This window comes from Anolis carolinensis, chromosome 4, assembly GCF_035594765.1.
Source record: "Anolis carolinensis isolate JA03-04 chromosome 4, rAnoCar3.1.pri, whole genome shotgun sequence".
In the NCBI taxonomy this organism is placed as follows: domain Eukaryota; kingdom Metazoa; phylum Chordata; class Lepidosauria; order Squamata; family Dactyloidae; genus Anolis; species Anolis carolinensis.
In genome coordinates this window covers 11,756,161-11,828,249 of record NC_085844.1, presented here as the reverse complement: position 1 = coordinate 11,828,249, position 72,089 = coordinate 11,756,161, and the positions used below count along the sequence as shown (strand labels likewise).

At 40.5% G+C, this 72,089-nt stretch overlaps 2 protein-coding genes across 2 annotated transcripts; one reads left to right on the top strand and one right to left on the bottom strand.

Annotated features, from left to right (window-relative positions):
- Positions 1 to 25,713: 25,713 nt before the first annotated feature.
- On the bottom strand, positions 25,714 to 29,435 carry LOC134298780 (uncharacterized). Its single transcript, XM_062980001.1, has 2 exons — positions 26,173 to 29,435; positions 25,714 to 25,946 (listed from the first exon to the last, which is right to left on the bottom strand). Exon 1 carries the CDS (start codon positions 28,623 to 28,625, stop codon positions 26,529 to 26,531), a length of 2,097 nt encoding a protein of 698 aa, XP_062836071.1. The 5' UTR covers positions 28,626 to 29,435; the 3' UTR covers positions 25,714 to 25,946; positions 26,173 to 26,528.
- A 30-nt stretch (positions 29,436 to 29,465) lies between these two features.
- LOC134298779 (uncharacterized) lies at positions 29,466 to 33,020 on the top strand. The gene is made up of 2 exons (XM_062980000.1): positions 29,466 to 32,561; positions 32,788 to 33,020. Exon 1 carries the CDS (start codon positions 30,109 to 30,111, stop codon positions 32,203 to 32,205), a length of 2,097 nt encoding a protein of 698 aa, XP_062836070.1. The 5' UTR covers positions 29,466 to 30,108; the 3' UTR covers positions 32,206 to 32,561; positions 32,788 to 33,020.
- The last annotated feature ends 39,069 nt before the right edge of the window (positions 33,021 to 72,089 follow it).

Genomic DNA, 72,089 nt, shown 5'->3' with positions numbered 1-72,089 from the left:
TTTAATTAAAAATGTTGTTTATAAAAACTTTGGAAATTTCCCAAAAATCTGTGGATGAGTGAAACATTCTGAAACTTGATGGGCTAACAATGGTAAATGTGTTCTACCACTGTAGCATGCTTCACCCTAATAGCAGTAAAAATGAGGTAGAAAGGAGCCTCTGAAGTTTCCCACTTGTGCAATTACTATAACAAAAAAGTAACAAAATTTCATTACTCTCGTTAAAATAACAAAACTTCCACTAACAATACTTTAGAAACACTTTAGAAATTAAACGCCAGTGTCCCCTAATTTTGTAATGAGTTTTGAAACATTTTTTTCATTGATTGCACAGCCCTAATAAGTTGTGTGGTATGTATAGTTTATTTCCTCCAAGAGAGAAGAGTGTGCAGAAATTCAAGAACAACAACTTGGGGGATGGTTTGCTATTGCTGCCCCCTAATATTATCCATCTGAGCTAGCTATCACACTCAAATGGCAGGGCTAGCCCTCCTATTTTACACCTCTAGCTTTGCTATGCTTAGAGTTAATGTATTTATCACATCACTGTAATACACCTGTAATATTATACAGTGGCAGGGTAAACTTGTAAGGACTGTAGCTTTGTCAGCTTTCTTATCCCTGACAGAGAGAAATGGGGGTCAAGCCATACTGGCTTGAGGAAGTTCCCAAAACAACCAACCTAACATATGTACTAGTCTGTAGTCCTGAAAATAATTGTTTTCCTCATAGAACATGATTGCTTTCAAAGTACAAGCTGCACACAGTTTGCACCTCCATCCATTAATGGATGTATTTAAGACGGGAGTTTCAGCAATTTCTCTACTTCTTTATCAAAGACCTTGGGAAATGAAAGCACTTTCGAAATGTTAGATGATATGTCTTAACTAAATTGTTTGCTGCTCACAATATATGTTGCAGTATTCTCCGGTCTAATCTTTCCAAGGCACTCTTTCCTCTCCTTTGCAACTCTGCTTTCCTCCCCTTCTGTCCTCAACAGCCAAGCTATTATCTTTTTCAGATGTGGCCCATTAATTCTCTCTACGAATTCATGCACACTCAGCTCTCCCCTCCTAATGGCTACAGAGAAATAATGAATCCAACCCATAGAGAAGTTTTTCCATTGTTTTGCAGCTTCCTGACTGACTGATTGATTGATGGATGGATGGATACATGGAAGGAAGGATGGATGGAAATCTTTTGTACATGTTACTGGTGACTGACTACCTTCAGTAGAAACCAGTGAACAGAGGAATTCATCAGAACATTAAGTTTTTGAGATGCTTTAACCATCTTAAATAGTTTATTTAACAGGGTTTGTTCTCCATTATAATTCTAGTTTCATCATATAGAAGAATAAGGTTGCAATCCTGGTCAACCTGGAAAAGGAATGAGAGATAGCACCTAAACCAAAGGTCATCAAATCCGCCCCCTTTAATGCAATTGTCTTGGTAATGACACTGCTTTCATTTTGGTGCCAACTAAAAACCATGGCTGTTTACCAGAGCTTTGGAGGTCTGACTGGTCTCATTCAAATGTCCATGTATGAACGATTTTATATGTTTAAGGGCTTTTAAAAGTCATGTCCTGATCTTAATTGTTAAACGATGCAATATTCTGTTATTCTTTGAAATATTCTAATAAATTTACTTGTTTCAAATGTTCCAATTGATTTTGAACTGAATAGGATGTAGATGGGACAAAAATCCTTTTTAAAAAATCATACATGCCAAGGGGTTACATTTTATGGTCCTTGTGGTCTCTTCCAACTTCGTGTTTTTATGATTCTGTATTAAAATTCAACTTGTTAGATTCAAAATATGTAAATCAGGGGAGTATGGTAGCTTTGAATTCACTAAAACCTAGATTTACCTTGAATTGATTACTGTCTATTTTCAATCATTCCTGCATTCCACTAAGTATTATGGGTCACACCAAGTTAATCCAGCTTTCTCTCACTTCAGGTTAACAGGGGGATGTTTTTGAGTTTGTTTGAAATTCCAGAGCATCCCATGGCTTCAGGGGCAGACGGGGTCTAATTTGGACCAGTGTGTTATTTAAAGTAAAATAGTAAATATTTACTATTTACACTGCTACCATCATATTTTTTCTGTGTTCATCAACTCAGAAAAAACAGAATGGATTGTGTCCATTTTGCTACCACCATGTAATTTTCCCTCCTTCTTCCTAGTCATATCAGCAGCTCTGCTGATGACAGAACAGGGCATTTATCTTGGCCAAAGGCTCACATGGAGCATTTTGGCCAGCTGAGTGTAGTAACAATGACATGGAAAGTGGGTATATTGTTCATCAGGACCAACGTGACCTTGGTTTGGCTGGACTGTGTGGATGGCAACCTGGTTTGGTAGGATGTGTGTGGCTACCTCTGTGGCCAACGTCAATAGTTTCTATTCTGAACTGGCCAGACTTACCGGCCAATAGACTTAGGTTTCAGTCTAAACTTTGAACAAAATGGACAAATTCTGAGTTAACTTGATTTTTTTAGTAAGTTCCTTTAAAGTTTGGATGAATATATAGAGTGGATTAACTCTCCCACTGACATGAGGCCACCTACTTCCTTTGACTAAATTGAAGTAAACAATTGGTTCTAACCCTTCTGGGAACCACTCAAGTGACTCATGGCATCAAATAACAAGTGTGTCCCATATGCTTCATGAAGTCATAGATAAGAACATCTGCTCAATTAAGCTGGATCTCTTTTCTATGACTATCCCCTCCTCCCCCCAAAATACCTCACAGCTTCAGAATTTAAGGGCTCATTCTTGGTCGGCTGCTCTACCATGGCAGCTATTTTGAGCTTGTTATTTCACAGGTTATCATGAACTTGCAAAGATTCATTTTCACTCTCTGTCATCACTTTTCCAAAGCAATGCATTTTTTCCTTTAGCAGTTTCATACCTTTTTCCAAAGTGAGGGAGCAGAGAAATTAGATGCTGTATTGCTTCGGGGTGGGCACAGCTCAGGGAACTGTTTCCAAGTAGCTTGGTTTTGTGTGCCAATGATAGCATATCTAAGGAAATGAGGTACTTGTCCATCCAGTTACTTTTAGACCTCTCATTAGACTTGAGACACTTTTTAATAAAGAGCGGAGTGGTGATTTGAGACCTTAATGAGATGCCCCTCAAAGTATGTGTTTGTGATGAACCATGGGCCTTGTAGTCCTGCTCAGGACATTGTAATCCCTGATGAAGATGAAAACTTGGGTTTTTTACCTTCCCAGTCTGAACTGGATTCCTCTCAGCCAGATCCTTCCCAGGCAGATCTGGAAACCTTGCACCTGCAAGAAAGTTGTGCCCCAGAAGTATGTCAAACAACCCCAGAGCCTACTTCTCCCGTGTTCTTGCGCCGGGAGTTTTGTAAACAACAGAGAAGTTTGGATTCAGCTTCGCGCAGGAGTGCGAGGATAGCAGCTAAGAATGTTGCCAATTAACATTGGTTCTCGTGAGAATCTTTAAGGAGTTTAACATCTGGTCTCAGAGTTTAGCTTTCGTTTCTGATTCCCAGAGAACCGCTTTGGTGAGAAAGTTGGACTCTATATAGGTGTTTTGCCCGCGTAGCAACTTCGCGGAGTCAATTCGTCAGCCTACGGAGCGAGTTGTGTCTGGACAGCGCGCTCCGATTCAAGCCTCGCTTCAGCTCAAGCCTTGCCTTGCTATCCAGCCTTCGCCTTGCTTCCCAGCCTTTGTTTACCTACGGACTTTGCCTTGTTTCCCAGGACTAATCCTTGCCTTGTTTCACGGATTTTACCAAGTTATTCCACGGACCTTGTTCTTGTTCTTAGTTACCTTGTTCCACGTTCAAGCCTTGTTTCAAGTATCAAGTTATTTCCTAGCCACGCTCAAGTTTTATGGACTAAGGACCTTGTCATCTCCCCTCACTTTGCTTGGCAAAGTGAGTGTTTCGGTTATTGGATTACAACTTTGGACCTTAATATTTCTTATTGGACATTGCTTTTTTGGACTAATTCTGACCTTTCCTGAAGGGTCTAATTCTGGACTATTTTCTATACTTGTTTTTATTAACTTTATATATTCCTTCAATAAAGATATTAGTTAGATTCTGGCCTCTGTGTATGGTTATTGGTGCCTCTGCCGCCTGGGTCGTGACAGTTTGACTCCGCCGCCCATAAGCACCAACTAACCGAGGCCAGGATGTCTACCGGAGCCGCGCCGGCTGGACAGCCGCTCAGCTACACCATCAGCAAGGACGAAGTGGACCGCATCCGTGACAGACTCAACGCGCAGGATGGAGAAATAAAAGGGTTGAGGGAGCGCGGAGTTCGCCTCCCGGCCATGGCGTTGCCTACCAAGTTTTCTGGAGAAGCTGCTAAGGTTCATGTTTTCCGCCGCCAATGTCAAGCTTATCTAGAGGCCCGTGATGCCGAGTTTCCCCAAGAAGACATCAAGGTGGCGTGGGTCTACAGTCTTCTAGACGGACCAGCGGCTAGCTGGGCGACGGCCCTGTTTGATCAAGCCTCCCCCCACCTAAGTTCAGCACAACGCTTCTTGGATCACCTTAAGGAGACCTGGGGAATCGAGGACAATTTGGAGGCAGCCGGTCACAAACTCCGGCGCCTCCTTCAAGGAGACAGACCCATGTCTCAGTACATAGCCGAGTTCCGCGTGCTGGCCCACAACACCGGCTGGAACGATGTAGCCCTCAGAGGACAATTTCGGGAGGGTCTCAACATTGAAATGCTGGAAGAAATCTCCAAGGTGGATCCTCCCCAGACCCTCGAGGCACTCATTGATCAATGTTTACGGGCTGAAGTCATGATTGCCAACAGGAAACAATGGGTTCGAGGCCAGGGCGGTAGAGCCGGGGCAAAACCCCCCGCTCCCGCCAGTGTTCAGCCACGTCCGGTGTGGAGACCCCCGCCGCCAACCCCATACCCCAGAGGAGGCGAGGAGGTGCCGATGCAGTTGGGCAATGTGCGTCCCAGACTAGATGCCGCCGAGAAGGCCCGTCGTCAACGCTTGAACCTCTGCTGGTACTGCGGGAACGGGGGCCACTTCGCCAGAGAGTGCCCAGCCAAAGGGAAGCCTGCCGCCCGTCTTGCGGCGGCGTCCTCCACGGAGTCGAAGGCGTCTGAGCCGACTGGCACACAGCCGGCGGGGGAAGCCAACGACCGGGTGTAGAGAGGCTCGCCAACCCGGTCAAAAAATCCATCCAAGAGCCGCCAACCGGGGTCCTGTTCCTTCTCGTGGTCACATTATGGTCAGCAAAAAGGGGACCCGTCATGATCCACGCCATGATAGACTCTGGAGCTACCAACAATTTCATCGATAGAGAGTATGCCGACTCTCTGGGATTACAATATCATGATTTCAAGAATGCCCGTGTGGTGCAAGCCATAGACGGCCGTCCCCTCAAGACGGGCCCCGTAAGCCAGTGGTCGGAACCCACCAGGATGTGGATAAGGGAACATATGGAAGAGATTTCCTTCTTTGTTACCGAGGTTCCCCATTTCCCTGTGATTTTGGGAATTCCATGGCTGACACTCCACGACCCTAACATCTCCTGGTCCAACAGAGAACTGCAGTTTGCTTCACCGTACTGCCAAAACCATTGCCTCGTAGCCAAGGTATGCCATGCCACAGACTCCGAGCCCATCATCACCTTGCCAAAGAAGTACTCCGAGTATTGGGATGTATTCAATGAGAAAGAAGCCGAAAAATTACCCCCACATAGACCTTATGACTGTGCCATTGACTTGGTGGAGGGGGCCCCGATCCCGCGAGGGCATCTCTACTCCCTGACTGAACCAGAGCAAGAAGCTCTCAGGGAATTCTTAGAGACAAACCTTCGCAAGGGGTTCATCAGACCCTCTCAATCCCCAGCCGCCTCCCCAGTGATGTTTGTGAAGAAGAAGTCAGGGGAATTACGCTTGGTGGTGGACTACAGAGCATTGAACAATATCACCAAGCGGAACAGCTATCCCCTGCCCTTAATCTCGGATCTACTGGACCGACTTCGAGGAGCCAAGGTCTACACCAAGCTGGATCTTCGGGGGGCTTATAATCTAGTTCGCATCAGAGAAGGGGACGAGTGGAAGACCGCCTTCCAGACTAAATTCGGATTATTCGAGTCCCGAGTTATGAATTTCGGTTTATGCGGAGCTCCCGCAACGTTCCAGCATTTTGTCAACGATATTTTTCAGGACTATCTAGACAGATTCTTGATAATCTACCTGGACGATTTTTTGGTGTTTTCCAGATCACAATCAGAACATGAGAACCACGTCAAAATGGTGTTGCAACGACTGCGGGATCATGGACTTTATGCCAAGCTAGAAAAATGCGCTTTTGATCTACAAGAGGTAGATTTCCTTGGCTACCGCATCTCGCCTCTAGGGCTTTCCATGGATCCAGCCAAAGTTTCAGCAGTATTGGAATGGCGGGCGCCAACTAACAAGAAAGAGGTGCAGCGTTTCTTGGGGTTCGCGAACTACTACCGCAAGTTCATTCCAGATTTTGCCCGCTGGTCCGACCCCATCACTAGCTGCATCCGTGGAAAGCAGCCTTTCCGCTGGACTGATCAAGCAGAGAAAGGGTTCCAGCAACTGAAGAAACTATTCACCTCCCAGCCAATTCTACAGCACCCAAATCCTGGAACCCCTTTTGTGGTGCAAGCGGACGCCTCTGATGTGGCAATTGGGGCTGTACTCTTACAACCGGTGGGAGATCACCTCCACCCCTGTGCCTTTTATTCTCGTCAACTAACCACACCAGAGAGGAATTACACCATTTGGGAAAAAGAACTACTGGCCATAAAGGCAGCCTTTGAAACTTGGAGACATTGGCTAGAAGGGGCCAAATTCCCCATTGAAGTCCACACTGATCATCGTAATCTAGAACATCTAAGAACTGCCCGCAAACTAAATCAGAGGCAGCAACGTTGGGCTTTATTCTTTGAACGTTTCAACTTCCAGATCCATTATGTGACCCCAGCTCAAACCAAGCAAGCAGACGCCCTGTCACGTAAACCGGAATACGCTGCAGGACGCAAGGAGACCTTTGAATCCCAACTGCTACAACCTGAGAACTTTGCCACGCTCACAGTGGGGAACACCAAATCCAGTCCCATTGGTTCAACTTCCCCTACTCCAGGACCCATCTGTGCTCAAGAAATCAGGGCTAGTCAGCAAGCAGATGCCTGGGCGCAGGACCAACTTCGCCAAGGTCTGCATTTTCCCTTTTCGCTTAAAGATGGGCTGCTCTGCTATAGAAATCATGTTTATATCCCACCCGGACCGGGCAGGGAAAAAGCGCTTCGTCTGTGTCATGACTGCAAACCAGCAGGACACTTCGGACTATTTAAAACCATGCATTTGATCCTAAGAGATTTTTGGTGGCCCAAGATCCGCAAGGATGTGGAAAAATATGTCAACACCTGCCCAGTATGCCAGCGCTCCAAGATACGAAGGGAGAAGCCCTCAGGGCTTTTGCACCCCCTTCCTACCCCATCTCGCCCATGGGAAATAATTTCCGCGGATTTCATCACTGACCTACCACCTTCCTGTGGATTCACCACGATCTTAGTGGTGGTGGACCTATTCACCAAGTTAGCCCATTTCATTCCCTGCGAAGGCCTCCCCACGGCCAAAGAAACTGCGGATCTATTTCTTCAGCATGTTTTCAGACTACATGGATTGCCCAAGAGTTTAGTCACAGACCGTGGATCTCAATTCACCTCTCGTTTTTGGAAGGCACTACAAAAACTACTGGGCATAGACTCTCGTTTATCTTCAGCTCATCATCCCCAAACAGATGGGCAAACGGAGCGCACCAATGCCACTTTGGAGCAGTATCTTCGCTGTTATGTAAACTACCAACAGGACAATTGGGCTTCTCTGTTACCACTGTCTGAGTTTGCCTACAATAATGGAGTTCAAGCTTCTACAAAAGAAACGCCGTTCTTTGCAAACTACGGTTTCCATCCACGTTTCTTTCCCCCTGTCATTGAAACTTCAGAAGTTCCCGCAGCAGAGGATTGGCTGCAGGAACTCACAGCGGTGCAACAACTTTTGCTCCAGCAACTGGACCAAGCCAAGGAGGACTATAAACGCCACGCTGACAAACACCGCCAGCCGGGCCCCGAAATCAAGGTAGGAGATCGGGTTTTTCTGTCCACTCGCTTTCTGCCCTCCCACCGCCCATGCCGGAAGTTAGATGCCCGCTTCATTGGCCCCTATCCAGTGGTGGCGCAATTAAACCCCGTGACTTTCAAACTCCAACTTCCGCGTTCAATGCGCATTCACCCAGTGTTTCACCGTTCCCTGCTCCTTCCGGCGGATGGTGTGCGTCCTGATACAGACCAACCGGCCCCCCCTCCTGTTTTGATGAATGGGGAGGAGGAGTTCGAGGTTGAGGACATTTTGGATTCTCGCTTTCATCGCCGCCGCCTTCAATATCTCATTGACTGGGTGGGTTTTGGGCCTGAGGAACGCTCTTGGGAAGACGCCTCCACAGTCCATGCTCCTGATCTAACCCGTCGCTTCCATCTGACCTATCCCACCAAACCGCGACCTCGCGCCTCGGGGAGAGGACCCCAGTTTGGGAGGGGCCCTGAGGAGGGGGATAGTGTGATGAACCATGGGCCTTGTAGTCCTGCTCAGGACATTGTAATCCCTGATGAAGATGAAAACTTGGGTTTTTTACCTTCCCAGTCTGAACTGGATTCCTCTCAGCCAGATCCTTCCCAGGCAGATCTGGAAACCTTGCACCTGCAAGAAAGTTGTGCCCCAGAAGTATGTCAAACAACCCCAGAGCCTACTTCTCCCGTGTTCTTGCGCCGGGAGTTTTGTAAACAACAGAGAAGTTTGGATTCAGCTTCGCGCAGGAGTGCGAGGATAGCAGCTAAGAATGTTGCCAATTAACATTGGTTCTCGTGAGAATCTTTAAGGAGTTTAACATCTGGTCTCAGAGTTTAGCTTTCGTTTCTGATTCCCAGAGAACCGCTTTGGTGAGAAAGTTGGACTCTATATAGGTGTTTTGCCCGCGTAGCAACTTCGCGGAGTCAATTCGTCAGCCTACGGAGCGAGTTGTGTCTGGACAGCGCGCTCCGATTCAAGCCTCGCTTCAGCTCAAGCCTTGCCTTGCTATCCAGCCTTCGCCTTGCTTCCCAGCCTTTGTTTACCTACGGACTTTGCCTTGTTTCCCAGGACTAATCCTTGCCTTGTTTCACGGATTTTACCAAGTTATTCCACGGACCTTGTTCTTGTTCTTAGTTACCTTGTTCCACGTTCAAGCCTTGTTTCAAGTATCAAGTTATTTCCTAGCCACGCTCAAGTTTTATGGACTAAGGACCTTGTCATCTCCCCTCACTTTGCTTGGCAAAGTGAGTGTTTCGGTTATTGGATTACAACTTTGGACCTTAATATTTCTTATTGGACATTGCTTTTTTGGACTAATTCTGACCTTTCCTGAAGGGTCTAATTCTGGACTATTTTCTATACTTGTTTTTATTAACTTTATATATTCCTTCAATAAAGATATTAGTTAGATTCTGGCCTCTGTGTATGGTTATTGGTGCCTCTGCCACCTGGGTCGTGACAGTGTTACCGTGGTTCACATGCCAGCCTAGAGCAGAAGGTCTGAAGTCCATATATTCATTCAGATATGAAACTCACTGGTCGACCCTGAGCTACCTCAAAAGGTAGTTGAAGGGATGACATTTAAGAGAAAAGCTTGTAATTTCCCCTGAGTTCCTTGAAGGAAGAGTGGAATGTAGGGTTGTTGGTTGTGCTGGCACTTCTGCTGATGCCTCAACAAGGTGCTCGAGATGTCCAGGATTTTGGACAATTCTCCATTGCTAATTGGGAACAGTGGTAGTGAAATGGAAAGTGAGGTGATATTCCAGCATTGCCAATGCAGTTTTGGACCAATTGAACCACGGGGATGCCAACCTGGCTCCATAGTGAGTTTAGCCATTTACATCTGACCCTGGATTTAGTAATCACTGTAGGCTAACCATAAAACTGATCATCCTTATCTATCCACCTAGATAAGCCTAATTTAAATACACCCTATTATCTAACCAACCAAATAATCCTCATCCTATTATCCTCAATGTTTATGCCAAACAATATTCATGCTTGACCTCCTTTTCCTTTTTTCTAACTCGCTACTGACTTCTACCTTCATGCACCAGTTTTTGAATCCTTCTTTTCAAACCTTCAAGTAATCGTCACTCACCTCCAACAGTCAAAGCATATTCTCAACTCACCATCAATTCTCTGACAGGGTTTCAGACACATTAATACAACACTGGACACTATTATATCATAACAGTTTTGCAAACTTCAGAACATCATACTCATTCCACTGCCAACTGCTTAAGACTGACTCAGTTCCTGGCTTTACCAGATTTATGGAGACTCCTTTCAGAACCATTTCCATATGACCCAATCCCAACATTTATCTGTCTAGTTTAACATTGCAAGCTGCCCACCCTAGCTTTTAGATTTTAGTCCTGAAATTACAAGAGCTGAATGTTAGTGATCTGGAAACCCTAACTGAGCTTGAAATGAGACACAGAGCCTGGTTAACTTCTTAAATCTTATTTGTTGTTCTGTACCTTCAGGCCATTCTGATTTATGACAATCCTAAACCAAACCTAGGTTTCTTGGAAAGATTTGTTCAAAGGGGAGTTGGGAAGAGGTTGCTCTTGTCTTCCTGTGGGGTTGAGAAAGTGTGATTTGCACAATGTCACACAGGTCCACTTAAAATCAGTACAACTTCCATGGCTTGTGATAGCAAACCAAATTTTTAACAATGATCCTTTGGGTGGATTACAACTCCTGGAATTCTACAACCAGCCAATGCACATGGTTAGGGGACTTTGGGAGTAGAATTCCAAAAAGGTAACTTTTTAAAGCTCCTTTCAAGTTACACCTTTCTCCCATCTACCATGTTATCCCTTCTATACTTATAAGCAGAGCAAAATACAACTACATGAGGAAAGTGCAGACACCCATCATTGAACCATGAGAATCTGGGGAGCAAGGTGAGCTCCCTCTGTTAGCCCCAGCTTCTGCCAACCTAGCAGTTCGAAAACATGCAAATGTGAGTAGATCAATTGGTACTGCTCCAGCGGGAAGGTAGACCTCCTTTTCAATTTAGTGAAGCCATGCTCCTGTACTTTGGCCACATAATGAGAAGTCAGGAAAGCTTGGAGAAGATAATGATGCTGGGGAAAAAGGAAGGACAAAGGAAGAGGGACTGACCAAGGGCAAGATGGATGGATGTTATCCTTAAAGTTACTGGCTTGACCTTGAAGAAGCTGTGGTGGTGATAGCCAACAAGAGCTCTGGTGTTGGTTGGCCCATGAGGTCACAAAAAGTTGGAAGCAACTTAATAACTTAACAACAACAACAACAACAACAACAACAACAAATGCTCCCATAATAATAAAAAGTAAGTAAACACAGTTACAATCCCAAAGAAGTGATGTCATCTCTTCCTAAGCTGAAATCGTGAAAGGATACGATTTTGTTGTTGAGAGAAGTAATTAACATCTTCCCTTGCTTCAAGATGGAAATGTGTTATGCATAAGTAACATGGATAAAGAATCTATCTGTCTGTCTATTGAACTGTCTGTCAGATGTCTTCTGTCTATCTGTACACACACACATATATGCAAACACAATAAAATACTGAACAGCTAAGTATTTAGCAAATGAAGAGTTCCTTTTAAAAAAGAAGACCTTAAACCAAAACCACAGTGCCTTAGATTAATGACAAAATCATGCAATGCAAGTTTCAACAATTTTAATTTATGAAGAAAGCAGCTCTGCCAGAGTTATGCAAAACTAATATTTCTTCACGCAGCCTCGAGCCTGCCAAGGAAGCTGGGGCTCTGCTCATTATAGGCTGAGCACGAACAGCCTGCTTGCTCTTGTTTAGTTAAAATCAGCCATAATGAGCTTTCAAGAAATCAGTGCTCAGGAAAATGACTGTATATTTATGCATCTCGGCTTGTTTGCACTTTCAGATTTATTTGTGAGGGAAAAGGCTTTTCCAGAGAGAGATCTAGAGTTGTATTGTCCTGCTTCCAAACATTCCTGTTTGTGTCTTTCTCCGTGGACAAATAATATGTGAATCTAACCCTTTTTGTGCCAGAGTTCTGTCTCCAAACTGTCTTGTCATCATCTTGAAGAATGGAAACAATTCATGGTAATAGTAGATCTGGCCTTATGTTAGGTCAGATTAGTTGTCCATTTAGTACAGGTGTGGTTGAAACATAAGTAATATGGGCCTCTGGACCAAACATTGGTTCTGGAAGCCTTCTGCCAGCCTCCCAAAGCCCAACTCATTTAATTTTAAAATATCTCAAAACCTCATTTGCAAAACCATCTCATAGCCCTGCACAGGAAGCATAACAGAACCTATCAGCACCTCCTGCCCAATACTCCTTTTAAAGCCCTTCTCCAAATGGTGACACCAAATGGCACAAAGCAACTTCTGGTAGATATTTTGTCAAATATAAAGATAGAGTTGATAAGCAACACTTTTTTTTGGGGGGGGGGGGGTTGTACACTCCATAGTTTGTTGGAAGGGGGATTGGCCTCTGGTCAGCCCTAGTCAGGCCCTTCCTTCTGTGTTTTGTTGTTCATGTGATTTTGATGAGGAATTCTAGAAGTTGCTGTAAGTAGCACACAGTCAAATTGCTTAGGGTAGAAACCCACAGGGTGACCATGGGTAAGTCACATCATCTCAATCTCAAAGGAAGTCAAAGTCACCCCCCACCGGAACAAATATTGCTATGTGAACCCCATTATGAATTTGCTTTAGGGTTGCCAAGACTCAAAAATGACTTGAAAGCACACATTAGCAAGAATCTTCAGTGAGTGTCTTTGTTAACTCAGATATGCCTATACTATTGTTGCCATAAAATAAGAATTAAAAGTTCAGCTGTATACCGATCTTTTTTTAGTGAGCTTGGACAATTCCATTTTGACAATATCTAACTTCACCCCATGACTGAGTTCTGCCATTTGTATTATGTTAGAACAGCTGTGACTGCAATATTGCGTGGCCAGGACCAACAACCAGAGGCTATGGTTCCATACATTTTAAAGAACAAACAAGCTGTGCTGCTCATATAGATCTCAGGTTAGGATGACCACCTATGCAGAAGGTACTGCTCATGCACACTTTGTTGTTGTCAAACTTCTATAAAATGCCAATGCTTAAAATAAACTTTACTTGTCTCGGGGCTCTTCCAGACAGGCCCAAACATGAGACTTGTCTTGCTTTTTACATTTGGATGCCTCAGGTAGAAGCGAATTAATTCAGAGTAAACTGGGTTTTCCTAGTTTACTCTGCATTAACTAAACACATGAAAAGATTCAGACCTTTAGTTGACCTGGGATGCCATCTAGCCACTTTACACAGAAAAGCCCGGGGTTTGGGTTGGAGGTGGTGACCGAAACCTGACAGGAAGTTGGTTTTTAACCCGTCTCCTGTCAGGTGTTAGCTTAGTGTAGAAGAACCCTAAGTCAAGGCTGTGAGTAGATTGGAATGAAAGCATTGTTGTGGATTGGTAGATCTTTTGGCCAAAGTTATCATACCCTGTTTGCCCTCCTGCTTAGTTTTAAGGCTCATCCTTGTTTGGCTCCCTAGGAGGACACTGGGGCTGATATTTCAGTCCTACCTATTACCTAACACTGTTGCCTTTGTTTTGTCCCTGAAAGAACTATGAGACAGATTAGACTGAAAGATTAATGCTGGCTCATGCTGTAAACCTGAATGCCCAGTTACTCTTTGGACACAAATCTCTCCCAGGCTTATCACAGCTACACCACCAAGGATAGACAATGTATACTCTCTTCTAATGGAGAAGTTAATTCATCTGGCAGAATGGAAGGACTACATTTGGGAGCAAGCAGATGAGCAGTGGTGGGTTGGGGCATTTGAAACAAGCTTAATACATACGTAAATGAAGCCTCCTTTTGCCTTGTAATACCTTTGGGGATGGGATTTGGATGGATATGGGAACATCTGACCTAGTTTCAGGAGATGCTCTTTGAATGCAGATTGAAGCGTGGATGAACGAGTCAAAAGGGTAGAAAGCGCTAACTTTTGTGATATTTAAGGGTGAAGACAAATATTATGCCTCAAGCTACCTGTCAAGAAGGCATTCTGATCTAAGAGAGTTGCCTCAGGACTTCTATTAACTAGTGAATATACCGCTAGACGTTTGCTGACCTACCATGGGAATAAAAAGACCAAAAACAGAGATTGGTTGAAATGAGCCAATTTATCTTAACTCCAAACCTATTTAGCCTTTAACCATTGGGAGTTACAAAAGAGGGGAGCAATCTAGCATGGGAGCAGCTGAGGCAAGTGGTCTCTCCCAGTCCTTCTCCAGCTTCCCTTGGGCAAGACACCTGAGGCTTAGATAGAACCCATAAGTTGGGTTGCTGCCAACTAGCTTGGAATTGCAAACTGTACCCAAGTAAAAGCAATGGCATTACACCTGTGGCCCTCCCAGAATTCCTGGTCATTGGATAAGTTGGCTAGGACTTCTGGGAATTGGAGGCCCAAACATCTGAGGATTGCTTTAAACAGTCCCAAATTTATTTATTTATTTATTTATTTACAGTATTTATATTCCGCCCTTCTCACCCTGAAGGGGACTCAGGGCGGATCACATTATATACATATAGGGCAAACATTCAATGCCCATATACACATAGAACAGAGACAGAGACAGACGCAGAGACAATTTAACCCCTATCCTGAAGGGATGTTCGATTCTGGCCACAGGGGGGAGCAGCTGCTTCATCAACCATTCCAACGTCGTAAATTAGTTAAATTTGCCTCCCCACTTTATAAGTGGTACCTTATTTCCTACTTGATAGATGCAACTATCTTTTGGGTTGCTAGGTCAGCAACGAGCAGGGGCTATTTTTTAGTTTTTAATTGGCGAGTGCTCACCCCGCCACGGGCTGGTCTCAAACTCATGACCTCATGGTCAGAATGATTTATTGCAGCAGGCTGCTCACCAGCCTGCGCCACATCCTCTTTCCCATCCTCTAGTACTCACGTGTCCTAAAGAGACAGTTTTGGAGCCCTTCCCTTCACCAAATGGGTGTCATGGGTGTACACCCTAATTTCTACTTCACAAGTGCCTGTTTAGCCCCAGCATACTGGCCCAATGGGCCCCAACTTTGTGTTGCAGGTCTCCAAATAATTTCAAATTGTCATCAACTTTCTAGTGTTCAGGCGTATCAAAATTAACTGAAGATTTGGCAAAAAAACCCACAAAATTTTGTGAAGGCATTCAGTACTTCCCCTCACCCTTCTCTGAGCTCTGTCAATACACAAAGGGTCCTCTTCTGCCTGTTGGGGCAAAATGTCAGGTGATAAAATGCACACCCCAGGCCAATCACACTGCATGATTTTCATATCATGAATGGGTTCCACATTTGTGCTTTGCCCCTCAACAATCCTAGATCATTACCCTCCACATGAATGACCAACTGAGTGCTCCTTTTTGCTACCCAATCAAAGATATTACAGTAGAGTCTCGCTTATCCAACGTAAACGGGCCGGCAGAACGTTGGATAAATGAATATGTTGGATAATGAGAGATTAAGGAAAAGCCTATTAAACATCAAATTAGGTTATGATTTTACAAATTAAGCACCAAAACATCATGTTATACAACACATTTGACAGAAAAAGTAGTTCAATACACAGTCATACTATGTAGTAATTACTGTATTTATGAATTTAGCAGCAAAATATCACGATATATTGAAAACATTGACTACAAAAATGCGTTGGATAATCCAGAACGTTGGATAAGCGAGTGTTGGATAAGTGAGACTCTACTGTATATGGGGAAATAAGATTCTTTTGATAATCTAGGTTTGAGCTGTATATGTGTGTACCAGAAAGAAAAATGACACTCACATAGAGAGAGATGGATTCCATCAAAAGAATCAAACAGTAAAGATCAAAACGTAATACAGATTTTACTACTAAAGTGTTCTGGAGTCTAAAATTCCTTAACTGCTAATGAAACACGATGATTGATTTCCCAGGGTAGAGCGAGACACATCTTTGGTGCATCTACAGATAAAGCCCTGTTACATGCCTCCATCTGTTGTAGGTCTGAATGAAATGAGCCACCCGAAATGGCTTCATCAATTGTGTAGGAAAAGACGGTACTTTTATGTATCTAGAAATCTGATGCAGAAGAGTGCCAAGGAGAAACCAATGGAGAGCAGAGGAAAAACCAGAGAGAAGTGAGAAATACAGCTGGGCATAGTGAACATGTTAATATTATTTGACATTAATAATAGAAAAGTGACCATAGAGGAGATAAGAAAAATTATATCACCCGCCTATAATGCCTGTATTGTGTGAGTGGCCATCCCCAACCACAGTATTTCTTATCAAGTTCTACACCTAGTTGTTATGTGTTTCCCCTCATATTTCTATTATATATTACACTTCTGGGAAATAAAAGAGACAAGCATTAAATTCATGGTGGCAGATAGCCAGAGATTCTGTAGCAATGGTTTAAATTATGACCACAACAAGCGAAACATTATTGCTGTGCACAAGAAAAACGGTAGTTCAAACGGCTCATGGGTTTGGTAATAAATGGCAGAGCACCCCTTACCACCCAAACTGTGGCCCGTTGTCCTCTGTGAGGAATGAGCAAACAGCCATTGATTTCTAAATACAGCCCACACCTTCAAAGAGGCGCTTTCTTGCAATTGCTTTTGTGTGGCCTTCGGCAAGTTGCTATCTCTCCACTTCAGTTTCTCATGAGGGGGCAACCTATCTCGGAAGGTCATTTTAAAGGCAACATGATAAAGATGGGAGGAAAAAAGCTTTTCAAGTTAAAGGTGCTGTAGAAAATGACAAATAGTTCCAAAGTCAATAAGATAAAATAAATAAAAACACAGTTGTGTATTTCTTTGCTTTGGCACACAGTAGACCAGTTAGGACATAGCAAGAGACAAAGACCTTGGGTCTCTTTTTAAGGTGGGGTGGCAGTGACGTTGGTAAGCAGATTGTTTTTAATTTTCACTACGTGAAGACTGTAAACACAATACATTGCATTGAAACAATCACTATTGTCATTGCTCAACTGATGTGCTTACAACCAGAATAGTGAAAGGTAAAGGTTTCCCCTGACGTTAAGTCCAGTCATGTCTGACTCTGGGGGTTGGTGCCATTTCTAAGCCGAAGAGCCGGCGTTGTCCGTAGACACCTCCAAGGTCTTGTGGCCGGCATGACTGCATGGAGCACCGTTACCTTCCTGCTAGATCTACTCACATTGGCATGTTTTCGAACAGCTAGGTTGGCAGGAGCTGGGGCTCACAGCAGGTGCTCATTCTGCTCCCGGGATTTGAGCCTGGGACTTTTTGATCCGCAGGTTCAGCAGCTCAGTGCTTTAACACACTTCGCCACAACCAGAGTACCAACAAAATAATGATAATTTACATTGATCATTTCTGAAGGGGGGTTAACCTCTTAGGAGTCTTAGTGGTCCAGTTGTACCTGATCATTTCAGAAGGAAAGGTCTTAAACCTCACATCTTCTATGGCTGGAAAGCATTGCTTTCCATTGTATCAGGATGGGCAATTTCATATCTACTAAATATTCAACTTTGGCAGTATCTAATAATACTAATTTCCATCATCCTACACTTCAGCTGCTTTTAAAATGCTCTGGTTTCTTTCTCTTCTTCCTACTTCCCTCCCTTTCTTCCAGCTTATTTGAGTTTGTGGAAACTGAGTACTCTATATGTCCTTGTATACGTCTAGACATTTTAGTAAGAAAAAAAAATCAAGCCCAAAAATCTGGGTCAACTTATCCATGGTTCAGTGTGAATACTGCAGGTTAACACTAATCCAAAAAGGAAGCACTCTATTCACTGGGTATAGTGGCAAAATGTGCTTTTAGCTTTCTCTACCAAGGAGTGCTGGTGCCTCATCAAACTACACTTCCTGGGATTCTTTAGCATTGAGTCATGGTAATAAAAACAGTGTCAGATGCATTCATTCTACACTGTAGATGCACCTATAGCTAGCTATAGCTCTTTTTTCCCCCAAAGTAGCACCTAAACATCTTCTCCCTCTTCACTCCAATTCCTTGCAAGATTGTCAGCACATTTCACTCCACACCTCAGCACTCCAGTCCAAATATAGGCAAAGTGACACTATCCCACCTCAAATTTTCCTTTCATGGAGACATGAAAGAGAAAGTGTGAGACACGTCTAAAATAATTTTCAATCAGAGAAGGGTCATGACCTGAATCTCGCGAACATAATGAGAAAACCTAGATTCAGACTGAGTTTCAAGACAGAACATGGCCCAAAAAAATGTTAAACTAAACGAAATAAAAGAACAATCTGTGCTTGCTCAGTTAGAGTATTTGCACCAATCAATAGTTGGTCAAAAGCTGAAAAAAGCCCAGGCTGCAATTCTCCCCGTCCATATTTTCTCCTTCGGCATTAGGCTTCTGAATAATCTGGCTTTATTTAAAGATGAACATGTTACTAATTTTCCATGTGACTCTATTGTTTCTGATTCTCATGTCTTTATTAGATCTCTGCCAACCATCATCTTCATCACCATTACCACCATTATAGTAGGGAATGGGATGTAGTATATTCACCAAATATTGCCAAAATTCCAGTGTATGCCCCAACTATGCATAATATAGATCAATACTAGGTTAACCTATTTTATAGGAGCCCCGGTGGCTCAATGGGTTAAACCTTTATGCCGGCAGGACTACTGACCTGAAGGTAGGGTTGCTGACCTGAAGGTTGCCAGTTCGAATCCAGTGAGAGCACAGATGAGCTCCCTCTGCCAGCTCCAGCTCCCCATGCAGGGACATGAGAGAAGCCTCCCACAAGGATGGTAAAACATCAAAACATCCAGATGTCCCCTGGGCAATGGCCTTGCAGATGGCCAATTTTCTCACACTAGAAGAGACTTGCAGTTCCTCAAGTCGTTCCTGACATGGAAAAAACCCCAAAAAAAACTATTTTATTCCATGTACAAACAGAAGTACCTGAATTTGACTTCTAGGAACACCTTGTGGTTCAAATTGGGGTTTGGGGTCTATCAAATATGATTTTATCTTGTTTAAACTATTGAATTACCTTTTATCTAGGATTGTTTTAAATTGTTTTGATTGCATGGTGTCCTGATTAGAGGTTGGGTTAAAAAAAATCTAAATAAATACACAATTTGACAAAAGTCACAAAGGCATCCTATATATACTGTATATCACTGCTTCTTAAACTGGGGTCCCTTTAGCTCACTGTTGGGGTTGCAAAAAAATTGGCAAAAGATAATCTAGAGCAGTGGTTCTCAACCTGTGGTTCCCCGATGTTTTGGCTTTCAACTCCCAGAAATCCTAACAGCTGGTAAACTGGCTGGGAGTTCTGGGAGTTGTAGGCCAAAACACCTGGAGACCCACAGGTTGAGAACCACTTCTCTAGATTCTCTTTTGCCAATTTTATTTGCAACCCCAACAGACATGTTCCAGACATTTACAGGAATCTGTTAACAAGACGATGCAGAGCTTACAGTTGACCGTGCAGAAAATCCTTCAGTTGTACTTCATGCAATGGAAAATCAGCCTGGTTAACAAGCTTTGCAAATGCTGATTAATCAGGAGCCCCCGGTGGCGTAGTGGGTTAAAGCCTTGTGGCTTGAAGGTTGGGTTGCTAACCTGAAGGTTGCCAGGTTCGGATCCAACCTGGGGAGAGCGTGGATGAGCTCCCTCTATCAGCTCCAGCTCCATGTGGGGACATGAGAGAAACCTCCCACAAGGATGGTAAAAATATCAAAACATCCAGGCGTCCCCTGGGCAACGTCCTTGCAGATGGCCAATTCTCTCACTCCAGAAGCAACTTGCAGTTTCTCAAGTTGCTCCTGACATGAAAAAAAATCAGTAAATGTTTGATTTCTGTGCCTATTTTAAATCCATAAAAAATTCTTGGGTGGAAAGAAGTCTTGAGTGGAAAACGTTTAAGAAGCCCTGCTGTATATAACACTTGGACAACATTTACAAGATTTCATTTTTCACACATAATGTAAATTCATTTCCTATATATACTGTATTTAATGCTATGGTTTTGTAAATTAAAAACAATAAATAAATGAAGGTGCAATTAAGTATTGAAGCCCCTTTGAGACGTTTGGCCCACCCTGGACATAAAGGTGGGAAAGTAGCATTTTTATTACGTTGTAGCACTTCTTCTTCCTTCTGCAGGCAACTGCATTCAGGTTATAGGATCCTCTACTCCATGCCTTTTACTGTGGTCTGCTATATGATTTAATATTGCTTAGGCATTCAAGTTTCAAGTGGTGCATTGTGAAGCTGCAAACTCAGGATTAAAGATCAACATTGGGAATATTCAGACCAGAGGCAATCGGGAAGAGAGAAAAGCAGGAAGGTGTGCTTTCTGCAGAAGGGCGCTTGTTGATCATCCCTGCCAAGGAAAGAATAGGTAAAAGGGGGACTTGTCACTTTCTGTTTGAAGCTTATCGGGGAAAGAAATGCTGCTGAACCTTTTGAACAGCTCTGAAAAGCCAGAGGAAGAAGCAGTGGATTTGAAATGGCTCTTGGTTGGTGTATGCGTGTGTGTATATATATATATCTTCTCCACCATTGCTTCAATCTGGTACAAAGACGTACTCATCCAGCCCTTGAATCCTTGTTTAAAAAGGGCAGGATATGAATAGTCAAAAGACAGCACTGAAAAATGGGAGAGGGAGAGAAGGGGGAAAAAAAACCCAGAAGTCAAAAGCCTACACGCTTTCTCTAGGAATACAAGCAAGCTCTTTCAAGTGTCACATTTAAGCGCTACACAATTCTGTGTTGCAAGCCTGTGTGGCTAACAGAAGAGGCTCAAAATAAAAGCATGCTCCAATTTAGAAATACGTGCACACACCACAGGACAAAAAAGAAGAATTTTTAAAAGCTTTGATTGTTTGTTTAAAAGCCCAAATGGATTTCGAAAACTTATTTTTGTCTTGCGCTGGAGACCCTCCTCTCTACTCAGTGGCTCACAACAGAAGAAAAAACACACTGCTCCAAACTACAGATGAAAGGCTGCTGGGAAGGAGATCAAACCTCTCCTGATATGAAAGGAGGGGTGAAAAACATGGTGAAATATAAGAAAGGGAGGGAAGAGGGGAGAAAAGGGCAAAGAATGGCAGAGAAGAAAAGCAGGGCACTGTGGTTTGTATCTGTTTAACAAGAAGAGTTTTCAGAAGAGAGAGAGAGTTGGATTCCATGGATGAAAGTAATGGTATTCCTATATTACATATGAAAGTATAGAGCAATATTTACCTACTTACAGTTTGAGTGTCAACACTGGGGACCATGTAAGAGTTGCTGGTGTTCCAATTACTCATCAGATCTGCTCAGTACTTGCATTGGACACACTGCAGCTTTTCAAGATCTTTCTCGAATTATGGTTGACAAGATAAAAATGTGTCCAAAAAAGAGTGCCCAAATGGAAATCAAGCCCTTTGAGGAACAGTTTAGGGAACTATGAATATGAATGCCTGTACAGAAAATGCTGTTTGCTATGCAAATCAACCATGTATGAATTTTATGAATATTTTCCCAATTACAGAATTTTCAGGAATTAATATTTATGTGCTGAAATGTTATTTTCCACTTAGAAAATAGAGTTTTTGTACAAAAACTATGTGTGAACTTTGCCCAATGTCACTCTCAAACTGCAAAACTTCTTTTCATTCCAGGATTGTTCACTTCAGGGTTTCCTGAATATAATAATAATAATAATAATGCCAAAAGATCTCAGCTGGCATTTGGAAACAATAGACATTGACAAAATTACGATCTGCCAACTGCAAAAGGCCATCCTACTGGGATCTGCATGCATCATCCAAAAATACATCACACAGTCCTAGACACTTGGGAAGTGTTTGACTTGTGATTTTGTGATACGAAATCCAGCATATCTATCTTGTTTGATGTGTCATAACAACAACAACAACAATAACAACAACAACAACAACAACAACAACAACAACAACAACAACACATTTCATGTATATTCCACTTTATCTCCCTGGAGGGACTCGGAGTGGATTACAGAACATTTATGAGACAAACATTCAATGTTTATTGTTATTTTAAAGCTAATTGTATTGTTTTAATCTATTTCTGTAAACCGCTCCGAGCCAAACTGGGAGTAGCGGTATACAAGTCTAATAAATAAATAAATAAAAATGTTTTTTGCACAACGAAATACACAGACACAAGTAAAGGTCTTTCTGTTTTTTTATCTCTGGCATCTGGAGGCGATGCTCAAGTTCTGGCCATGGGAAGGTGCTCTCATTCCATTTTCCCATGCCCAGGAGCCTGTTATTCGTGTACCAAGTGTGGTCCAGATCTGTCACTGGCTGGTCATCGCCTGGCTGCAGTGCTTTATGGATGGGGGATGAAGTACTACAACTCCCAGATTCCCGGGGCAATTGTCCTGAAACATCTGTCAGTATCCACAGCAGGCTATGTTGAGTCTGTGTGCCAAGTTTGGTCCAAATCCGTCGTTGTGATGAGTCATGGGCCATGTAGTCCCGTTCATGGCACTGTAGTCCCAGATGAAGAGGAGAACTTGGGTTTTTCACCGTCTCAGTCAGAATTGGAACCTTCCCAGCCAGATTTGGGAACCTTGCACCTGCAAGAGATTTGTCTTCCAGAAATCTGTCAAACAAGCCCTGAGTCTAAATCTCCTGTGTTTTCTCGCCACGAGTTTTGTAAACATCAGAGAGGAGTTCAAGCGGCCTCTCGTAGGAGTGCTAGGATAGCTGCTAAGAATTCAGCTGATTAAGCCTGCTTTCCATGGGAAACCTTAAGGAGTCATGCATCTGGACTCAGAGATTAGCTTTCGTTTCTGGTTCCCCAGAGAACTGCTCTTTGGTGGGAAAACTAGACCCTATTTAGGTGTTTTACCCACAAAGGGTTCTTGCGGAGTCAATTCGTCAGCTACTGGAGTAAGTTGTGTGTGGACAGCGCGCTCCGTTTCCAAGCCTCGTTCCTGTTTCAAGCCTTGTCCCTGATTCCAAGCCTTCGCTCCTGTTTCCAGCCTTGTTTACCTTCGCGGACCTTGCCTTGTTTTCCAGGGCTCAGCCTTGCTTCGTTTTCCCGGATTTTGCCAAGTAATTCCACGGATCTTGTTCTTGCTCCTCGTTACCTTGTTGCCTTGAATCAAGCCTTGTGTTCCAAGTATCAAGTTATTTCCTAGCCTTGCTCAAGTTCATGGACTAAAGGACCTTGTCATCTCCCCTCACTTGCTTGGCAAGTGAGTGTTTCGGTTATTGGATTACAACTTTGGACCTTAATATTTCATATTGGACATTGTTTCTTGGGACTAATTTTGACCTTTCCTGAAAGGTCTACTTCTGGACTATTTCATACACTTGCTTTTATTAACTATATATATTTCCTTAATAAAGATATTAGATAGATTCTGGCCTCTGTGCATGGTTTTTGGTGCTCTGTAGCCTGGGTCGTGACAGTCGTTGACTGGGTTCAGTGCTCTTTGGATGCATATGAACTACAACTCCCAAAATCAAGGCCCACAAACCCCTGCAGTATGTTCAGTTGGTCATGAGGCTTCTCTGTGCAAAGTTTGGTCCTGGTCCATTGTCGGTGGGGGCCACTGTTTCTCTGGATGCAGGTGAACTATAACCCCCTTTCCTCAAAACTTGTGCAATATGTTCTTTTGGTTATGGGGGTTCTGTGTGCCAAGTTTGGTCCTGGTCCATCATCGGAGGGGTTCGGAGTGCCCATTCATTGCAGGTGAGCTATAAATCCCAGTACCTACAACTCCCAAATGTCCAGGCCAATTCCACTCAAAACCCACCAGTATTCAAATCTGGGTATATCAGGTATGCATGGCAAGTTTGGCCCAGAGCCATCATTGTTTGGGTTCATAGTACGTTCTGGGTGTAGGTGAACTACAACTCCTCTACATTCCCGAGTAGGAGTCACAGTGCTCTGACTTGATGCAGGGTGAACTACAAATTTCCAGTAAGTTTAGTTGCAGCTCAGTTTTGCTGTGTTTGTTCTGCAGACAGATTTGAAAGGGAAGGGCAGTAGGCGGGGTCATGCAAATTCCACACAAATGGAGAACCCTGGGATGCCTGCCTGTGGTGGAAGAAAAATCAAAATCTAGGATGAAATGGTCCCCAAACGAAAGCATTCCTTGGGTGGTGGGCCGTAGTGTTTGGGAAGGACATTGGCAGGGGTTGGGCTGCATGTTCATGGAGCTCGCTGTAACCGCAATGTCAGTGGATGGGAGTGACTTGGTGGCTCCTTAACACTGGGAACTGTAGCCTGTTTGTGGAGGCTGGAGGCTGTCTGTGTGTCGCCCGTGCCACATACGGGTTTTTACTTTTATTATGGATATAGATAGATATAGATATAGATAGATACAGATACTGTACTTTAGAGATTAGTCATTACTGAGTGCAAGTTTTTTTAATCTGTCATTTGCTTATTATCTTAGACTAGTTGTCTCTTAACAGTATTTCCACTTATTTTTCTCCTGGAAATGACCTAGAATTTTCACTCGCTTCAGAATACAATTTTTACTTGCTTTGCTTTGCAATGATAGTCAAACGGTGTTTTATTGATTTTTGACAAAAGGTGGCTTTTATTTTTAGATTTTCTCTTTCCAAAGGAGATTAGGTCTGTCAGCCAAAAACATTGTTCTTTTAATTTCTGCACATGGTATGTTATTCTAAACAAATGTGCTCTTTGATCAGTTATTTCATTTTCCGCCTCCTACCACTTTAAGTGATTGTTTTCCAATAGAACTTTCTGTCCTGCTATCTCTTGGTTTCTCTTTCCCTCTTTGCATGTATATATTCATATGTAGCCAATAATCCTAGTCAGTTCAGCAGAGAGTGGATACAGAATATTTTTATAGTACAGCTGGTTTGCATTCAGAATGGAATCACTGGGCTGAAACGAAAGTCTTGGAGCAAGTAGAAATCAACAACCATAAATTACTTATTTATTCTAAGTACAGCAAATCTGGATACATTCCACTGTTCAGTGATCTCTTTCTAGTGCAGGGTGTGAAGATGTAAATCTTTATTTGTTTCATCCTCACATTTTGGAAGTGTTGTTCCTATTGGGTGAATTTATAAAATATTTCTGTTGGCATTTGAGAGCAGCTACTTAAATGCCTTGATTGCATAGCTAAGTGGCATCTTACAGCCTGATCCAACTCTAGATCTGACTTACTGGGAAGCTGCCACTGTGAAGAATGAGGATTGATTGGGATGCAATAGACTATGGTGTTCTTATAGAATCATAAAGATGGGAGAGAGCACAAGGGCCATCCAATCCCACCCCAAGACATGCAACAAAAGCACTCCCAAGAGATGGCCGTCCAGTTTTAAGGAATTTCTCCAAACAGGCTGGAATGGTTACTTGAGTTGAATCAGAAAGAGTTTCCCCACAGTCCTTGAAGAAAATAATTTTCAAAAAGCAATTCTTCTTTCACTCCCTTGATTCCCTCCCTTCCTCAGTTCCCTCAAGCTGGAAAGGGACTTTAGATACTTTCTGGTCATAGGGTGTATTGATGGCCATACACGTAAAATCAAACACAAATGACCTCCTATATATACAATTGAAAATGAATCAGTTCAGTAAATAATATATCTGGCAAATTAATATACTGTTTAAATTCACAGTAATATCGAACACCATCAAATGGATTGTCCCATATACATAGAAATGCAGTCGGCGTTAAATTCACAGTAATAACAAGCAGCCTCAAATGGATAGTCCAATATACATTGAAGTGCAATCGGCGTTGTATATTCTATTGCCGAGAAGAGTAAGTTCGCCACGACCGGTTTCGGCCCTGCATCAGGCCTTCCTCTGGTGGTCTGAAAATAGTTACGTACACTAACATAAGTAACAAAATATATCCATAAAACATCATCCATTGCCTAATACTAACATGGTTCCAAACTTAACACTTGTTCTCTTTAGAGATACATGTCATTTACATTATGAAATGTATATCAAAGACACCAATAGTTACATACACAAAATATAAGTAACTACCTATCCATTGAGTAATAACTATAAACAACATTACAATATACTTACATAGTTCCAAATTTAACACTTGTTCTCCTTAGAGATACCTGTTTTTTACAGTGGAATCTAGGTCAAAGGAACAAGGAGTGGCCATAAGCATTAAAGAGTTACAAACATCCAAAAATTTGTTTTTAAACAAATTGTATATTTCTAAAACAGTATATACTCACGGGATACTCTGCTGTGTGTTAGGTTCTAATTGCGAGTATGAAAAGCATCAAGGGGTTGCCTCAATTTAAAGGGGAAGATGTTAAAGAAACAGAAAGGTTTATATGAAGATATAGAAGAAATACCACCAGATGGTGCTATGAGTACCCTTATTGTATTGGGTGTATTCAATTAGGGATTTATAGTATGCTAAGGTTCTATATATAACAACTGTATGAATTTTGTTCATTTAAGCCCTGTGGATGTTCTGTCCGTAATCTGAAAATCCAATATGTTTCCCTTTGCAAAAGTTTATTATTGAAGTCCATATGTTTGGATTGTGATACTACTTCTAGTATGTGGTATTTGAATGATTCAGGACTATGCTGTAGATCACAGAAATGTTTGTACAGTATGGATTCTCTGACATGATTTCGTATTTTGCTCCTGTGCTCTATAATTCTGCTCTTAACTTCTCGACGAGTCTGCCCCACATATGATAAATTACAATCACAAATTATCATGTAAATAACCCCTTTGGTTGTACAGGTGGCAAAATGGGGAAATTTAAATTCGAATGATAGATGTTGGTGTGTCAAGATTTTGGTCTCTATCAATTGGCTGCATACTGAACAATGATGGCAGCGATAGTTGCCCACCAGATTAGATTTTACAGTCCGGGGCCTATTGGTTATGTTTGAATGTACCAATATATCCCCAATATTCCTTGTTCTTTTATATGCTACCAAAGGGGGTCTATCACATCCAGGGATGTCTCTTATTAAGTTCCAGTACTTTTTAACAGTTTTGATGGCTAGATTGGACAAACTTGTAAGTGTGAGTGGCCATATCAATCTGTCTACTCCTGGTCTAATTTTGTCCTCTAGGAGTTTAGATCTAGGAATACTGGCAACCTTCGAGTAGGCTGATTGTATTATGGACTCTGGGTAACCTCGATTTCTGAACCTGCTTTTTGTCTCTTCCATTTCCCGATTGAAGTCCTGTAGGGTAGAGGAGTTGCGTTTAATCCTGAGCATCTGTGTAAAGGGTAAATTATTTTTTAATGCCCAATGATGGTAACTGTTGTAATGTAACAAGGAGTTTCTATCAGTGGTTTTTCGGTGGTTACTCACTTTCAATCGATCATTTTCCTTTGTAACCACGACATCTAGAAAAATCAAGGATGTAGAACTGATGTTTCCTGTAAATTTAATTTTGAGGTGAATTGTATTGATCCAGGATAATAACGTTACTGCCTCCTGATGTGAATTAACAATGATAAAGATATCATCAATAAATCTACAATATTTGATAATGCCGTCCGCTACAGGGTTCTTTGTGTGATTCAAGATAGTTTCATTCTCCAAATTATCCATGAATAAATTGGCTATCGCTGGCGCGACAGGACTGCCCATGGCTACACCTTGTATTTGGAAATAGTATTTTTCATCAAACTTGAAGTAATTTTTTTCAAGAATAATATCAAGAAGATCCAACAAAAAAAAGGTGGGAGGGTGGTGATTAGGCCTCCTGTTCAAGGTTGATTCACATATATATCGTGCCTCCTCTAACGGAATATTGGTATACAGTGATATTACATCTACAGACATCAGGACTGCATCTGTTGGGATCACCAAGGATTCAATAATGTTAATAAAATGTTTTGTATCTCTAACATAGGAAGAAGTCTGTTTCACAAAAGGTTGTAAATAGTGGTCCACAAATTTAGCTAGTGGTTCTAAGACTGAGCCCGATCCGGATACAATAGGACGGCCAGGTACCGGTCTAATGTTTTTATGTATTTTGGGTAGAGTATATAGTACAGGGATTCTGGGCCATGGTGTATGTAGAAATTTATATACATCCTCTGATATATATCCAAGTGCCAGCCCTTCCAATGTCACCGTTCTTATAATTGACTGGATATGGTGTGTAGGGTCCCGTTCTATATTGAGATAATGTTCTCTTACAGATAATTGTCTATGGATCTCATCCATATAATCAGTGCGGTTCATTAATACTATGGCTCCACCTTTATCAGCTGGCTTCCAAACCAGATCTTTGTCATTAGCTAAATTGTGAAGGATGTGCCATTCCTTACTGGAAAAATTTGTACTGTATGATCTTTTTTGCTTTATAATTGTACAACATAATTCTTCAGATACTGTCTTCTCAAAAACTCTGAGGCCAATATGGTCAGTCGTAGGAAAAAAATTACTCCGTGGTTTGAAAGTGGAGGTAGTAGGGTTTATTTTGGTTCCAAAATGATGTCTTAATCTAATGGTGCGAAATAACCTAGCTAATTCTATTCGCATCCTAAATGGATTATACTTAGGTTTAGGGACAAATGATAGACCTTTGTTGACAACCTCCCTCTCTTGAGGGGTTAGAACTCTTCTAGATAAATTCACGACTAGGTCTTCCGTTTGGCATTTGGAGCCTCTTGAAAAAAACGATTGGGTCTATTCCTAGTACGCCCCGTACGTCTGGGTACCCGAATGTTATCACTCCCAGTAGAGGCCATGCTACGTCCTGAACTGTCTGACATGGATTCTGTGTCTTCTTCAGAAGTATATTCACTAAACCTTACTTGTTTTTTAGAATATTGGCGTTTAGAGTATAGCCACTGGTAAACTCTGTTATTGTTGTAATCATTTTCATCCCGCTCAAACTTTTTAAGTTTGAAAGATCTAAGTTGTTGGGAAAATTCTTTAAGTTTACATGTGAGGGTGTCCAAATCAGTTTTAAACTGGTCCTCAGAGTTGAGTCTCTCCAATATAACCTGAGTTTGGGTTCTTACATTGGCAATTTCATCATTGGAGCGTGCAATAAGTAAGAGCATCAAATCCTGCGAGCACTTATTGAGAATTGCCACCCATTTTTGATTAAAGGATTCATCATCATGAAACATTCCTGGGGGTTTAAAAATCCGTAATCCCCTAGGAATTCTGTTAGCTCTGATATATTCTGCCAATGTTGAAGCATGTAAATCTAATCTAATCTCTCTGCGTTTCAGTTTTTCATACTCCCTTATGCCTGTTGCCGTGTTGGGGTTACCAGAAGTAGATTCCCCAGATTCAAACAATGATCTGTCTTTGATTAAGGATTCCTTAAATTTATCATCAAAACTTAAATTTATCATCAAAACTATATCAGAGCTAACAGAATTCCTAGGGGATTACGGATTTTTAAACCCCCAGGAATGTTTCATGATGATGAATCCTTTAATCAAAAATGGGTGGCAATTCTCAATAAGTGCTCGCAGGATTTGATGCTCTTACTTATTGCACGCTCCAATGATGAAATTGCCAATGTAAGAACCCAAACTCAGGTTATATTGGAGAGACTCAACTCTGAGGACCAGTTTAAAACTGATTTGGACACCCTCACATGTAAACTTAAAGAATTTTCCCAACAACTTAGATCTTTCAAACTTAAAAAGTTTGAGCGGGATGAAAATGATTACAACAATAACAGAGTTTACCAGTGGCTATACTCTAAACGCCAATATTCTAAAAAACAAGTAAGGTTTAGTGAATATACTTCTGAAGAAGACACAGAATCCATGTCAGACAGTTCAGGACGTAGCATGGCCTCTACTGGGAGTGATAACATTCGGGTACCCAGACGTACGGGGCGTACTAGGAATAGACCCAATCGTTTTTTTCAAGAGGCTCCAAATGCCAAACGGAAGACCTAGTCGTGAATTTATCTAGAAGAGTTCTAACCCCTCAAGAGAGGGAGGTTGTCAACAAAGGTCTATCATTTGTCCCTAAACCTAAGTATAATCCATTTAGGATGCGAATAGAATTAGCTAGGTTATTTCGCACCATTAGATTAAGACATCATTTTGGAACCAAAATAAACCCTACTACCTCCACTTTCAAACCACGGAGTAATTTTTTTCCTACGACTGACCATATTGGCCTCAGAGTTTTTGAGAAGACAGTATCTGAAGAATTATGTTGTACAATTATAAAGCAAAAAAGATCATACAGTACAAATTTTTCCAGTAAGGAATGGCACATCCTTCACAATTTAGCTAATGACAAAGATCTGGTTTGGAAGCCAGCTGATAAAGGTGGAGCCATAGTATTAATGAACCGCACTGATTATATGGATGAGATCCATAGACAATTATCTGTAAGAGAACATTATCTCAATATAGAACGGGACCCTACACACCATATCCAGTCAATTATAAGAACGGTGACATTGGAAGGGCTGGCACTTGGATATATATCAGAGGATGTATATAAATTTCTACATACACCATGGCCCAGAATCCCTGTACTATATACTCTACCCAAAATACATAAAAACATTAGACCGGTACCTGGCCGTCCTATTGTATCCGGATCGGGCTCAGTCTTAGAACCACTAGCTAAATTTGTGGACCACTATTTACAACCTTTTGTGAAACAGACTTCTTCCTATGTTAGAGATACAAAACATTTTATTAACATTATTGAATCCTTGGTGATCCCAACAGATGCAGTCCTGATGTCTGTAGATGTAATATCACTGTATACCAATATTCCGTTAGAGGAGGCACGATATATATGTGAATCAACCTTGAACAGGAGGCCTAATCACCACCCTCCCACCTTTTTTTTGTTGGATCTTCTTGATATTATTCTTGAAAAAAATTACTTCAAGTTTGATGAAAAATACTATTTCCAAATACAAGGTGTAGCCATGGGCAGTCCTGTCGCGCCAGCGATAGCCAATTTATTCATGGATAATTTGGAGAATGAAACTATCTTGAATCACACAAAGAACCCTGTAGCGGACGGCATTATCAAATATTGTAGATTTATTGATGATATCTTTATCATTGTTAATTCACATCAGGAGGCAGTAACGTTATTATCCTGGATCAATACAATTCACCTCAAAATTAAATTTACAGGAAACATCAGTTCTACATCCTTGATTTTTCTAGATGTCGTGGTTACAAAGGAAAATGATCGATTGAAAGTGAGTAACCACCGAAAAACCACTGATAGAAACTCCTTGTTACATTACAACAGTTACCATCATTGGGCATTAAAAAATAATTTACCCTTTACACAGATGCTCAGGATTAAACGCAACTCCTCTACCCTACAGGACTTCAATCGGGAAATGGAAGAGACAAAAAGCAGGTTCAGAAATCGAGGTTACCCAGAGTCCATAATACAATCAGCCTACTCGAAGGTTGCCAGTATTCCTAGATCTAAACTCCTAGAGGACAAAATTAGACCAGGAGTAGACAGATTGATATGGCCACTCACACTTACAAGTTTGTCCAATCTAGCCATCAAAACTGTTAAAAAGTACTGGAACTTAATAAGAGACATCCCTGGATGTGATAGACCCCCTTTGGTAGCATATAAAAGAACAAGGAATATTGGGGATATATTGGTACATTCAAACATAACCAATAGGCCCCGGACTGTAAAATCTAATCTGGTGGGCAACTATCGCTGCCATCATTGTTCAGTATGCAGCCAATTGATAGAGACCAAAATCTTGACACACCAACATCTATCATTCGAATTTAAATTTCCCCATTTTGCCACCTGTACAACCAAAGGGGTTATTTACATGATAATTTGTGATTGTAATTTATCATATGTGGGGCAGACTCGTCGAGAAGTTAAGAGCAGAATTATAGAGCACAGGAGCAAAATACGAAATCATGTCAGAGAATCCATACTGTACAAACATTTCTGTGATCTACAGCATAGTCCTGAATCATTCAAATACCACATACTAGAAGTAGTATCACAATCCAAACATATGGACTTCAATAATAAACTTTTGCAAAGGGAAACATATTGGATTTTCAGATTACGGACAGAACATCCACAGGGCTTAAATGAACAAAATTCATACAGTTGTTATATATAGAACCTTAGCATACTATAAATCCCTAATTGAATACACCCAATACAATAAGGGTACTCATAGCACCATCTGGTGGTATTTCTTCTATATCTTCATATAAACCTTTCTGTTTCTTTAACATCTTCCCCTTTAAATTGAGGCAACCCCTTGATGCTTTTCATACTCGCAATTAGAACCTAACACACAGCAGAGTATCCCGTGAGTATATACTGTTTTAGAAATATACAATTTGTTTAAAAACAAATTTTTGGATGTTTGTAACTCTTTAATGCTTATGGCCACTCCTTGTTCCTTTGACCTAGATTCCACTGTAAAAAACAGGTATCTCTAAGGAGAACAAGTGTTAAATTTGGAACTATGTAAGTATATTGTAATGTTGTTTATAGTTATTACTCAATGGATAGGTAGTTACTTATATTTTGTGTATGTAACTATTGGTGTCTTTGATATACATTTCATAATGTAAATGACATGTATCTCTAAAGAGAACAAGTGTTAAGTTTGGAACCATGTTAGTATTAGGCAATGGATGATGTTTTATGGATATATTTTGTTACTTATGTTAGTGTACGTAACTATTTTCAGACCACCAGAGGAAGGCCTGATGCAGGGCCGAAACCGGTCGTGGCGAACTTACTCTTCTCGGCAATAGAATATACAACGCCGATTGCACTTCAATGTATATTGGACTATCCATTTGAGGCTGCTTGTTATTACTGTGAATTTAACGCCGACTGCATTTCTATGTATATGGGACAATCCATTTGATGGTGTTCGATATTACTGTGAATTTAAACAGTATATTAATTTGCCAGATATATTATTTACTGAACTGATTCATTTTCAATTGTATATATAGGAGGTCATTTGTGTTTGAGTTGACTCAGGAACCCATTTAGAGCATACACGTAAAATCCCAGAAGCAAAGAAGGCTGATGGACCAATAAGGCAGAGTCAGATGGCCTTTCTGTGTGGTGACTGGACAGATGGAGGAAACTGGTGAGGCCATTTGATGGCTGAAGTGGCCTAGGGTTATCTTGACTGGAGACGGGAGGACTCCATCCTTTTGTGCCATGGTCCAAACACCATAGTATAACCGCAAAAACAATTTCCAGTGAGACAAGCTTCCTTTCCTAGACATCACAGTAGTAGTTTGGAAAACATGCTGATCTGGCTAAATCAATTTTCATGGGGTTTCAGATTTGTTTATTAGAATTAATTTTCTTTTTTTCTTTTTCTTTTTAGAAATTAACCAGTTTTACACTGTATGTCAAAAACAGCAGATAAATAATGATACCACCAAGGAAGACAAGAATCTTGAGAATGGACACAACTGGCAATTACAATTCCCTGAACATTCTCTTGTGGTTTGTCTTATTTTTAAAAAATGTTATGGTAAAACTTAAAATAATTCTAAAAAATCAGTAGATTGGCGAATTGTTCTGAAATTTGGCAGGTCTGCAATTGTAAATGGGGTCTAAAACTGAGGTAGTTTTCATGCAGATAGGCCTTAAAATGACTGAGGATTGAGCCTCTAAAGTTTCCCATTGTAGCTAATGGGCCAAATCTTTGCCGAATGAAAACAGCAACACCTCTCCTGATTCGAGTAACTTCCTGGTAAACAGAATGATGATTTATCCAAAAATGCAATTCGAAATGGCATGCCTTTTGGCTGAATTGCACAAGTCTAATTCTGACATTAACAGATGTGACTGCAACTGCCAGGCACTTGTAGCAAGCTCTGTGACCAGCAGGGAGCATAGGTAGTGACACAGGTATCAACCATTCCCTATTCCTGTTATGGTGTCTATAAGACATGTGCGCGAATTTCATTCTTATAATTTCTTCCTTGTCTTTCATTTATTTGAAGGCATGAAACAGAAAGCCCCCCTCCCCACAGGGAACTCAGTTTGATACGAAAGCCTGCTTTAATGTGGAGCCGAAATTTCATGCGTGCACACTTCTTTTCTTTCTCCTCCTCCCTCTCTCGCACCCACAATGCCCTGAATTTACTCATGAGAGTCATGGCTGGGCAACCCCACATCCGGACCTCTGCATCAAGGAAGGAAGAAGGAAAGAAGGAAGAACCATCTCTCCTCCCTCCTTTCCAGGCGTGTTTGTGTATGGGTGTGTGACTGTGCTGGCACTCAGCTGCAGGCAGGCACTGAGAAGAGAGTGCATGCTTTTCAGGTCTGCTTGACTCTCGCCACACACACACTTTCTATCCAGGGAGAGTGTGTGTGGTGTAGGGCAAGCAGGCAGGCCTGGAAAGCCTGTGAGTGCCTCTCAGTGCCTGCCTGCAGCTGAGCGCCTGCACAGTCACACATGCCCCACCACCCACTAAACTCTCTGAGTTGAAAGGAGGGAGGGTATGTAGTTCCTTCCTGCTTGCTTGCTGAGGTCAGGATGTGGGTCTGCCTGGCCATGACTCCCATGAGTTAATGCGGGTCATTGTGGGCATAGGGAGGGAGGGAGGAGGAGGAAGAGAAGAAGTGCAGTGCTTGCCAGGCAGCTGAATGCCTCAGGAAGGGGAGCACCCCCCCCCCCCATAATGGGCTGATTTTCAGGCCCCCAAAACAAAACAATTGAAAACAACCCTCCCAATTTCAGGAGGCTTTCCGAAAATGGACCGGGCCCCGCAATGAAAGCCTGAAATGAAACAAGACAAGCTTTTACCTGAATGCACACTGATAGTGTCTATCCGGATAGGAAATTGGGTCAAAATACTTAATCAACCTGTCTAAACTGCTGCAGAACCCCAGGTACCTTCCAGTCTTTGAAATACTCCCCACCTTTGCCTAAAGTATTTGAAAAAAAAAGTTTATGACAAGAAAATGTGGACATCACTATATGTCATGGAGACAGCTAGCGCTAAATTCAAGGTGTTTTGTTGTTGTTGCTAGTATAAAGAAGCATTATATCAGATTAGTGAATATGATTCTGTTACAGATCTGTAACTTTAATACTGAATACCAGACAATGATCCATGCAGCATGGCTAGGGCATTGAGTCCTAATAATATATACGGATTTCTCCGCTCTCATCATGCCCTGTCAAGATGCATAGGGAATGATTAATACAAACATACTTCTCATTTCACCAGTGAAGAAATACATATCTAAAACAAGGACCATTCTCTGACCTCTTTCAAGTCAAAGTAGTATTTATAATGGGGGCATTCCAATCTATCTCTTCTCCCTTTCTGTAATGACACTTGTGGGGTTATTGACTTTGTTCCTGGGTGCTATTTGCTGAGTGTCCTTCAGTTTGAAAGCTTTGCCGAAGCAATTGATGGCAATAAATAGAAGTTTCTCAAATGTCAAGCTACTATTAAAAATGGATTTTCATCCATTATTATAGACATCAGGATAATATCAAGAATGCCACAATGCCTCCCATGGACATACTGTGTTTTCTCACACTCCATAGACTCTCCATAGGACATCTCAAGAAATGTTTTCAGCTTGTCAGAGTTTATGGAGCCTGCTGTGATTCTTGGGGGAAGAAGAAATTCAGGATCTTTATGGCTTCTCTTCCCTGCCACCAGAGAAAATGAATAAACATAGCATGAAAACACATGCACATTGAGATAGGCAGGAATCATATTGGTTAGTACCAACAAGTGTAGAGCAACTGACTCAATTATTGAATTGTGAATCAACACATAGGGAAAAATTACTGATTTAATGAACTTTAGATAAAATGCATAGTAGGATGTAGGTCAATCAAAATACAAAGAAAATTACCAAAGAACTTTTTCTTCTGAAATTAGAGTGGATTGATGCAGTTGTTAATTGACATCAAGTTGACTTTGTGCAATAGTGAGCCTACGAATTGGAGACCTCCAAGTCATCTTGTTATCAGCTGCCCTGCTCCAGTCTCGCATACTGAGAACCATGGATTCCTTGCTTAAGTCTATCTACCTGTAGTGTGACCTTCCACTTTTCCTACTACTATTACTACTACTACTACTACTACTACTACTACTACTACTATCTTTATATCCCACTTTTCCCCCCGTAGGGACTACTTTCTATCTTAACAAGCATTATTATGTTTCCAAATGAATCATGTGACTCATCATGTGTACAAATAACATCAGTATCAGTTTGGTTATCTTGGCTTCCAAGGAAAGTTCAGGCTTGATTTATTATTAAACTTATTTGTTTTTTATCAGTCCATAGTGTTGATGGAACTTTTCTCCAGCACTAAGTTTCATATGAATTAATTCTCTTCCTATCAGCTCTTTTCTCTGCCCAGCTTTCACAACCCTAAACAGAAACCAAAATTATGATGGCATGGACGATTCTGACTTCAGTCATGTATCTTTACATTTCAACATTTTGTGTAGTTCCTTCATAGCTGCCCCTTTAAGTCCTAGTCATCTTCTGATCTCTTGACTGGAATCAAGAAATGGATGACTGAAATCTTTAACCATTTCTATGTCTTCACCATCTACTTTAAACTTATGTAACATATGTGACTATTATTATTTTTTCTTAATGTTTAACTATACACTTGCTTTTGCACTTTCTTCTTTGAGTTGGATGACAACATAATACATCCTTTTAACTCAAAAGAGAGAAATAATGGTTTCCTAAAATAAACAGTGAGTGAGGGTGTGAATAAGATGTTGATAGTAATGAAATCACAGTTCCTATAAAAAATATCACTGATGTCTTAAAAACAAAGAAATAGGTGCTTTGTTCCAGGTGTAGAAATCAAATTTACCTAGACAGAGTCTTTGCAAATCTAAAAAAAGAGTGATTTAATTAGCAAATCAATTTAACCACACATCATGGCAGGGCTTTGACATTTTGTGCTTTTCATTCTGGCAATTTTTAGGTTAATTATAGAAAATTCACAGCAGGTGGCTTGAGATGGTGATACAGGCAGGTGTTGGGAAATTTTGCAGCGTATGCACATCTGCAATAACATTTTGATTGCACTGCCATGTATGATGGGTTTTCTTCTTTCCTTTTAAAATGGTGGTAGTGAGGCACTTTTGGAAACTCTGATGGGGAGAACTGCACCTCTACACCTATCACCATTGTGATACTGGAAACCTAAGTGCATCCAGCAGTGAAGGGTATTTTAGATTTGGGACAGACAAAATAGAGACAAATGTCTGAGATTCTATATCAGCAACTAAATGCAATACGTGTAATGATGGACTTACCTATACCAGAAAGTTTAGCCCAAAGTAAATATGCCCCAAATCAAATACATTCATGACTAATCTGGGACTGTTGCTCAGGTGGCCCAAGAGTCCATCCACTCTATTAGGGCAACCAGCATCTCACTTCCTATCTGTTGCCAACACTCCTAGTCAGCTGAGCTCCTGGATATCATGGATACCTCTGCTGAAATAGGAAAAGGGAGCTGAGCATCCAGGAATGAAGTGTGGGTCAAGTTCTTTTGCTTCTTCTTATTTTTTTCCATTCTGACATTGGCTAGGAACATTGGTGGCAGTGATATGGGCATGATCCATCCCCTGAGTGCAAGGAAAGGGTGTCCACTCTGGATAGTCGATCAGGCCAAATTGGATCCAGTCCTACTGTCCACACTGTCCCATAGCTGTGGGATACTCAAGGGTTTCCATCAAACTACAGAGCTTTCCCCAACTTTGCCCAAAACAGGGCAAATCCAATTTACTAATCACAAGTCAATGTGACTCTTAAGTTACGAATCTACAATACTGAATTTAAGCTTTTAAAAGCAAACAAACAGAATACACACCATTTAGGAAACTTGCCACCACAAGATGTTGTGATAACATTGAGATCTTCATCCTTTCCAAAAGGTAATTTGAGACTTTGGTAAATCTCCTAAGCAAAAGCAGTTGACAGCTGGAAATTAGGCATCTAATGTATGCTGTTTATATTTGCAGTGCCACAACATTGGTGAATCACTATGTAAATCAAATAAAATATTAAAGGTAATGCTTTTTTATCGTGTCAAAAGCGACTTGAGAACATACTGCAAGTCGCTTCTGGTGTGAGAGAATTGGCCATCTACAGAGACGTTGTCCAGGGGATCCCCGGAAATGTTACCATTCTGTTGGAAGACTTCTCTCATGTCCCTGCAAGCTAGAGCTGACAGATGGGAACTCACCCTGCCTCGCGGATTCAAACCGGCAATGTTCAGGTTGGCAACCCAACCTTTAGGTCAGCAGTTCAGCCAGCATAAGGGTTTAACCCATGGCACCACCGCAGATATGTTTAGCTTCTAATGACCAGTCATAAAGCAAAGCTTCTGAAATGCAAGGTAAGAAAAATCATGTGCTATTACAAATGCCATCATATGAGAGCAGATCTCTCCAAATTCAGTTTCTTCAGCTGCATTGTGTTGTAGTGAGAACTGAATGAATGTGAATATATATGCAGGCTATTTTTAATTAAATGTGCATTTTATACCAACCACTAGAGCAAGCAGAGTCCATGCATGACTCTGACACATGACTCTGACCAAAATTCCTCCCTGGTGTAACATATTGCTGGTCATGGCCCATTTATTTCCACACGAGACCATTAATCTAATTTGTCAGGATTAATCCTATGAAAGAGTTGCGTCCCTCAGTCTCTCAATTATCCCCCTTGTTTTTCACATTGTCGGCATTTTCAAAAGTATTGTCTTCTATAACCTTGACTAATAAGCCAAGCTTCAAGGCGGTTGGTTGCTGAAATTCTACAATGAAATTCTACAATGAATAATTTGAAGGGTATGTTAATGCTAATTCAAGGCAATCGGAGGTTAGAGGCAAAGGACAAATTGTTGCCCCTTTTCCTTTCCCATATAGATTACCATCATAATGTTAATCCCAACATTGCCATCAGGACAATGTCTTTCAGTAGAGATAAAGGTGATAGGATAGTTTTAGAGAATGAGAGTAGATAGTTCTCTAAGAATTATAGGGGAAAGGTTGTTGGAGCTTTGGAGAAGGGTTGCTAACCGTACAAGACCTCTGGGCTTGGAGTCATATGTTTTATTGTGGTTCTTCTTCACTCAAGAGACAAGCATTCAAACTGTACAGCTTTGCCGGGATTTGCTCTGGGAAGAAGGAGAGGACTGGATGAAAATGTCTTTTTTCAGCTACTAGAGCAGCAGCTTGTTAAATTATTATTATTATTGCTAAAATTGGCAAAGGCTATATATTTACTTAATTAACTTCCTCTTTCCCTCCCAGTCATTGTGATGCCATGACTCACCCCATTCTGCATTGAAATAGGAGAAAATAATATTCTCTGTATATCTGCATTTGTGCATTTGAATGACAAGCTGAGCATTAATGTTGTTGTTATTTAATCCATAATGCTTAAGGACACCTGTGCCCAGTTCTTGATACTATATTCTAGAAGGATATTTTCATGGTTGACCATCTCCAGACGAGGGTGACCAAAATGGTCAAAGGTCTGGGAACCATGATTTCCTACATATTAGGAGTGGCTTAGGGAGTTGGGTATGTTTAGCCTAGAGAAGAGAAGGTTAAGAGGGGACATAATAGTGAGGTTTAAATATTTACATAATGCAGGCAGAATATTTACACAATGTAGGGGTCCCCAGTGGTGCAGCAGGTTAAACTGCTGAGCTGCTGAACTTGCTGACTGAAAGATCAGAGGTGTGAATCCAGGAAGTGGGGTGAGCTACCACTGTTAGCCCCAGCTTCTACCAACCTAGCAGTTTGAAAACATGCAAATGTGAGTAGATCAATAGGTACCACTCCAGCGGGAAGGTAATGGCGCTCCATGCAGTCATGCCAGCCACATGACCTTGGAGGTGTCTATGGACAATGCCAGCTTTTTGGCTTAGAAATGGAGATGAGCACCAACCCCCAGAGTCGGATACGACTAACTTAATGTCAGTGAAAACCTTTACCTCGGCAGAATGATAGAGTTGGAAGAGGCCACAAGACCCATCCATTCCAAACCAATTCTGCTATATAGGAATATGAATTAAAAACACTCCTTGAAGATGGCTATCTGGTCTCTGTTTTAAAAATCTTAAGGGAGGACTTCACCAAACTCTGAGGCAATGTATTCCACTGTCAAACATCTCTTACCATCAGGTTGTTCTTAGAATCTGTAATTTGAATCTTGGCAATGGTGTCTTCAAGATCTTACCACTTTCATTCCTTCTAAGTGGAATTTCACGGACTCCTTTTCCAAACAACATGTATAAGCTATTCAAATCAGTTTCCGCTATGTTGACAAAGTGGGACTTACGAAATTTTCCTTTTTGTAACAGCAGTGGAATGTCTTTTGGAAGAATGTATAGAGTAGCTGGGTAGACTGCCACTTTAACCCTTCAGGATGAACTTCACCTGGTTCACTCTCAGAGAAATCTCTCAGAAAACAAAGGCACCATGCAATATCAGTGGAGGTGAAAGAGAGACATCGAGGTTTCTGCCATGGATGAATTGATGGTTCAGCAGTCTGAATCCTCTCCTTAATTTGAAAGCCATGTCTTTGACACTGACACTGACACAGGATGTATCTGACAACTGGGAAAACAGCCTTGGTCAAGTAAACAACCAAGCTGAACAAACTATTCAGCCTGAACGACTGGATATAATTAGCCAGAAGAGAGTGTTAATGGGATTCTGAGCCCAGAGTATTTTGGAAGGAAATGCCTGCAAAGTGACTGAATTTATCACATGGCAAGAGCAAAAGAGAAAAGGGTTTGTCTCAAAAAGGGGGTCAATAAATATGCAAAGGGCTCACACTGTTTCGGGTTTCTCTCACTACCATGGGCCAGAGAAAGTTAGGAAATAAATAAAACTGGCTTTGCAGTGCTGTATCCAGTGATTGTACTGTGATAGGTGACCAGTTCTTTATCATGGCTGGTCTGAAAAGGGATTCTTAATAAAAGAATCATAAGAGTTAGAAGAGGCCTCATGGGCCATCCAGTCCAACCGCCTGCCAAGAAGCATGACTGAGTTTAATGTGTTATTTTGTAACATACAGTCAGACCCCTACATTCACTGGGGTTAGATCCATGTGAAAGTGAAAAGCTATGAATAAAAAATTGCTATTTTTTATCCGGAAAGAACATTTCTCTAGGAATGTATAGATCTTCCAGCATAACTTTATGTTCAACATCAGTTGGAAGCTGACTATGGATTCATATTGAGAGACCTAGAGATTTCTAGAACTGTCCTCTCTAGAAAACTCTAGGTCCTCCAACATGACTGAAAGTTGGCCATAGAGTCTCCCATGAGGACCATGAGATTCCCTAGAAAGCAGATTTTAATATATCTGTGAATAATCAAATACAGAAAAGTTAAAACTACAAATGGGGAGGGATGACTGGAAGCATACTTAGACCTGCATTTACACTGGTTAGGTTACTCCAGTGTATATCCGGCCTGGTGCAATCCCAGATCTAGCACATATGTGTGGAAAATGGGGCCAGTGTCCAGATGAGCTCTGGATTCATTGGGACACCACCTTGCTCCCTGCTTTCCATGGGATTCAATGAAAGTGCCTGGCCGTTGCTTGTTGCGTCTGATGATGTTAGTATAGGGAACCCACATGACCACAAGATGGTTGTTGGATCCTCTCCTTCTTTCTGGTCATGTGGGTTTGGTCTTTCTCTTATCCTCCGGATGCCAAGATTTATGAATGCTGAAGTCCTATTGTATAAAATGTTGAAGTAAAAGGACATCCCTTATATAAAATGACAAAATTAAGCCTTAATTTTGGATTAAAAAAACATTTTCAAGTAGTGGATGGTGGAATCTTTGGTTGCACAATCCATGAATATGGAAGGCAAACTGTAGTCTGTTGTAATGTTGAGCTTTGTAGTGTTTTGAACTAACTTGTTCTCTGTTTTCTTACTTACTTACTTACTTATTGATATTTCCAACAATTTAATTAGGGAGTGGGAGGGAAGGGTAGGACCTATTCAAATTTTGTTAGTAGTTAGTAATTTAGTAAATTTTAGCACATACATAATAGGCTTGTGGAAGTCAGGTAAACTGTGATCTGTTTCTGTGTCCTGGGTTTTGGTGGGGTCCTGATCTGTTTTATGGGAGACTCCTCAATTCGGGAGGGCAGACATATGTTTTTGCTCTGGGTAGCTGAGCCCATTATGGGGGAGAGATTTCCCAGGTTCCACTTTCCATCATTTTAGGGATTTACGTTGTTTCCTACTCTAGAGGAGAAGAGGTGCTGCAGGCAGGCATGCACTCTCTCTCTCTTCTGGATGCCAAACACTCTTTCCAAGGAATTTTAAGGAGGCTTCCGACTTCCAGATAAGGAAGAGCGATAAACTCCTGGAGCTATCCTCCATGGGCTACCTTAAAGAACCCTCTCTTTTTTTGGAACACTTCAATCTCCTTTCTGCTTTGATTTTAATGCTTCCTTAGATCTGTTTCTACTTTCTAGTAGAAGAGAGGTAACTAGGTGGTGGCAATTTTCAGGGGGCAAGGGTTTTCTTTTTGTTTGCTGGGATTAATAAAAAAGATTAAACTGTGATGCCAAATAGGGGAGGAGAAACCAAGATCAGGTTCTGCTTGCTTTAATTGCAGGTGGGTTTTTGTACCGGAAGGACCCTTACCGTTGCATGCTCCTGAAGGTACTGAAAGTACCAAAAGTACCGAAGGAACCAAAGGAAAACAAATCCACGCACAAGTCTAATACCTAATGAATCATCACAAAAAGGGAATGTATTGTGGAGGGCAAGTGAACAAAACATTTTATAACATTATATTATGTTACATCCAAGTTTTTAGTCTCTATTATTTTGACATTCTTTGTTTTATGATTTGTTTTATGATTATTATTAATAAATAATAATAATAATAATAATTATTATTATTATTATTATTTATTAAAGTACAAAAGTTTTTGAAGTCAATGTTTCCTCTGTATAAAGGAAGGCTCTTGTTGTTCTTTAAACCTAATTATCATCTCTTCTTGTAATAAGTATATCATTTTAGTTATCTTCTCTCTTTCTTTATCTTCTTAGTTTTACCTGTTGGGTTACTTCTTTTAGTTGCTGAACTAATCTTAGGAAATATTTTCTAAATCTGGTTGTTAGTACATTAGTGTTATATATACTTACTCAACCAAAAATCTGTTACATTTGCTATATATCTTTATCATTCATCCCCTCTGTTTTTTTTTTTTTTGTAAGATGGTTTGAATTACAGTTTTTTGTGGGAAAGTGAAGTATAAGTAATGATGAAGATGATTCATTATCATCATCATCACCATCAACAACAGTAACACAACACTCCTCCTCCTCCTCCCTTTTTAACATCCCAGAATCCCTTGACCAGAATGGCTCCTGGTTATTCTAACTGGCGGCTTTTGGGAGTGCTAATCTAAGCAGTCCTGCCACCTGAGGGATTCTGGGAGTTGTAATTCAAAACCAGTAACGTTTCTGATGTCTCTGTCATTGTTAAATCTTGGCATAACCCTCCATATTCTGTTGTATAATGTCCATGTTGCAAACGCAGATAGGATTGTGTTCATATTTTGGTCTTGGTGGAAGGGAAAATTGCCCACTAAACAAATCCCTCTGATGTCCTAACAAACACAGTATCAGTCAGAATTCCCCTTTTAAAAGGAACAAATTTCCAGACATCCAATTGCAACAACAAAGAAACTTTTAAAGATTAACCAGGTCATGATAAAAAAAAGGGAAGGATCTTTAAATGTCCTCAAAGTATTCAAATATAATGCTTAATTGGCAACTGAGCAAGTCAGAGAGCTAATAAGCCAAACACCTTTGATGACAGGAAATTAATGTTGGGACACAGCAAAAACCTATTTTATTGGGTATTTTATGAGTTATATGACAATTTAATTAAACACAGAGGTAACCCAGCCAAATAATTCCCTCATGAAATAAACCAAGAATGACCAACTTCCTTTCATGGAAAAGGGGCATGGAAGGAGCACACTTTGACAATTTACATTTTTATGATGCCATCATCTAAAGTTTTACCATGAAATTAATGAGATAAATCCAATCATCCTGATGCAAATGCAGGGTTGCCCAGTTTCCGCTGAAGAAAATATAGAGATGGACTTATGAAGAGGTGAGCCAGGTCAGTTGCCTCAGGCAGAAGCTCAGAGAGGCACATTTTATTCTTGCAGTGGCTGAGAAATGGATTTCTTTTCTTGGAATCACTTTGGTTGTTTAGAAGTTGCAGGAACAAAAAGCGTAAAGCAATAGGACATAGGATGTAAGGAGGGGATGAGCAACAGTATTCAGGCTGAGTCCTGCAATACCACCAATACTCTTCATTAGATTCAACTCTAGTATCATAGGCCATGGATGATAGTTACAGAAGATCTACTGAAAGAAGTGGAATATGTTCAGTAGGTCTGCTCTAAGCATAAACTAACTGTGTATCTACACTGTAAAATTACAGTACATGCACCCAAATGCTATGGAATCATGGGAGTTTGTAGTTTTACAAGCTCTCCAGCCTCTTCTACCAAAGAGTCTACTACAACTCTCTTGATTCTCTAGCATTGAGCCATTCTAATTAAAGTAGTGTCAAATGGTATTAATTCTCCAGTGAGGAACCACTCTATGTTAGGATCCATTTCTATGAGTCCATATTGTTATTTCACTCCTAAAATAATACAAAATTAACTAATTATCAATAAATTTTACTTGTCTTCATGTTACTTAACAATATCTCCATACAACCACTAGCAATGTTCCGTTGTTATTTTTTCATCTGTCAAAGGAATTGCAAAATTAAATCTGAATTCCTTTTTCAGTAGAGTGATAGCGCTTGCTGAAAGAAAGAGTGGAGTTCATTAGATACCTACAAATACTCAATACCATTTTTGCATGGGGAACATTTAAGTCGACTGTGGCTTCACACAGCAAGATCTGCTCCTTAAGCCAACTTTACATTTTAGTGAATCCACTCATGTGGTAAGCCATTGGTTGCTTTGAAATTCTTGTTATCAGCAAGTTTTTTCCATTGAAGGTTGAAGGTACAGATCCATACTGTTATATTGCCATTGTATAATGGGTATTTTGCTGAACAAGGTGCCTTGGGATCTTCCTGAATTGTCCATGTCACCAGATTGTCCAAATTTGTCTTGTAATTCTCCAGAATTTTTCCAAGCGCATTTTCTTTTTCAGTTTGGTATCCTATATAACTCATGGGATTGCCGTAAATCAACAGTTGACTCAAGTGTACACACACACACACACACACACACACACACATTCTAGCTCTGAGGAGACTAGTTGAATTATTTGGGTGTCTCCTCCTCTTCCCCTCCCTGCTATTTGTATCTCCTTTAGTCTTCCTTCTGCCTCTCATCTTTTCCCAGTTGTCTATTTTGACTTTCCCCCTTCCACTTTGGGTGACTTTGATCTCATGTTTCCCTCATATTAAGTCTTCTATTTTCTTCTGACTTTGATGCCTGCGCTGTCCTGTCTTTCACTCTCATTCTTATTCTGTACCTCCTTATTATTCTTTCTTTGATCTTCATATCTAGCCTACATTTTACTCCATCTCTTGGAGCACATACATTCCTGATACTAGTTTGTTTTGACACTGTGTCCTTGTTGACCAGCCTGCAACCTGTAGTACTCTGATTCATAGAAAGGTATATGGATGATGGCGATGAGGATGATAATGATTATGAAGAATTTCCATTCCTTTTAAACATTTTTTCTCTATAACCCCATTATATATTAGATACTAGTGTCTGCCAGCATCTTGTTGGTTTTTTTCTATATGAGTATGCTTCTTGCCCCATATTCCACTGTGAAATGGCTTCCACATCAGGAAGTTTTTCCCTATACAGTAGAATCTCACTTATCCAACATAAACGGGCCGGCAGAATGTTGGATAAACGAATATGTTGGATAATGAGGGATAAAGGAAAAGCCTATTAAACATCAAATTAGGTTATGATTTTACAAATTAAGCACCAAAACATCATGTTATACAACAAATTTGACAGAAAAAGTAGTTCAATACGCAGTAATGCTATGTAGTAATTACTGTATTTACGAATTTAGCATCAAAATATCACGATGTATTGAAAACATTGACTACAAAAATGCATTGGATAATCCAGAACATTGGATAAGCGAGTGTTGGATAAGTGAGACTCTACTGTACTTAGTGAGAATAAGCTCATGGTTTCAGAAATGGCTGAACAGATGAGCATTTCTTGTGGATTTAAAATGTGCATGGATACACATTGTTTGCTGCATATGAATACACATTGGTTGTGTATTGCACTGGGACATATATTGTTCATTGCTTGGACTTTACAATACATTAACAAGGTGGCATTGCTAAAATTTATGAATGTCAAGGTACACTCCATCTTGTCAATGCAAGATCTCAACTACTGTCTTTTGTTCTCTTATTCCTCACATTAAGTTCTACAGAGGATTGGCGCAATCTAAGGAAAGAGAATTTAGGCTCCATTCCTCTTCTTGTTGACCACTCGCTCATTTGCAGTAGAAAGACATGTCTGGTTTCCTTGGTTTTCCATCTTCAGGCTTTCTTTTGCTTTCATTCTGCACCCATCCAACCCAGCTCTGTGTTGCTGAGTACATAGAACTAGAACCTAACAGGTTAACCTAAAGGAGGAAAAATTGGTGGTGACTCAGAGAGCAATGGAAAGAAGGATGTGAGGCATGACAAAAAGAGATAAAGTCAACAATAAAGAGCTGCGTCAAAGAAATGGGCTATGTGACCTGGTCAATGAAATCTATGCAGCAAAAAGAAAATAGACAGGGCATATAGCACGAACAAAAGTCAACTGATGGACATGTCAACTAATGAACTGGAGCCCACAAGCTTCCCTTGGGCAGACCTTGGGATGAACCAATGATTAAGCTATTTGGCCAGAAATTGAAAAGAAAAGCACAGGATCGTAGATTTGGCAAATGGTCGATTTGCATGAAGCCCAAAAAAGTGGGTCGATTAAAAATCAGATAGGATAGCATAGGTTAACCTAAAAGGTACATTTCTGACTTCTTTTGCTGAGCTGCTGTCCAGTCTTGGTTAGCTGGGTCTCTGGCAGGCATGCAGTCTTCAGATTGCTTTACTGTAAGACCCTTCTTTTCCACCAAATATTTAGTCCTACATGGACAGATAAACAGCAGACAGACCGATAAATTATTTCCTCAGTCGTTATGTCCTAGTTACAGAGGTCTGTGAAGAAAATGGAGACACATCTCAAGATACGAAAAAGATGATATTCATCAGCAGATATAAAACTCCAATTCTCTTCCAAGCACCAGTTAAAAACATATATAATTGTCCTCACTTTTAGGGAACAAGCAAGCACTTACTTTGTTTTTGATTGCTGATGATTTACATTGCTTTTATTTTATTTTACTGGGGATTTGTTATTTGTGATTTTAGATATTTATAACTTTAGATAGTGTGTTGTATTGCAGTTACAGACTTCTAAGATAGAATTACGGATCTGTAACTGTTCCATATTTGGTGAGACTATGTAGTCATGATTGTGCCATTCTTAGCCCACCTTAGCCCAATGTTAATTCCCTCCTAGCTCATTTTAACAGTCCAAAATGGTATTAGGGCAAGGAGATCTTATCAGGATACAGGGAAGATGGATTTTCACCCTCCCATCAGAGACCAAACCTGCAACATTTGCCAACAGTATTCTACCACCATTTCTCATTTCTCATCTTACTTGCTTGTGTTTCAATACAACTGTTTGCTCTTATGGAGGGCTGGGATATGGGGTTCGACCAAAAGCCATTACTTAGTTATGCTTATGTAACTTAGCAGATGATGTGGTATATTGACAACTATTTGCAATTTATTATTTTCATTTGTTATAAGCACTGTGTTGTGGAATACTAATTTGTATCCACTCTGAGCTTGTATACAGAAGGAAAGGTATAAATAATGGGTACAATGACTTTGATGCTGATATTGCTTTCACTATTGAATTGCTGGCCTCAATATCCTAATATTAATATTTGATACTTAACTGACTGAGTTATTTGTTTTGAATGTGATTTTATTAATCACGTTGGTAGGTTTGTAAACCACCCCAAGGATATTTGCCAATGAAATATGCTGGATAAAATTATCTGGTCATGCATGAACTAATATCTAAGTAACAACCACCATAAATCATAAAGGGATAGACTTCTGAGGCTCTGGTTTCAAGGAGACAACCAATAACAGTGGTAGATGGATAATAAGTCACTCATATATAAGCCTAGAAATTTCCTCTAAAAATCAATCCCCAATACCTGGCTTGACATATCCACTGGTCAATGTGAGTACCATAACTAAACTCTTATTACAAAAGGCACCAAGCAAAAGGAAAAAGTTTGTATGTCCTGAGAAAACACAAAAAAAAAACACTGGCCCCCTCTACTCTCTCCATTGTGGTGCAACTAATGGCCATTTAAATGCCTTGGTGAGGAAATCATGGCAACAAAATGGGGCAACTTGCCTGTTGAAGTGGCACTGGTAATTACCTCTCTCCATGAAATGACCCTTAAATTATCCATGGGTCATACCAAAATCCATAATTTTGGTCCCAAACCCTGCCTTTGTTGTATACATGAGGTCAACTTATTTATGGATATACATGGTAGTTGGAATAAACTAGCAAATACGTCGCTTTAAATGCTATTAAAATAATGAAAACCATCTACTGGGGAGCCGGCATGGTGTCGTGGTTTGGAGCTTTGAGCAGATCAGTTCTGAGCTCCCACTAGAAACAAAGATGACTAAACTGTGTATGTTGCACTTTGGACATATCATGAGACAACATTTTCCACTGGAAAAGGCGATAATGGTCAATAAAGTGCAAGACAGTAGGAAAAGAATTACAGATGGAAACCCACTGAGTGACCTAGAGTGAGTGACACAGAAAACCCTGTGATAAGTTTGCCTTAGGTCACCATAAGTCAGAAAAAACTTGACAACACCAACCATTACCGATAGATTGATTCAATCAAGAACAAAAAGCCCTGAGACTGCAAGATCTGGGCAGAGCAGTTGATGACCAGAACTCTTTGAGGTTCTTCCTTCATAGGGTCTTCATAAATCAAAGTTGTCATGGCAAATAGTTAAAAATAACAGGAAGGCCTCAAAACTTAGTACAATGAAATTGTTATACTTGGAAGCTTTCACGAGCATCAATGTGCTCTCTTTTTTGGTCAGAAAATGACCAATCTGGGGATTCAAAATATTTTCCTTGTACAGGGCACATATACCACATTCCTTCCATTACTGTTCTAGATTTACCTTTGTCTATCCTTGTTCTAGACCTTTCTATGATGGAGAGGAATTTCCATGGAGGCTATGCAAAGCTTGTACTCTGTTGCACAATGCACATCTGACTTGCATCCCTCTCCTCTTTCTTAAATAACAAGGCTGCCTGATGTGACTGTCTCTCAAAACGACACTGATGCTATCTGCAAAACATGCTGCCTTTCTTAATGGGAACTTTTGCTTGAAAGAAAGCTGAAGCGAGCATTAAGAAACAACTTGAAAGTAGCTCAAGAAGACAGGAGATGAATAGCGGGGATTACGATGAATGGCTTCCTGAAATAAATGTCCCAGTAATTTGCAAGAAAGCTGCCCAGATTTAGATATTCTCTGCCTTAGCAAGAATAATAGCCATACAAGCTTCACCAAGGAGTAAAGCTCACAACAAAATAGACCTCAAAAATGTCCTTTTATGAGTCTAGATGTTGTAGAGGAAGATGAGGAGAGAAAATACAGCATGGGTGAGTATTACAAATGGGCAAGCATCTGTCATTTCTGGCTAAGGTAATGAAGACTGATCACATGGGAAATCATGTTAGCTCTCTGGGAAAGCTCTGAAAGAATTCAGAAAAATGCATAGGTAGAGATACTGCTGCATTAGTGAAAACGTACAGCAATAAAACAATGGATGCTTGGGAACTGAGACTGGTGCAGAGGAACAACTGAGGTGTTAAGGTAAATGAGAGAATGGTCCAATGGACAGGATTGCTGCTTGAAATCTTCAGCCCAATGCTGATTTGTTTTTAAAAATAGATTCATTGCATTCATATTTTGCTGGACATTACAGAGCATCCCTGGACAATCTATGTAGTGGTTTCACTTCCAATTTGGACAGAGTCACTGTCTGGACAGGACACTCATGTCATTGCCCTTTCTCTTCAATAAATTTCACAGGACAAGGAGTCAAACCTTGTATGGGCCTTGTATGGACCAGTGAAGCCTGCTGAAATTTCTGGGCAGTAACAAATAATATTTTTTTCTTCGTAAGCTTTAGACCACACACAATGTAGAATTATAGTAGTTGAGTGCCACTTTAATTGTCATGGCCCAATTTTATGCAATTTGTAGTTTCTTGTGGCATTAGAGCTCTCTGACAGCGAAAGGTAAATATCTCACAAAACTATAAATCCCAAAATTCCATAGTGTTAGGCCATGGCCATTCATGTGGTGTCAAACTACTATAATTCTGCAGTGTGGATACAAACTCAATCAGCATCAGTCTCAAACCCAAGACCTCATTAAACAAATAATAGCTAAGGATGCCTTGTTTATCAAGATTAGCATTAGCTTTACTTAAGAGTCTTCCTAAGTATGTTGTCTTTTTCCAGTGGTGCTTTGCTTGGTGATCTCCTGGTGGTGATATAGCGCTGATTCTACGGAATCTGGTGATTTTCTTCATTCAGTCAATCAGGGTTTAGTGCCACCCACAAAGCAAAGAAAAATGTGAGTTTTTCGCCTTGGGCAAAACATCTGAGAATCTATAGATTTCTTTATACCTGAAAAATGTCTAGCAAAACTGACGTAAGTTTGGTGTAGTGGACTGTTCATTTGGCTTTAAAATGTGTATAGATTCTATTTTGGTTTAAAATTCCAGGAAAGACAATGAAGTGAGGAGATTATGTCTCAACTAGCACAATTTCTAATGGCATCTGAGAATGGGAGGGTGAGGTGAAGGTCGCACTCTCCCAGTTCTGTATTTCCTTTCTTTATGGCAACTTAATTGCTCTAAGCATATGCTTTAATCCAACAGAAATTTAATGATGCTTTTGGTCATTAAATATCCATTATACAAAGATCAAGAATGGAAGCTGGGGATTCATGGCCTCTCCAAGGTAATTCAGTTCATCAAAAGCCAAAGCAAAGGTTTGAACCCAAGTCTCCAACTCTCCAAGTCTTTAAAATTCTACTCAGGAGAAACTTTCAAAGATATAGGAGACCCAGGCAGAGTAAAAAGTAAAGAATAAACATTTATTTTGGTTATATGTGCTTGGTTCTTAATAATTATTTTTAAATGGCAAAATGCTGAGAAATGTAGAGTAGAAAGAAAAGGTAAAGAAAGGAGAAGGGGGAAAGAGTAGAGGATGTAGTCACAGGTGAGGCCAATAGCTTACAAAGCAAGGTCAAGCAAAATGCAATTCCATGGTTGTTTTGGAAACAATGCTCAATCCATAATATTATGGGACCACATTCAGAATTGTACTGGTGTCTTATGCTTGATTTTTCTTTTAAACTTCCCTATTTTCAGGTTCATTGAAGGGGAATTACTCAAGTGTTCTTCTATATGCATATCTGTCTCTCCTGTTGAAATTGGTGCTAGTTCTCCTTCAGTCCTGCATTCAGTTGCATATTTGGCCATCTATTTGCAGCACAAGGGTCACATAACACAATCAGTGCATATATCTGCAACAGAGATTTATTCATCTCAAATCTGATGTAAGACCTCAACCAATGTCTGTTCCATTCAATTTGTACATGCCTGTGCAAATGTAAACATATACATGCGAATTTACATCAAAATTCACATGCGGTTGGTTTTTGGATATATTTACTCTTCAAATACATATTTCTGCATGCACTTAAAAAACCTTGAAAAAAGCAGGTTGAGCATCTCTTATCCAGAATTCTGAAATACATCAAAATTTGAAAATCTCTACATGGGTGACCGAAGGAGTCATAGCTCTGTTTTCTGATGGTCCAATGCGCTCAAATTTTGTTGATACACAAATGTATTAAAATATTGCACACAATTAATTTTAGGTTATGTGTATATAGTGTATATAAAACATAAATGAATTTCATGTTTAGATTTGGGTCCCTTCTCCAAGATCTCTCATTATATATCTATATGTATAAATACAGGTTTTCTAAAATCCCAAGACATTCAAAATCTAAAGTACTTTTAGTGTTAAGCATTTTGGATAAGGTTGCTTAGCCTGAATATATTTTCATCTGAAAACCACTTTAGAACAGTGAGGCATGAAAAGTGGTAGATAACATACACGGAAGGCCAATACATGTTTATTCAGAAGTCCTGTTCACTTTGATGGGGGCATGCTCACTGGGGAATGGCATCCAATGTTTTTATCTGTACATCATTCAGAAAAGCATGAATGTATTAGAATACCAAAATGCACAAAGAATGAATTTCTTAAACATTACTGCCAACAGCTCCATTTCCCATGGAAGGAAACCAACAGAATTAATCATAATGTGGCATCCACTAGTGACTGAATACTATTCAGTGCTGACTGATGGTAGAAAGAATTATGCTTGGTTTTATGGCTGTTTTTCATACAGCTCATCTGCATTATACAGGAGCTGTCCAGGTGCTGAACCTTCAACATCAAGAGAGCTTTTGAACATCTGTAAGAGAAGCAGGCATAAAACTAACCATGGATTTCCACAAGCTGCCCTAGCTCTCCCAACTATGGCCTATCTATCTATATCTATCTATCTATCTATCTATCTATCTATCTATCTATCTATCTATCTATCTATCTATCTATCTATCTATCTATCTTTCTAAGAAAGGAATACATCAAGCCATGGTACCGAAATCTTGTGCCTCATTCAAAGAGATTGGTATGCTAGTCAGTTCCAGTAGAGAGCAAATGAATGAAAAATAACTTTTGTGGCATTTTGAAGGGAAAACAATTTATTTCAGCAAAACATTTCACTGGACTAAAGCCCATTTCTTCCAGTAGATTTCTTTATACCTGGACAACCAGATTGTAGTCCATGAAAGCTTATCCTGAAATAAACTAGTTAATAGTGCCACCTCTTCCTTCCCTCTTTTTATAAGAAGTGGACGGTATCAGCTTTCCTCAGAATTGGGACTGATGGTCCACCTAGCTCAGGAAGCATTAATTCTTTTGATGCTGACCAGCCAGAAGCCAGAGGGAGGTTTGCAAGCTGGGCATCATGGCAATGCCCATCTGCTCTTGTTAATCCCCAGCATCTGGTAGTCTGAGGTATGTTGGCTGAAAACATGAAGGCTGCTCTTGTCTGATAGTCACCAGTAGATGAAAAGCATCCATTCAAAACCTGTTTATCACCCAAACCCACCATGGAACCAAGTAATGAGCTTGGGAGCTGCCTCTAAATTGCCTATTATAGTGGCATGCAATTAGAATAATTTGCATACCATTTTCATGAACATGGCAGATGTTCGACTACAGTTGGCAACCTTGTTGCACTAATTCTAATTTTATAGTATTTTTTATTTTGACATTATTTCTCTTAAATGCTCGGACTACAAGTTCCCCTTCCAAAGGTCTTCATCCAGGAGAAATGGAATTGAAAGGCCAGTGAATCTGGATCTCTTTTTATCTTTTTTTTGTTCTTATTCCAAGTTATAATTATTTTGGTACATTATCTGCTATCTATGTGGATTTCAGAACTTGCTAGAAGTACCTCTTCCTATTGACCTTGATGGAAACTTTTGGTGGGTTTCTTGGTTTTTGGCATGCTCACTTTTGCAGCAAGGAATAGCAGCACAGTGCTTTCTTAAAAGAGAAGTAAATTATGTATTGGTGGCTTAGAGTTGGAGAGCCTTGACAGCAAGAGTGGTTACATGTGCTTAGATGACACATTTCTCAGTGGGATGTCTTCTAGAGTCAAAGTTGTGGAGCTGGCTAATTACCAAGGGACTGAATTCTTGCAACCTTGTGCCAGAGAATAATCCGATTTCACAAGTTGTCTTACTGAGTCAAATTAATGCATGTGATTTATTGACATGAGCAATAAATATTGACGAAGATGGATAGAAATTCACTAATTGACTGAATGTCCTGCCTGAACATGTTCCAAAAGTTTTCTAGCTAATTGAATGGATTCATTTTCTTTCTTTTTGTCCTTTTCCTCAAAAAATCTCATATTCCTAATGACTACTGCAATTGTTCAGTTCCTTTCACTCCCAAGAATATATGACATATAGATTAATACACAAAAAAGTTTCAGTATGTATGTATGCCTAGCTCTAACAGCCTTTAACCACCCATCATAGAAACATAGAGTTGGAAGAGACCGCAACTGCCATTCACTCCAACACTGTGTCAAAACCCTCCTGACAAATGGCCATCCAGCATCTGCCTAAAAACCTCCAGAGAAGGAAATTCCACCACACTTTGAGGCAGCATATTGTAGAACAGCTTTTACTATCAAGAAGTTCTTCCTAATGTTTAGTTAGAATCTCTTTTCCTGTAGTTTGAAACCATTGTTCCATGTCCTATTCTTTGGAACAGCAGAAAACAAGCTCAATCTGAGATTTTTCAGATGGTACATGGCAACAGGCTATCAGAATCCTTGGTTTGCCATAAGTTGAAATACTTAGAACTAAACCAGAGCTCTCTTACATCATAAAACCATAATTCCTAGGATTTTGTACAATGGAGCCTTGACAGTTGATGTGTTGGAAATGACAACATTCTTCAAGCCTTCTCTAGTAATGTTTATCTATGATCCTGTTGCTTACAGTTTCCTATATGTATGTTTTGGTATGCAGATTTCTTTACTCTATGGTTCCTGAGAAGTTATAAAAGGGGCTGCAGATCACATGATCACTATAGCAGACTGTAGACTACTTCAGACCTCAGATCACATACTTTCTTGCTGTTTTGCTGTAAGAGATGTCCTGGCTGGATGGCACAGAGAATTATCTGAAACATATCTGAAACTGGACTGAAACGTTTTTTACCTAGGTATGCTGAACACATGAAGGTTGTGAATAAAACAAATATGTTATTTGTATCAAAGTCTACTTCATTTTTGTCTCTTGAGTGCAAGATATAAAACAAGTTGTTTTATGGGGGAGTATATATTTTTGAGCACTGAAAAACACTTCTAAAGCTCTGTTTTTATGCACTGGAAAATCTCTGTTTTCCTAACAGACCACAGATAACAGGTTATTCAGTCTAACAACTGAAACCATTGCCTTGTATAATTATATCTGAATGTATCTCACAAGAGAAGATTCTACTCTAAAGGATGTTTGGCTCTTCTCTGAAAGGCCATGCTTAAAAATTTATGATCTCCAAATGATGTTTTCCAAAAGGTTATGCATTTTCAAAAATTATATAGGGCCAAAACGTTATAACTGTGAAGGGTGAACACATCTCTGTTCTGATTCTGAATGCTAAGCAGGATTAGAACCATCAGTAGTTAGATGGAATATCACCAGAACATACCAAGATACTGTAGCCAGGACTGGGGAGCATGCCCAAAATCCCAGAGAGCAGCACTTGGTCAGAATTGATAATGCTAATCTAGAGGAAGCAATGGTCTCATTTAGGATATAAGACTCCCTCAGACTGAGTCTTTATTCAGAGTTCTCTCTGGTAATTTGCTAGGAGGCTTTGCAGATCCCTGAGCTGGATGTTGCTTTACGTCAGGGGTAGGAAACTGCATGGGGCCCAGGGATCACCCCCCCCAAACCCACCATGGGCCATTCTTCTACCTCACAGTCCAAATTCCTTCATTTTTCTCTGTATTCCCCCTAGTTAAACATTTCTGCCTACAACTCAATGAATTTCCTATGGAAGAAAAACATTGGGCTGCATTATAGTGTAACATCTGTTAATGTTTGAATTCTTTTCAATGCGGTGACTTCTAGGAGTGAAAGAACTACATTTGGTTGGAAATATGTTTTTTTTTAATCGTGTCAGAAGCGACTTGAGAACATACTGCAAGTTGCTTCTAGTGTGAGAGAATTGGCTGTCTACAGAGATGTTGCCCAGGGGATGCTCGGATGTGTTACCATTCTGCTGGGAGGCTTCTCTCATGTCCCCGCAAGCTAGAGGTGACAGACAGAAGCTCACCCCATCTTGCGGATTCGAATTGGCAACCTTCAGGTCAGCAACCCAATCCTCAGGACAGCAGTCCAGCCAGCCCAAGGGTTTAACCAATTGCACCACCGCAGATTCTGGTGGTACGGTTAGCACTCCACATTGACAGGTTCAACTCCACAAGTTTGTTCCAGGTTTTCCAGTGTGAATCTATGGCCAATTCTGTCAAAAGTTGACCATGGAACTGTACTGTAGGACCTAGAGATTCTGGGAGATTTCTAGAGAGAATCAACCTTAGATCATGGAGTCATCCTCAAGGACTTAGAGATTCTTAGAGAAGTGTGTGTGTGTATTTTTCCACTTTTATGTGAGTCCTGAACTCCTAAGCCCTGCAAAAGTGGAAATCCGCATGTATTTGTAAGTAGTATATGGAGCTCTGGGGTACTTGTGAGAGTATGTTATAATGTTAGTATGCATTTGCTGAGCAGCAAGGTTCCTCATAGTTTTAGAGAAAACATTGCTTGGAAACCATGTCAGATTTCTTTAAAAATGAAAGTAATAAGGGGCCACATATCTTTGTTTTGGGGGCTTATGAAGGATTTCAATGTATCTGTGTGTGACACTTTGCCTACCCCTGCTCTAAGTAAACTTTAGACTGAATTCTTTGTCTCACTTGCTTCCATGAAAACATTTGTAAGGTTTTGCTCTGAGAGCTCTTAGACCATGCTTATTGTGTGGTCAAGTAGTTGAGATGCATTTGAGAGTATTTTTTAAAAATGAACCTTGCGGAAGGAAGTCATAGCAGCCACAATTATCCCATATTGCACTGACAGTAGAGGAAAAAATTGCCTTTCATGCGTTACAAAAAAAATTGATACTGCGAGCAAAGAGGCATTTGCACTTAATATACAAAAGAAAATGAAACTGGCATTCCAGACTCTCTAACTCAAGACTGTTTTGCATTGAAAAGTCAATGTGTATTGATCCACAATATGAACTATTTGTTTTATATCACCAGCTATGTGAGGGATTTTGATCTAATAGGCAATTATGTACATAACATCTCCCCTGGCCCTTTCTCCAACCTCCTCCCCTCCACTCGAAAAAATATTTAGTTAACAGTTGCTGCTGGAGAAACCTCTCAAAAGAATATTATGACAAATGCACATCAAACTGGGCTCTGATGGATTATGCTTTGCATTCATTGCTGCATAGGGAAATAGTTCTTTTGAATGGCTGCTGGAGAACTCACAGCTGAATTACAGAGCAACAGGATTAGATTAAAACTGGGACATATGCTGTAGCACAAACAGAGTCTGGGGTGAAAAGCTGAATATGGCATTGGGCTTTCACTACCGTTATTGTTGTTGATGTTGTATGCTTACAAGACATTTCTGATTTTTGGTAATACTTAGGTGAACCTATCTTGGTGTTTTCTAGGACTGTCCAAGGTCACCCAATGGATTTCCATGACAGAATGGGGAATCAAACTCCCTAGGAAGCTGAATTAATATTGTCAGACTACTGTACGACCTAACTCAATATTTTCTATATCAAGAGTAGGAAAGGGTTTTTTTTTTTTACCTTGAAGGCCACATTTAATTTCAGAGAAGTTCTCAGATGCAGCAATTCATCTATGGATGGGCCAAAAGTGTGGCTTCAAAAGCAATCAGTTTATTTGCTTACTTATTTAGTTTATGCTTGTCCTGCATATTCATTAAGGATCTATTCCAAGTGATTTCATGAAATTTGATTTTGCGTTATAATCTTGAACCATATTTTTCTTACCTGAAAGAAATGTGTTGAGCTTTTAACTGAAGCATATTATAGAACTTCACTGGAGGATCTTTAGCAGTACCTAGAGAAATGTTATCTCTCGGGTTCCAGTACCATTCTATGGTCAATTTTTTATTAGAACTTTCAATGAAGTTGACCATAGAATTATGCTTCAGGGCTAGAAGAAACTGTTCTCTAGGCACTGCTTGTTTTTCCAGTTGTGATTCGATGGTATTCAAAGCTCTTCATGTATAACTGAAACTGTGTTCCATAAGCTCATGTAATAAGCATGTCTATTGTACAGACGTTTTCTCAATATGGGAACCAAGGAGGCTGACAGTTTAGATTCAAAACAATACATAGGACTCCCTTATGGCAGTAAGCACAGTTCGACAATACAACAAGGTGCCTAGAGAAGTGGTGGAGTCTGCTCTGCTGGTTTCTTCAAAATTAGTCTGGACAGCTATCTGTTGGAGAGACTCTAGCTGGAGATCCTTCATTGAACAGGGGATTGGACCTTTTGGTTCATGAGCCTCCTTTGAACTCTATGAGACTATGATTTAAAAAACCAATACATAGACAACTATATTCAAATATTTTAAACAGTTTAAAATATTTAAACAATATCATTTTACCTGGTATTACCAGGTGTGATTCAATGAAAAGATCTTTGCCCATTCCCCAAAAGTGATCAAAGAGAGTTTGAACTATCATCCCATGGGAGTTTCACAGTGTAAGAGGGACCACTGAGGGGTGTCCTCAACAACTGTATCTGAAACAAAGAAAAAGTTCTCCCACAAAACTTTTGAGGCTCAGGCTGGTTTTTTCAGATAGTCTACAAAGGTCTAACAGTCAAAACTTATGGAAGGCATTTCGGTCTTTTAGAATTGCGAGAAACACATGCAAAATTCGAACAAGGAGAAACAAAAGTGTCAAGAGGTGGAACTTTACAAAGTTGGCAGTAAGAGTTCTCACTTCTGGTCATTCATGACTTCCAAATAATCATTAGAGCTTATGGCACAATCTTTTCCCCAACTCTACTTGAAGACAATAGGGATTGGGCCTTACATGTATGGAAAAACATCAGCAAGTAGCCTCTGCTCCATCCCTGATCCTGTCTTTTTCAAGGAGCTGGCTAAAATACATGAATCAATCTAAGCAGAAATGATAGCAAGGATATATTTCTGTTCATGTTTCCTGGCTTTCCCAACTGAATACAATTATTTCTTGCCTTGCCATTTTGTTTTGTTTTGAAACTAGGCTATCTGTGGTTGGGGGCCTTTCTGCGAACTTTGTCTTGCTCAACTATCTGTGCATAATCTCAATCTTCCTAACGGTATCCAAGGGCCATGAGCTGCCCTACATCCCTGTGCGCAACTCTATTTGACATGAGTAGGTGAGTGAAAGAACTAGGGCAGTGGGTTCTGCATTTTAGTGCAGCTCTTCTCTCCGGAGAATTGAGTGTTCCTTTCCTTGTCCCATTGATATTAATTATGCATTGGTTCCCCTGTGCACAGAATGGAGATCAACCGTCCCAAAAGTTTCTAAAGTTAAATGCTGGGATACAATAAGACCTTATGAAAAATCTCAAACTAGAATACTACGGCTGAGATTTGACATAGTGCTTCTATAGTACATCTACACTACAAACATAGACTAGGCCCTCTACTTTCATGGGCAGAATCTCCACAAACAATGAACAAAAATTGATTTTAAAAAAAGCTTCCACCAGAAATTGACCATGGAACTCTACTGGAGGACCTAAAATGCCTAGGAAGTCTTCTCTTTAGGAATGACCAAGTTCTCCAGTATGACTCTACTGTCAATGTCTGGTAGTCATATCTAAACATCCACAATGGTTAAACTTGAAAATGTGGAGAGCTGATAGCATTCAGGTGATGGTCATGCATTATTATTGTTTTGCTGAACACCAAAGTTGTGTAGCTGACTATTTGCCTGTGGGTCTGATTTTGTTCCAAGGTACAATGAGTGATAGAAATGGCTATTTATGGAACCCCACTAAAGAAAATGATATGTTTAAGGCTGCAACTAATAATTGTACCATTCAAGAACAAATAACTGCATGGCTGAAACACTGTTGATTAATCACAATTAGAAAGGAATCCATAATTGAACACATAGATAAATTCAGTTGATTCAATGGCTCTACTGTAGACTCTACTGTGAAATTATCACACTTGTGAAACTCTACATTTGCAACCATGGAGTGAAAATATCTATTGCAGAATGGATGGGAAACTACAACCACATGTAAAACCCTATGAAAATGTATATTTCAAGCAGGGTGCCAATTTATACCTGCTGAAAAGGTAAACAAGATAGATTCTACCAGATGCAGAAAAAGTTACTTTTTAGAGCATTAGACAATGACAGCTTGTGGTTTCCATGTCAGTTGGAGTGGTGAGGCAGGATTTAGTTCTGTCTAAAACTCTGATTTTTAAAAATAAAATGCAATAGCTTAGACAATTTCTTTAAGTTTGTACTAAAACCCAAAAATGTTTTAGCTTCTTCAGCCACACATACTTTCTGACATCTTGAATCCCCAAATAAACATGCTGTCTAAAGGATGCTGGGAGCTATAGTCCAAAAGAGCATTTTCCCTCAAACTCTGCTGGGCTGTACACTTGGACTTTGTTTACCTGCAAAAGTTACCTCTTCCTATGAACTAATTGAAACCACCTCTTTATTTCATGAATATTAAAACCAGCCTATAGTTTATGGTTATTTCTTATCATTTATGAACACATTTCTCCCCTTCCAATGCTGTTTTTCTGTTTACATTGTTTCCTCCATCTGTACAGACATCATCTCACTGAGTCATGGCAAACATGCCACAATGGCAAATTCAGTTGGTCTCCGACCTGGTTTAAAATACCTCTTAAAGGTAATTTCTTAAATTTGGAATTGTGAATTGTGAAATTACTGTCTCTCCTTGCTGGTTCCCCTCTCCTTGTCCAATCAATAGGTAGTGCTTCTGTGGGAAGGTAATGGTGATCCATGCAGTAATGCCGGCCACATGGCCTAGGAGGTGTCTATGGACAACACTGGCTCTTTGGCTTAGAAATGGAGATGAGCACCACCCTTCAGTGTCAGACACGACTAGACTTATTGTTAGGGGAAAACCTTTACCTTTAGAAGCCTGTTGTCCGTAGATTCTCTGATTTGTTGTCAACATGTTTTGCATGTCTGCATGGGGCGCTCTTTTACGTTCCCGCCGAGGCGGTACCTATTGATCTATTCACATTGCATGCTTTTGAACTGCAAGTTTGGCAGCAAGCTGGGGCTGACAGTCAGGAGCTCAACCCGACTTGTGGCTTTGAACTGCCAACCCCCGGTCAACACATTTTTCTGCAGCTAGAAGCTTAACCTTCTGTGCTACCGCAGCCCTCACAGCCCCTTTATGTGTGACTCCATATAGGTCAACAAGGAACATACAGTTGTATATATACAAGTTCTACAGAAGACATACCTCACAACCTCTGAGGATGCCTGCCATAAATGTGGGCGAAACGTCAGGAGAAAATACCTCTGGAACATGGCCACACAAGCCCGAAAGACATACAACAACTCTACAGAAGACAGTTTGGCTAGACAAAGGGGAACTGGAGGAAGTTATAAAAGTCTACTTATACTGGGGATCTGATGTGACTGGGAAATCAAATGCTCCCCATAGAAATGTCACTTTGAGTGCGATTTTCCTGAGATTTTCTTGCTTCTTGGCAGAGGGTTGGACTGGATGGCCCATGAAGTCTCTATGATTCTATGAAATGCAAAGGATTTGTGGGTACTATTTATGAATCCATGAGCAGCTGGGCATAAAAGACTTTATAATGATGATGTGTAGAGATCCTCATTTTTGACCAAGAATCTTATATGTCAGCTGATCCTGCTGTTGTTAACAAATAAAGTATTATCTGAAGATAGAATCATAGAATTGTAGAGTTGGAAGAGACCTTATGGGCCATCCAGTCCAACCCCCTGCAAGAAGTCTTTTCCTTGAAAGACTGCTGGAAATCCTGAAACTTGGATTCAACATATTCTTGAGGTTTCCCTACCTAGCTTCACTGGCATCCATGTATTCAGGGTGTAGAATTAGTGCAGTTTGACACGACTTAAACTGCCATGGCTCAATGTGACAGAATCCTGGGAATTGTAGTTTGTTGATATGGCTGAAGCACTTCTTAAACTACCACTCCCATGATTCAATTGCACTGAGCCATGAGTCCCACCAAACTGCCTCAATTCTACAATTTAGATGCATGCCTAAAATCACATCAGTCTCTTGAACTTTGGAAACATGAATTAGCAATTCATGTGTCAAGCGGAGGGTTGAGGAAAGCCTTTTGACAGCAGAAATATGCTCTTGTTTTTGTGGTTAGCAGGGATTTTCAGACTTCTGTTCAAAATCTTACTGAATTCCCCCCTCTCCCTTTTTTTTGTTTCTTTTCTCTTAGGTTAATTAAATTCCCATTGACCACTGATGGATAGGTTTCAGCTAAGCCATAACCTGTCAAGCTGATTTATTGAAGTAAGACTAGTATTTACTATTCCTAGCCTCCAACACAATTAATACAGAAGAAAAAGGAGAACTATTTAAACAAGTCTCAAAGGTTATACATCTGAGTGACAACAATGTCCCCCTCCACTCTGTATAAAATTCAGGACACACACACAATATTTACATGCCTAGAAGTTCTTTTCTAGGCAATAGTTGTTGTTGTGTCTACACATTTATAATTGCTATTGTTCCTTATTTATATATCATATTTCCCTAATCAGGAAAAATTCATTTAAAGATATAGACTGGACATGATGATGTTGCTGTGTTACCTTTTTAAGCAGACAAAGCTAAAGGCCTCTTAAAATTACAACTGTCATAATTCCATAGCATTCAGCTTTGGCAATTAAAGTAGCAGCAAACAGCATTAATTCTGCTATGTAGATGCACCCTTAGTTAACCACTAGTAGTCACACCTATCTAACTAAGTAGCTGATGGTGAATACTGCCCTGTAAATTCATGGTATTCAGAGTTTTCCATCAAATTTGTAATGCCAGAGTTCAGGGAAATACAATAGAGCTTTCTAAGTACCTTGCCAGGCTACAAATCCCAGGAGAAATTACTGGTAGTTTTTTATATAAAGGGCTTTTAATGAAGCGTTATTAGGTCTTACTGAATATGTTTTCTTTCAAAATACAAATTAAAAAAAGAAAAGAATTTTCTTGGTGGTTTAATTGCATTTTAATGATACTGTTGTTAAGGGATTTTCATTTGCTTTGAGTCCTTTTTGTTTTTGTTTTTGGTGGGGCAGACAGAGACTAAGTCAGATACATAGGAGTTATAATAACATTGATAAGGGTCACAGGAAGGATGAAAAGAAAGATGGTGGAAAAAGAAGAGAAAAAAAACCCATTACATGAACATTGTATCCAATGAGGAAATATTCCAGGACCTCCCATGGATACCTGAAACCTTGGATAGCAGCATACTCTATAGCATTAGTCCCTAGGTGTTTACCAGCTGTTAGGATTTCTGGGAGTTGAAGGCCAAAACATCTGGCGATTCACAGGTTGAGAATCACTGGTCTATATTATGATTATGCTTGGACCAAAGCATACCATGGAATGGCACTCAAGGACTTAAGATAAGCTCACAACTACTTTTGGGGAGAATATCTTTTGGAGCTTGGTTAAGTGAAACTGTGGACATTGATTCCATGGATAAGGGAGTTGACTTATAGAAGCAGGAGGAGGAGAAATGGGTGAAAGAAGAGGAAGATGATGACACAGAGGATGAGGAGTGAGAGGTAGAAATAGAAGAGAAGGAAGATGAAGTCCTGCGCCAGGCTGTGGCGCAGGCTGGAAAGCAAGCCAGCTGCAACAAATCACTCTGACCAAGAGGTCATGAGTTCAAGGCCAGCCCATGCCTGCGTCTTGTCTCTGTCTCTGTTATATGTTATGGCATTGAATGTTTGCCTTTATGTGTGCAATGTGATCCGCCCTGAGTCCCCTTCGGGGTGAGAAGGGCAAAATATAAATGCTGTAAATAAATAAATAAATAAATTTTTATTCGGATTGGCAAATTTGAGAATTTGTTTGCGTGCCTTTCTGTTGAAATAAATCCTTTCCCCTCTGTGTTTTTTGGGAGCATACACATCTTCCCCACCTTTCTTTGATTTGCAAACCTCAATATTATTCTTTGGGTTCCTCTACACTACAACTCCAAAGCAGTTTGACACCACTTTAATTACCATAGAATCTTGGGAGTTGCAGTTTGTAAAGGTATCAGCACTCTTTTGTGGAACAGGCTAGAAGCCTTGCAAAACAAGTCCTACTATTCCTACCAATCCACTCAAGCCCTGAGATCATCAGGAGAGGCTCTCCTCTCAGTCCCACCATAATCGCAGGTACATTTGGTGGGAATGATTGGCCCCCTCCTTGCTGGCCTTCCGTTCACAAATTAAAACGTTTCTGTGGAGTCAGGCCTTCCCAGATGAATGGTAACAGGCACTGCCAGATAATTGCTGGCAAAACTTCACCATTGAATGCTCTGTTGGCCCTGGCAATTGCAATCTGACCTTGAAAAGGGATGTCTTAGAAGCTGTACAATTTTTAGTCTTACAAATATCCTCAGTGGCCAGAGGTTATGTATACTTCCAAATTGTACCTGTTGCAAGTTTTAACTGTTTTATATGATGCATTTAAACTGGGTTATTTTTATATTTGTGTATATTTGTGCCCCTGGTGGCACAGTGTGTTAAAGCTCTGAGCTGCTGAACTTGCGGACCGAAAGGTGCCAGGTTCAAACCCCGGGAGCAGAATGAGCGCCCGCTGTTAGCCCCAGCTCCTGCCAACCTAGCAGTTCGAAAACATGCAAATGTGAGTAGATCAATAGGTACCGCTCCGGTGGGAAGGTAACGGCGCTCCATGCAGTCATGCCGGCCACATGACCTTGAAGGTGTCTACAGACAACGCCGGCTCTTCAGCTTAGAAATGGAGATGAGCACCAACCCCCAGAGTCGGTCACGACTGGACTTAACATCAGGGGAAAACCTTTACCTTACTTTACCTATGATGTTTAGTTGATTATGTATTGTGTGCCAATGTATTTGTATTGGTTTTAAACTTTGTATGCTGATTTGAGTCCCACCCACAGGAGTAAAGCAGGATAGAAATTAAATAATAATAATAATAATAATAATAATAATAATAATAATAATAATAATAAGCCATGACAAATTTGGGGTCAAACTGTATTGATTCTACAGTGTAAGTGTACCCTCTCATAAAATTATTTCTGCAGGAATCTGATTTGGGAAACAAATATTTTGTAAATATTTTGTCTAGAATCCTAGTCAATGTACATTGGGAGGCACAGCAACAGGAAATGTCTTTTCCAAGCTCAAGGTCTTGACTTCTGTTTTGCTCTAGCTTCTGATATCACCATTCTTCGCTCATAGATTTATTTTGCATCATGCAAGATTTTGAAGGTTTATTTATAACTCATTATTTGTGAAGGAAAGGCAGCTGGAGGTGGGGGGCAACAGTAGAGAAGGGATCATGTTTTCATTTTGTCTTTGGACAAGGCATACATTTTAAGTGCTCCATTTCAGAATCAGACAAAACGTTACAGGGAGCTTAAATGACTTCTTAATAGTGTTGGGCAATTTGGATGCACTTAGAAATGACATCCTCGGCTCCGGCAGCCCAGTTGTTGAAAGAAAATATTTATCAAAATGGCTCCCAAAACACTGTCTTTCATAAGCGCCTTGTGTACCTACCTATCAGTGTCAATCCTCAATGTTTGTTCCCCACCTCCCCAACTATTTAAAAGATAGGCAACCCAAAACATAGCTCTTTGTGACCAATGGCTTTCTATTTATATATTGGAAACAATAGGGTGTGCCATCTGTTGAAAAGCCACTGTCTTTTGTGCCTAATCTTTTCAAATCTGTTCCGGACAGGCAGAAAAAGCAAAAGATTGGAACATGATGTGCTCTTTCATCCCAACCTCCTACATACTTCAACAAATGACTCTGAACTGCCGGTTTGTGGCATTTAACAAAAAATCTTTTGAGCCATAGTTTTTGTAAACAAAGCAATCTATCAATATGCATCGCTAAGATGGGAGGGAAAGAGGACAACATAATTTGCTGGGGACTGGATGTCAACTTATTCTAGGGAAATTATTTTACGGCCATGTCTCAGTGGTATGAAATAACAGGAGTTTAGTTATGCAAGGTTTTTTCCTTCTCTGCCAAAGAGTGCTAGTGCCTCACCAAACTGGTGTCAAACTGCATAAATTCTATACTATGGATGCAACCTAAATTGAGTACTTTGGAATATCATGGGATGACGTGAATAACTGGAAATGATGTTAGGTAAAGGGGATGAGAGAGAGTCAGAATAGTGCTGTGGTTTCAGTGTTGGATTTTAATTCTGGAGACCAGGACTTGATTCCCCACTCAACTATGGAAACCACTGGGTGAGTCAGGACCCATCTAGACAGTCCCAAAAACTCGAACCTTTCTTGGTTTTACTGGAGGTGTCCAAACAATGCCTCCGATAAACCCAAATTAATTTGGAACAAGATGTAACATTGGCATATTCAGGAAATCTGCCTATTTGTCCACTATTTGTCGAAAACAGAATTTTAGTCTGCTAGTTACAACACAAGGAAAAATCTCTGAGAAGCAGAAAGGCTGCTCAGTGGCACAAGAGGTGCATCATGAATAGCATTATCTTTTCCCTTGAATAACTACATCCTTTTATTTTCATTTAGCTACCTTGCTTTTCATTGAATCAAATTCCAGTGTGGCACACAATAAACACAGTAATATCAACATTAGACCAAGAGGATGCAAATCAAATATGTGTGCATGTATTTAAAGAATGCAGAGGCATTTTACATATTTGAAAATGCCAAGGTAAATAAAAATATCTTAATCAGATGTCTGAAGTAATGCAACTCAGACGCTGGTTTGGGAGCTGTTACAACAAGAGTTGTAGACAATGGGCATGCATTTCACATTTCCTCTTCCACATTGGGGGAAAATGCCTGTTATTCACATTAGATATCCCAAAAGATACTGGTTCAAAAGACTGTAAATTATGCACCTACACTGCTGAATTAATGTAGTTTGACACCACTTTTAGTGCCATGGCTAATGCAATGTAATCATTGGTATTGTAGATTTGCAAAGCCTTCACTTCTGAATAGGAATGGTGCTTCACCAAATTACAACCTCTACCAATCCATGGCAGTAGTGTCAAATTGCACAGTACAGATGCACCCTAGATCTGTTGTCTGAAGGAGAAATTTACTGTGGGATTAATCTTGGCAGAGTTATTATTTTTGACTAAAAAAGGTAAAGGCTTCCCCTGACATTAAGTCCAGTCATATCTGGGGGTTGGTGCTCATCTCCATTTCTAAGCCGAAGAGTCGGCATTGTCCGTAGACACCTCCAAGGTCATGTGGCTGGCATGACTGCATGGAGCGCCGTTACCTTCCCGCCAGAGTGGTACCTATTGATCTACTCACATTGGCATGTTTTCAAACTGCTAGGTTTTTTTTTTACTACAACTCCCTTAAAACAGCATGAGAGATGCATCTAGGGTCAAAGTAAAAGAAACATGGTAGAAACAACATGATAAAAGCAGCAATGATCATCATTTTAGAAACAATGGTAAACATCTCCAGTTCATGTACAGATGGCACTTAACCAATTTTTAACTCTGTTATATAAACCGGTGATATCTGATGGCTTTTATATTGGGGCAGCAAATGCACACTGGGTTTTAGTCAAAACTATAAAGAGGCCATCCAAGATGCTGAACTTATTTTGGATAGTCTGGACTGATACACAAAGCATTCATCCCTGCCTCGAGATGCCACTGACATAAGGACAATCTTTCTCCAAGAAGTCAGTGGAGCTGAGAGGTCTCTCAATCACTGATCAATATATGATGGATTTTATTCATGTGTTCAAACTTTTCTGCAAGGCCTTTTTAGAAACTCTTCCAAATATAACTCACCAGCCTGCACTGCTCAGCACTTCAATAGCACTTATATCTATTTTTGATGAAAATCATAAACATCTTCATAAGGATCTCATGCAATTTTTAGCAGTAGCAGCTAGACGAGAGATCACCAAGCAGCAGAAGAGAATAGCATGATACATGGCAGATGGGCATGGAAAATGGCTCTGAGAGTATAGAAAACTGCATGGTCAGAAAGGCTGATACATCGAAAGAAATTGAGCAGAGGGCTAAGAAGGTAATTTATTTATGGCGATTTGGCTTCCTTTTATTTCTTCAAGTACATCTCTATTGGCTGGCTTTCTTTTATTTCTTCAAGTATATCTCCATCAGTTAGGCCTTGCTTCTTTGGGGAAGCATATCATCAACTGCACAAAGATAATGTGCCCAACAAGAACCAAAATTTGGTGGGCACAATCAATCCCCTGTTGTCCCACTTTTGCAGTTGTCTTTAAAATGTCCCAGTTTTTTTCCTCTCTCTTCCTCCCACTTCCCCCTTTCCCTTCAGTTTACTTCAGTTGCCAAAAATTGAGTTCAATGAGCAAAAGTAGTTTGCACTCAGCTCAGCATGGAGGAAATCTGCTTTTTCTAAAGAGGTCATATCTGCAAACAGAAGGAATACTTACATGGAAGATTATGTTACCACAATCTTCCCACACCTCCAACAGAGATCAAGATAGAGATGTTGCCAAAGACCTGTGGATATGAGGAGGAACCAGTTCTGATTTGTTCAAGGCATTCAAGAAGCAAAACCTCACTTTGAGCAGTAATGTTCAATGGAAGCAGAAACAAAACTCAGGGAAAGTAAGAAACACATTTGATGTGGTGACAAGCACAACAATGAGTGGGCAATGTGTGTCTCATGGTCAACGTGTGGCTTTTGGGAGCGCAAATTTTTGACTGCTGAAACTCCCTGAACCCTGGAAAATGTAGCATCCCCCCCCCCCCACAAAAATAGCCCATGGTCCCTTTGCAATGGCCCTCTGTTAAGCCTGTCTATGTCAAAGAGCCCTTCCAGACATGGCTAAATATTGGGAGAAACTGGGATATTTAATCTCAACTCCTCCCATGATTTAGTACCAGAGGTAGACCCAAGAGGCCATGGAGCCAACACTCAGATCCCATATTTAATCCTAAAACCTACTTGAGGCACCTGGCTGCATGCTCAGGCATTTGGTGTTGTCAAAATGATGTGTCGGGAGGTTGGGTGGATCATTTTGATGCTTCAGGAGCTTTCAATGGAGAGGCCTGGGCATGCAGCCAGACCCCTTGGGTAAGTTTTTCTTTAAGCTTCAGAAATCGGAAGAACAGGGATAGCTGTGAGGATTGAACCCTGAGATCACAAAAGCAGTCCCGGGAGTCAATCCACGCAGGGCTCACACCTGAAAAGATCTCGACCTTACATTAAGGTCCAGATCTTTCCAGGTGTCTAATTAATCCAGTATAAACTGGGAAATCCCAGTTTACTCCAGATTCATGTGGAGCAATACCTGAGGCATCATTTGGGTGCTTCAGGTAAACTGAAGACAGGTCCCACATTTGGCATCTTTCTGGAAGGGTCTGGAATAGGTCTCTTCAGCCATCTACGGACACACACCCAAGATGAAAGACAATCATCCTCGAACTATGAGGGATCGCCTAAGTGGAAGGGCTCTGGGATAGATATAAAACTGAGAAGTGGTAGTAGAGAGCCAAAAGGGTAGATGGTTAGAGTGTTAGATTGTGATTCTGAGACTTATGTCTCTCAGAATCAAGTCTTTGCTCAGCCATAGAAACCCATTGGATGATATTGGACAAGTGACTTGCCAAGAACCTTCATGATAACTTTGCCTTAGGGCCACCATAAGTCTTGAAGGTACGTCATAGCCACATCATCATCATCATCAACAACAACAACGTGTCTGTGAGATCTCATGCCTGCTGCTTAATTTTCTTTCATTCTTTCCTCCTTAAGTATCAAGGTTTCAAGTCATTTAAATGGTATCACAAGCAACTTAAATTCAGTTGAGGAGTTCAGACCAGAAGTTTATTGGTTGGGGGGGTGTGATCACCCCTATAAAAAACACTTGAGAACTTACATTAGATCTTACTGAGGAAAGAGAAAAGGCAAGAAGCCGACAGAGCTAAGAAATGATTGTATTTTCTTTTCTGAAGCTTTTCAACTTTTTAGCTTGTGAAACAATAGAATATCAGCCTCTGACCCCAAGCCAATAGAATGCCTCTCCTCATCTTGGAGCCATTCAGCATTAATCCATCCAAGACTTTGTGCCTATCGAAGACTTCACACACACTCCTCCAAGCCCCCTCCCCTGCAAATGTCAGGGCTTTAAAAAAAAGCCAATGGAAGCTGAGCTAATAGCTAAGCATGTACAATTGCTACAAAAACAGCAGATGTCGGAATTCTCTGGGAATCTGAATTATTTATGGTTAATTCAGCACAACTCTGCCAGTGTTGGAAGCTTTTATAGATCTCTAAAGATCAGGCAAGAAAACTGGGCCTGTATTCATGCACCTGTAAACTTTTAATTATAAACCCCATGGATTGTGCGACAGTGAGAACTTTGAGCTGAACTGTTCCAAGAATAATTAGACATCCCCTCTGCACAAGCCCCAGATTTTTGCATGCTCTTGGGGTTGTGCATCAGTGCCGAAGAAGATGACATTGAAATAGCTTGCATTTGGGAAGTTTAGCAAGAAAAAGGAGGGATTCATACCTAGGTCTGGTGTTTCATTCTTCTATCTCCAGCTGTGAAACATCCCATCAAACTTAATGAAACTCCATTCAGCTGCAGGTAATTGCTAGACCAGCAGCCATTGACTCAGAACTGAGTGCATTTAAGGTGGTTTATGTCTTCACCTTCTTTTGGATTGTCTCATCATACTCTTTCAAAGTAAAAGGTATACAACAGTGGTTTCTTACTGCTTTCTTCTCTGCAATTCTAAAAACAGTTGGCTAAATTAAAAGGCTTTAGCTTATTACTCTTCTGATGATGCAAAGGCAGATTTTAAAGGCATGAATCTATTGTCAACTTCAAGCCAGAGACCTGTTGGCTTCCACTGTGCAATGGAGTGAACCAGACAGTATTTTTGTGTGCCTCCAAGTCATTTCCAACTTATGTCTTCCCAATGGGAGTTTTCTCAAGATTTGTTCAGATGTTTGTTTTGTCCTTCCTCTGAGGTTGAGAGCATGTGACTTTCCCAGGGTCACCCAGTGGATTCCCATGGTTGAATGGGAATTCAAACCCTAGACTCCATGGTCATAGTCCAGTGCGCCACCCTGGCTCTCATGCTCCTTTTTTTAAAGGTTCTTAGCCTTATGCTAGTCAATGTCTATCTAGCTTAGTGGTTCTCAACTTGTGGGTCCTCAGGTGTTTTGACCTACAACTCCCAGAAATCCCAGCCAGTTTACCAGCTGTTAAGATTTCTGGGAGTTGAAGGAGTAAACATCTGGGGACCCACAGGTTGGGAACCACTGATCTAGCTTGAGTGTACCATTCTAACCACCTAAGCAATAGTAATCTTCAGTAGGCAAATGTATACTCCCATGTGGAATCTATGTACCTTATGAAATATACCTCCTTAGAACTTGCCAGGAAAAGTTAAAAGTCTTCGGTGGGGAGCCACTCTCTGAAAAGAATGGTGTTCATGCACAAGACTCAGAAGGCCATGCCTCCTAAGACTCCAGGAGGAGTGACAGTTAAATAGCTAGGACAGGATAGTTCTGTCAAGAAGGTATGGTTGACATCAGCAAAAGGCAAGTCAGAGACAATCTCATGTGGACAAAACTTCCAGCAATTTACTTGTTAAATATAGCAAACATAAATTATCCAATTCCCAAATCTCCAGAAAACAAATCAGAGACCTAAGTAGGATATGTCTGACCTTTTTGCCCAGATTTGCCCTGATAGTTTCCAGGTGCCTAGCACCCTCCCTAGACAATAAATGGCTGGGGAAACTTGCATCTGTCCTGTGCAGTTGAGCCACTTCTTGTGTACAACTCATGGCAGGA

Excerpts from the sequence above, each read along its gene's own strand:
- LOC134298780 (XM_062980001.1), bottom strand. The coding sequence starts at position 28,625 with ATGCGAATAGAATTAGCTAGGTTATTTCGCACCATTAGATTAAGACAT.
- LOC134298779 (XM_062980000.1), top strand. The coding sequence starts at position 30,109 with ATGCGAATAGAATTAGCTAGGTTATTTCGCACCATTAGATTAAGACAT.